Source organism: Mytilus trossulus, unplaced genomic scaffold (assembly GCF_036588685.1).
Source record: "Mytilus trossulus isolate FHL-02 unplaced genomic scaffold, PNRI_Mtr1.1.1.hap1 h1tg000164l___fragment_2___debris__unscaffolded, whole genome shotgun sequence".
In the NCBI taxonomy this organism is placed as follows: Eukaryota; Metazoa; Mollusca; class Bivalvia; order Mytilida; family Mytilidae; genus Mytilus; species Mytilus trossulus.
Genome location: NW_026963305.1, coordinates 44,351 through 116,439, shown reverse-complemented (window position 1 = coordinate 116,439; position 72,089 = coordinate 44,351). Strand labels below are relative to the sequence as shown.

Here is a 72,089-nt window from a genome sequence, read left to right as displayed (position 1 = left end):
TTACCAATTCCAAATAAGAAAGATGTAGTGTCACACCCAGAGAGAGCATGTACGGCATGAAGAACTCTACAAATGATTTCAGGGAGTAAAGATCACAGTTGGTGAATTGGCAAAAACCTTCTATTATCTTTTAAAGTACCAACATTTCCAATTTTGGATCCAAAATTCACTCGTGTTGGTCATCTGCTTGAAAAAATGAATACAGAGAACAATGACATCTGTATCAGATGTTATGATAACGATCCTGCCTTTCTTTCCAATCTCTTTCAATCTTTTGTCTGCATGTAAAGCCTGAAGGATCATGCGGGTGCCTGAGTACTGAACAATTCAGGACATTCAACGACTTCCTAGTCAGAAATAACTTTAGCAATTTCAGGATCTTCAAAGGAACCTGCCATATAATAAGTATGTCCAGGGAGCACTAATAGAGGATTACTTTTAATAAACTTGACCAGGATGTCACCAAAAAAATTAACGAGAGCCTGCTTATTTTCTTTAACAGAAAGAAATTTCTTCCAGTCGGGGACATTTCTACCTTCAATTACTTGAAACGCATTTGCATGAGCAGTGACTTTGGTACGACGCTCTCTTTCAGCTGACTTAATGGAGTGTTTTACATCATACCGATCAAAAACATCAGCTACGTATACTTTTTGTGCTTTTGTAAAACAACTTGCTAAATAATTGCAATAGGCAAGAGCAAGATCTCCAAAGGTTTTATGTTTCTTTGCATCCATGCACTGAACTATAGCCATACCGTCTCTAATGTAAATTGTCAACGAAGGATCAAAATCTGGCAAAGAAAGAACCGGCGAGACTTCATTTTCAAACTGGTTTACTAGATCTGATTTACACGATTTAATTTCTAATTGTTCCATCTTCATGGAACAAAGAAACCGGGATAGGCCCAAGTGGAAGTGAAAGAATAATTTCAATAGAAACATCATCTCTGATGTTAGTTAAAACCAGAGTACGTCTAAAAACAATTTCTGGATTTATATGGCCGGTTATAATTTCGCCAGATTAACACCTGAGGGTTGTCTTAGCGTTTATTTGGTTAAATGTTTTCAATTTGAACTTGGTAAGAGGACTATAGAAGCTTCCGGATTGGTCTAAAGAAAGCGCACTCTTAACAAATTTTCTGCACATATTTTCTCCTTCATCTACTACAGAAAGCAAAGAGTCCTGAACTTCTCTAGTAGCATGCATGCATATAGAGATATCAATGAGACAAGGAGGGTCGGCATTTATATCAAAGGGGTCAGTCATGGTTTGGTTCAAATGAGTAATTATTGCTTGTACTTGCTCTTCGTCTCGCTTCAAAGCTATTTGTTTGGTTTCCTCATGCGAATTGTCACTTTTGCATTTTATACCTGCTCTTTCATTTATTTCATTACTAAAGGACGCTAATAAATGACGAGTCTGAGTCCACCTTATAAGAGCAGAATTCTGATTTGTAATTCCAACGATACCACCGGAACCCTTTGAAATTTTTATGATGGTTTTTTTCCAGTGCCCATATCACTCCAAATGTGCCATTGAATGTGCCTTGCTTTTGTCTGATAGAAAACTCCCCTAGTTTAAAAGTTGATTCGATCTCTGTTGGTAGTTCGAGCATATCAAGAATATATACAGACATCCATCTAGAGTAATTTGAACGGTTGGTAGTGTAAAAATAGGGCAGCATTTTGGACGAAGACATCAAATCTGCCGACCAATTACCTTGTCGTTCTGCTCGTACATTTGACAACATAATTTGAACGGCAACGAGGAACATGTCCAAATATTTGAAAGTAGGTGATGCATCGTGACCCCATTCTTTGAACAGATCAATATGAGGCTGTAAATGATCTTCAAACAAGTCTAGTTTTAATGTCTGAGTCTTGGTCCGTTTGATCACATATACTTGTATGGAACTCTAACAACACATTCCAGAACGCAGATGTTATTTGATCGAAGTAATCGAAGGTCCTACACCTGTGTATAAATGCGATAAAAAGAACCTGTTGGGCTTCAAACACAAGGTTGAACCCTCTGACAGCCCCGTTAAACTCTTAAGCATTCAACATTAGTTCGGCTGTATTTCTAGCATACACACCAGAATCTACCAACAAATCGCGAAGACCGCCATCGACCCAAAGTTTCCCGATAGAGACTAAGAAACACGATAAACTGTGGAAACCACCAAGCCTGAGAAATTGGCGATTAAAAATGTCAGGCTTCGACCATTTGACTTGTTGTGCGATTGCATAGAGTTGCTGGTCAAATGTTTGAATAGCGTAATCATGTCCAGCATCATTAGACATGTCAAGACTTTTCTTCATGGCAGTATACACTGTGGTCAAATCATTCGGTTTATAGATATAGGAAGATGTGGTGTGAGTGCCAATGAGACAAATCTCCATCCAAATAACAATTTAAAAAGTAAACCATTATAGGTTAAAGTACGGCCTTCAACACGGAGCCTTGGCTCACACCGAACAACAAGCTATAAAGGGCCCCAAAATTACTAGTGTAAAACCATTCAAACGGGAAAACCAACGGTCTAATCTATATAAACAAAACGAGAAACGAGAAACACGTATATATTACATAAAACAAACGACAACTACTGTACATCAGATTCCTGACTTAGGACAGGTGCAAACATTTGCAGCGGGATTAAACGTTTATAGTTGGAGGATATGCTACAACTGTAACATCGGCGCCCTTTTTAGACAAAAGACTATTGTACCTTGTCCAAAAAGTAATCCTTTAAGTTAATATCATCTTTACGCTTACCAGCTGCAGCATAAAACCGCGATTTTCTGTTATGTGTAATTAAAACTACTGTTACTGCTTTTCTGGCAAATTACACATTTTTCTAATATTAAACTTGGTTTCAGCCGCTTTTCAGTACTTGGGCCAAGTTTCAACGGACTTCCCTGTTGTGCCATCATTTTGGGGTTAGGCCAGACCTCAATTTCTAAAAATAACTTTCAACTAAATAATTTATATTCCTCTTAAATAAATCAAACCTAACAAACACAACCTCAAAATTGAACAAACAACAAACAAAAATACATAACACCAAAAACTTTGACCAAATACAAGTAATATCAAGTGATAATTGCTATATAGTAATCGAACATATGGTGCGCTCGAAGTTCAAAATCAATAAGGTTTATAATATCAGATCACCCGTACCTGACACGACTTTCCGGAAATTAAGTAAGATTGTATTTTAATAGTGAATATTTTGAATTCTATTTTACATCTTTTTGTGAAATTTATTATGATAAAAAATTATGTCACTGAAAAGAGTATTTGCTGAATTTTCAGGTTGTATAAATTAGTTCATAATTTAAAGATGCGTGCGTTCTTGCAAAGTATTGAGATCCGGTGAAGCGACAAAATGTCCAAAGTTTTAGAACTTTCAATTTTGTATCTTCATATTTATTTAACAAAAAACTTATCATGTTACTTTTATTGCTAAATGAATAACATATTATATGTGCTATTCAAATCCTATACGGAATACATATATTTTGTACCGATTTAAAAACTAATTGCCGAAATTACATGCCTTGTAGAGTCCACATTTCATGTCATTTTTGCTAACAAAACAAGAAAAATTAAAAAAAACTGCACCGTACGACTTTTTGACGACCAGTCTTAAATTAAAGTAAAATCATTTCTCTAGATGTATCTCAATTTTTAGCCGTATACCCTAAAGTGAAATTAAACTCTGTTAATAATCGCCTTTTTACTATTCCGTCACCGTACTATTAAAACCGAGGTAAAATAGTAGATATTGACAAAGCTCTGATTGCTTATTTATTGATAATGTTTTTGTCATGTCTGACTTTAAAGCCGTTTGATGACGGAAACACATTGCTATATTGTTTAGAGTCTCTATATATTATAACGGTAAATTAACCATAGTATACATGCAGATAAACGCAAAAATAATGTTCTTTTCCCCGTCCGAGAACTTATCAAAATAATGAAAATTATGTGCAAGTTAAAACCGAAGTATAATACATGTAGTAGTGGTTCTTACGATATTAAAATCACGACATGAACAATGCTCTGATTGGCGTGCTTATTTTTCATTTTTGTCATCCATCATACGATTGGTTCTTAATTTTAAAATCGGAAATCATGTGTAACATGAATGTCGGTTTGATGACGGAGCAATATTCGGACGCCTTAATTTTCGTTTTTCTCCAAAAATAATTCAAACTGAATAGTCATAAAAGAGGGACGAAAGATACTAAAGGGACAGTCAAACTCAGAAATCTAAAACAAACTGACAACGCCATGGCTAAGAATGAAAAAGACAAACAGAAAAACAATAGTACACATGACACAACATGGAAAACTAAAGAATAAACAACACGAACCCCTCCAAAAACTAGGTGTGATCTCAGGTGCTCCGGAAGGGTAAGCAGATCCTGCTCCACATGTTGCACCCGTCGTGTTGCTTATGTGATTACAAATCCGGTATATAGTCTAATTCGGTAGGTCACATTCATGAAAGGGAAGACACATTCATAAGAATGGATGACAAAAGCAACTATGAATGGTACCTATAGGACACAGAGGCATGATGATTAATTTATTGTGGGAGGAAAAAAAGCGACATACAAAATGAGGTCTTCTCGTTTAATATTATAGATACTATTTTAATTAAAAACTCTGTACTGTCCGTTTGGGTCATCAAAAATGATTTTATTAAATTTATTAATTTCATATATATTGTTCACGAGCTCTGACATTTTGTTCTAGGTTAAATGAAAAATGAAAAATATACCATGAAGTATTTTTAGTAATCCAACAACTGTAAAAAGAATAACAAAAATACTGAGCTCCACGGCAATTGAATTAAGGGGATGTATACACTAAAAATGACAAAATAAAACGCTTTCTATCAACGGAACTAGTAAAAATCAACTGTCATATTCCTGATTGGTACCGACATTTGCCAAGGCTGAGCCCAATGATTGTAAAAAAACTCATCATAGATACCAGGACTAAATTTTTTATATACGGCAGACGCGCATTTCTGTACATGTACAAAAGACTCATCAGTGACGCTCGAATCCAAAATTTGATGTGAGTGCAGACATCATGAGTTTGATATGCCATTAAGGTATTATAATATTGCACCGGATACTATAGTTTTGTAATCGCCAGGAATTTCTTAATACCGATAGATACCTTGGTTGTCGTTCCTTCAGTCAGGAACAGCCGGATTGCTCTTTAAGTGTTATATGTCGTCTGTTTAGCCATTAGTGCATATGTGATAAAAGAGAGGTAATAGATAATAAAAATATATCAAAACTTATTAAAGGGGGAAATAGAACTGTCAAAAAATAAAGACTTAAAACAAACACCAGTTTAAAAACAAAACAAAGAAAACTATAGATTAACAAGAACCACTATCAGAACAGTGGGTGTCCATAGGTGTTTGTAATTGGGAAGGGTAAAAACATCTTTTTCTCAGATTTTTCTCTTTTATTCAACTCTGTATTCATTTGTAGATTTCTTCAGAGTAACCTGCTGACCACAATTTCAAAAGATATGTTTCGTCCGTTGTCTGCTCTTATTTATTTGTATGTATTATAAATTTGTACAGTTCAAAGACAAAAGAAATATTCATTGCTATGCACTCCTCCTTACTTCTATTTTAAAAGTATCTAGTTTATGAAAATTGTTCCAAAAAAGGTAGTTTTGAAATGAAATGTTTACTAATTTTCCAAGAACGATATTTATAAATGCATGTTCGTAAGACGTCGATGCACGTCACAAAACAAAAAACACACAAAAAAGGAAGGCAAAAGACGTGTCAGTGATCGTGAATAGTTTTATATCAGATCATCAATCACAGGTGAAAGATTATTATTCACAGTTTATTTTAACCCGAAAAAAAGCTGACAATGCCATAGCGAATTAGTTTACTAAAAGATAAACAACAATACAGTAAAAAAAAAACAGCATAGAAAAGTCAGCCTGAGCAACGTGAACACCATCCATACACATTGTTGACCGCAGCTACTGAGGGTATACAAATCATGCAACACTGTGACACCCATCAAGTTCCTCCTATTAATGTTATAGCAAGTAATCAGTAGAACTATCATGATTAATATTCAATTGTTGCGACTAAAAATCTACTGGTCTTGCAAAACATCGGTATATCATCTTTTTTCATGTTATTCTTTTAACACCGATAACTTTTTAAAATTATATAGGGCATACATTATACATTCAAGGACTATATGGTATGTTATATATTTTTGGACAGGAATATTGGTTATAACAAAATCAGACAGCTGACGGAAGACGTTTTCGAATCTATACCAAAACTTCAAGTTTTGTGAGTTTGAAAAAAATGATATAGCCTTGATAACAAACAGACGAAAAATCGAAACACGATAAAAAAAAAATGCAAATCTAAAGATCACTTTTACTTTCGATTTGATGTACATTTAAAAACACAATATCAATACTGTGCAGGGCGATCGTTCATGGTATAAATAATATAAGCAATAACAGACAATTCATTCGTTTGAAGACAATATTTCAAGAGCAAAAATAATTTTCTTATCCCGGCTTTTTTATAGTTTGTTAATATTTTGTTCAAAAGCACATATTTGAAAATCTGTGTTATTTGCTCATAGTATTCCACAGAAAACATTTGCTTATGTTAGATATATGAGCAATCAAAAGAAAAACATTTCCCGCCAAATGTGCAATGATATATAAACAACAACGCAGACCCTTAATATGTTCTGCTCTCTTTCAAATAGAGATTAATACATGGCATTTTCCATATCAGCCTGGGTATCATCCCGAGACGGAGTCGAGGTGCTGATATTGGTCGATGGATGACACCCAGGCTGATATGGAAAAGGCCATGTATTCATCGCTTTATCATATACTTCCGACAATAGTTGTATGTCAGGCAAATAAACAAATAAAACAGTCAAAAACTTTATACAGAAGTTTAGTTATGAATCAAAAATACTATAATTGTCAACCAACAGCATCATTACTTCATATATATGTATGGTAACATTTCCTATAGAGGCATTTTGAAACATTGAAAATTTGGAAGAGTTTAATGATGATTATTACTCCAGGGTGTTTGTACTATAAAGTGATTCATAATTGCAAATGGCATTTGTTAGCAAGTACTTTTAAACTATCCCACAAAAGTTCACGTAAATTAATTTTGACGTCGTCATCAAAATATCTGACGTCACAATGGAAAACTAAACAACCGATACCGAAAACACCGGAAGTAACTTGCACGAGAAGCACTGTTATGGTTTTTTTGCACGAGACGCCCTTGATATGGGTTATCAGACCGGGCTGATATAGGTTATCAGCCTGAGTGGGAAATTATGGCTTGTGTACTTCCGTTCGTTACACATATACAAAAGCTATCATATTAATGCTAAGTATATGATAATTATAGATTATTACATGGCATTTTTCATATGGCCCTGGTATCAGCCCTAGACTCCCATATCAAGCCAGAGGGCTTTAGCCCGAGGGCATGATATGGGTCGTGGGCTGATACCAGGGACCATATGAAAAATGTCATGTAATAATCTATTTATCACATATTTCTAAGGAAGAGAAAACAAACAGCTTACACCAAATTATGTTTGATATTTCATCAAAAATCAAAAAGATATTTAACGAAAAGACAATAAAAAATGTATCACTGTGAGTTAAAAAAAGGTTCGTATCACAGTAGGTAAACAACGTTTTGTGAAAAGTTTCAGAAATAATTAACAATAAATATATTAATTCTAAGAATTGCAAATATTAAACGACTTTAAAGAATTACATTACAAATGTTAAAAAATGCTTAAGAAGAATCCTATATCGCTACTCATTCCAGTGTGGCGTCATATATTTTATAAATTCTTTATGACTTCAAAATTTTACGGGAATTTTTGTGATTTTCATTGTTGATTTCTACTTTTTTCGTCTACAGCAGATTCGTAACTTTCTAAACTTTTCATTGCGTTCAACTTGTTTACAAATAGTCTTTGATTGACAGTTTACCGGAAGTTAAACTCGGGGGCTTGATATGGATTTCGAGGGCTGATATCGATATCGGCCCCGAGGGCTGATAACCAACCTTGACTTCCGGCTATTATTGGCCATGCAAAAACGTACATATCAGTACAAAATATGTGATAAATGAATATAATTTCAATTTATATCAATTTTCACTGCCTGGTTATTTAGAAAATTTAAATCTAAATATTAAAAACCTACAAACATGTCTATACACGAACAGCAACATAGGTACTAAACAAGGGCTAGCATACACCTTATCGATAGATGTTCGCCATTACTGGACACATAACACAAAGTGATTGTTGTATTAAGTTAATAGTTCAAGCGGGACAAGTTATCGGATCAGTTGGGAATATCAAAAAGATGTATTTAGTAATACATTTTCGAGTTTTGGGTTCTCAATGCTCTTCAACCATGTACTTGTTTGGCATTATAATTATTTTGTTCTGAGCTTCACTTATGAGTCTTATGTTGACAAAACGCGCGTCTGGCTTATTAAATTAAAACTATGGTATCTTTGATACCTATTATGTAAGATAATGGGTATTCCTTTCCTACAGACATGTCAGTAGTTTAGATTAATGTAAGATAATGGATTTCGTTTTATATACAAATATGTTAGTAATTAAGATTTATGTAGGATAATGAATGGCAACAAATTGGAGTCACTTCCAGTTGGAATATTCAAAACCCACCAGACTCTCCGTCAATTGTAAGTAAGCTGATTGTTATGACTTGTAAATCTATTCATTGATCGCTAAATTGAATTAAAATTTTAATTAAAAATGTACCCAATACATTAAGATTGATCAAGTAATATGGATCAGTACGAAATACTTCGTATACCGATTGAATGAATGAAGAAAACAGTTTTTCTTAAAAATATTTGATTCAGAACGATTCATACTGAACCAGTAAATGAATTATTTGTTATTTCTTAAAAATATGTGATCCAGAACAAATCAGACTGACCACCAACAATTCAGAACAATGGTTCGAATCTTAAATAACTTTTGAGTCTTCATGGTACACGTCAATTACCATTCTTTTCATATAATCCAGCTTTATCTAATAAAAAGAGAAGTATAATAGGACAAAGTTGGGTCAAGAGGATTAACCAATCAATGGAGTTCACACAACTACCAATAAAGTACTGCTTTTTACATTTGAACAAAAAGGGGAAGTTGTATGATTGCCGTAAGACATTTATCTACCAAAATGCAAATGTAGTGGATGCAAGTAGTCATAAATAAACGTACTAACTTCGACTTTGAGAAAAAAATATATCAAAAGTTCGGCTACAAAAGCATCCGACAGGAAAAATGTAAAACAGCCTAATTCATAAAAAAACATGTTACAAAAAACAAATATGACAGAAACAGACAACCTCTGAAGTAAAGGTTCATGAAACCTGTAACAGTGGTTACAACATAAGAACATGCTGTAAATACCAGTCGAACAAGGATTGATACACATCAGATTGATACAAATAGAAATCATCCATCAACAAAAACACAGAATGAACGATGAAGGATTTTTGATAACAGAAGTCTAATTTCATATTTGATATTGTTTTAATTTTGTTTAACGTGTCCGTTGTTTTATTCAGGTCTATTGCTGGAAACCCAATACAAATCATCGAAGTTGGAATCTTTGACAATAATCCGCAAATGCAACAGATGTAAGTTATAGTTTAGTTTTCTATGTTGTGTCATGTTTACTATTGTTTGTCTGTTTGTCTTTTTCATTTTAAGCTATGGTGTTGTCAGTTTGTTTTAGATTTATGAGTTTGACTGTCCCTTCGGTATCTATAGTCCCTCTTATTATAATCTGAAACGGCGAATGCTGTTAATAAACACATATGTTATTATGTTGTACTGTTATACCACTGGGGATTTTTGTACAGAAATAAGGCCGTTAGTTTTCGCGTTTTAATTGATTTATCATTTCGGGGCCTTTTATAGCTGACTATGTGGTATTGGCGTTGCTCATTGTTGAAGGCATTACGGTGGTCTAATATTGTTAATTTTAGTGGCATTTTGGTTTTATTGTGGAGAGTTGTTTAGTTGGCAATCATACTACATCTTCTTTTTTATATCATCAAAGATACTCGGATTGAAATTCTGTATTCACGCCAGACATGGGTTTTGTTTACAAGAGTCAGTGACGCTCGAATACGACAAAAGTTTGAAATTGTAATCTGAAAGGGCAAATATGCTGAAGAGTAACTTAAATCTGAATCGTTCTAATTGGAATCCTTTACTTAACGTTCATTTTCTGACTGCATTGTATATGGAAAGGATTAAAGTTAATTAAAATATTGAACCAGATGCAAATATAAAATAAACCTTTTTGTGTTGTATTTCATTGTTTTCAACTTAAAATACAATTATTTATAACGAATCATGGCAAAATTGTTAGAATGACCGAAAGAGTCTCACACCGACTATTGACAACGATGTAGTAATGATCACTCGATTCATATTCAAGATAATTTGCATATTGTATTTATGTTAAAATGTAATAAAGTGTTGCCGTCACAAGAAAGAATATTCCGCAAGTCAACTTATTCATAATGTTTGATACTGTTTTATGTTTTTATCTATTATTACAGAAAAATGAGCTCAACATTGATAAACAACCTTGATGGTACCCTTTTCAAAAACCTTAAGCTAATGCAGTATTTGTGAGTTTTCTCTTTAAGATATATATATTTAAAAAAAACTATTGTAATACTTCTTTAGAATATTTCAAATTTAATGAAAGTATTACATATTATGAGCTTTATAAAAAATGAAATACCTAAAATAAATAGCCAAATTCATATAAGGTCACATTTGCTTGAGGGAGTTGAAACCTACTAATGTTCCACCAAGCAAGAGGGAAAAATTTTCTAGTTCAAAAATATCTTGATATTGCCGGGAAACCCGAAATAAAGGATACTCTTTAAAGTCGTTTTATTGTCTGCACAAGGAATGATTGATTATAAAATGAAAAATATCGGCATATTTTTAGACACTTCAATTTCAAACATTTAAAGAAATATTTTTAAATAACTTTTAAAATATAATGATTAATGATACATATAAATTTGTGTATCTTGACAGGGAAGTAAGTACAAGACTACCTTCACTTCCGGTTCAATTACTTGAAGATATGAACCCAACGACGCTGTAAGTTAACCCACCTTTTTGCATAATCTTTTAATTTGCTGTAATGGGAAATATATCAGGTTAGGCTGGTACATGGTACAATAAAGAGATAATTCTGTAAACTGCTATATATTCAATGGGTTTTTTCCGGTAAACATGATAAAGTATGTGGTTCAGGTTCTTTGAAATTCTTATATGTTTTTAAAAGATCAAAGGTAATGTTTTGTCAATATTTTATAAAATTAAACGTACAAAATTGATTTAAATTGAGGTGTTTTGTTCCAGCTTAACATAATTTTCAAATTCAAAATGTGTACTACATCTGCAAAATAACTACATCAGACCTAGTGCAATTAGTTTCAAAACTAATGAAAAGAATTCAATTTAGAAAACTTACAGAAAATTCAAAACGGAAAGTCCCAAATCAAATGGCAAAATCAAAAGCCCATACACATCACACGAATGGACAACAATTATCATATTTACTTCTATAAAACGTTCTTATAATAGAAACAAATCAAGATTTAGGAAACGGTAAATCTCTACACCCGCTTTGAAAGCCGAGATCAAAAGAGTCATGCTTCTATGACTGTATATTTTATATCAAGTGAACATGATTTATATTTATTCATATGGGATATTTGATTTAGCCGATTATAAAACGTATTCCTTTTACGTTAATTAATTAATACATCAAAGGTATCACTTTATTGGACAATACGACGGACGCGCGTTTCTACATAAGACTCATCAGCGTTTTGTTTCTCTGTCCTATATTTTTTCCCTTGTGTTTGTAATGGGTCCTGTTGTGTAGTGTTGTCGTTTTGGTGTTGTAATTAACATTGTCATAAACGCGGGAGGTTTGGTATTTAACAAAACAAGGTTCATCACACCATTTTTATTTTAAAATGTCCTGTACCAAGTCAGGGAAATGGTCATTGCTATATCATAGTTCTTTTATGTGTGTGATTCATTTTAATGTTGTAGTTCTCTTATATTTGATGCGTTTCCATCTGTTTTAGTTTGTAATTCTCTATCGATCTTTGAATTTCGAACAACGGTATAATACTTTTGCCTTTATTATTCATCAGTGACGCTCAGATAAAAATAGTTAGAAAACCAAACAAATACAATGTTGATTAGCATTGTGAACCCAAAGTCCCAATAGGTTGTACCAAATGCGTCAAACTATAGTTGTTGATACTTAGGTTTCAAGCAGACAAAAGTTAGAATTGATAATTATATTAAGATATCTTATTTTTAGGGTTTTTGGAGATAATTTACTGCAAAAACTTCCAGATGGTTTCTTCAAAGGACAAACAAGGCTAATTACTCTGTGAGATTTATAACAGTTTATCTTTATCTTTTATACTATTCAAGATACTAATAATAACAAAAAACTGCTTAATTTCCTTACAATGACCAATGCAGTGGCAGAAATCCAACAACGGGATGTCTGATGCTTCCGAAAATTTCAAGACATAGTTTTTTTTATATGTTGAACATTTTTACCACCGTCCAATTTGTTCTAAATGATATAGTTTCTTAGATATAAGTCAAAAACTGAATTTGATCCCTATGTTCTATTAGTGGCAATAGCGGCCATATTTGTTGTCAAAAATTCAGATACAAGTCATAATTAAAACTAGACACCTAAAGGAATATTCTTTTAAAGTTAAGAAGTACTAAATGTATTAGGCTGTTGTTTTAAAGGAGACATTTCTTATAAATGTAAGCAAACACGAAGAATAAATTGTGTAAACTTGTCTTTAAAGGGGAATTACTTTCCAAGCGGGTCATATAAACGTTTTTGTAGATCTTACTTTGCTGAACATTATTGCTTTTTATAGTTAATCTTTGCTATAATATTGTTCTAGATAAAAAACAAAAAACTGCATTTTTTAAAAAATAACCAATTTAGTGGCAGCAACCTTTCAATGGAAAGTTCAATTCGTCTGAAAATTTCAGGGCTGATACATGTAGATCTTGAACATTTGAACATTTTTATCCCGTCAGATTTGCTCTTTCAGTTTTAGTTTTTGAGATTTAAGCCTTAAACAGCATTTGATTCCCTATTTAAAAAAAAAGTTTTAGCCATGGCAGCCATGCTTTTATATCAATCAAAACGTTGGATAATTTCATAAACTAGATACCCTAGGGAACATTCAGTTAAACTTTGCCAAATAGTGTCAGAGGAAAAGATTTTGGAAACAGTTTACAACGTCAGATGACGACAGACTGACTACGGATACCACGTGATGACATAAGGGAAGACATAAGCTAAAACAAAGAATTGTTTACTGCCATTAAAATCTATTATTCGAATGACTGTTTTTAACAGAAATCTTAACTAAGTAAAGAAAAAATATATTTCAATAGAAAAAATGTAATCGTTTCGAAGTTACACTTCAGTTCTTGATTGTACAATTCATTGTATCTTTCAGACAATTAGGAAACAATCAGCTAAACTCACTTCAGGAAAACAGCTTTGAAGACTTATTCAGCCTACAAATTTTGTAAGTCTATGTCATTCATATTCCTAGTATAACTGTAATTGATGATCAATTAAATTGATATCAAGTTATCGTTGGCATTTTCTCAATGAGGCTAACAGAGTATTTTTAATTAAAAAAAAACTTTATCTGACATTTTGTTTATATTCTAGAATGCGATTATTACATTTATTCTATTATCTTTAGTTTTGATAAGGTAACAAACACATTAAAAAAAATATGCGAGAAACATGCAATGTGAATTATTCTTTAAAATCAGGAATGGTATGTGGAATGTGTCAAAGAGAACATAACTCGACCATAAACAGACATCAGCAGAAGGTCACCAACAGGTCCTCGACCTATGACCACATTATATTTTCGCAGTACTTTAAACACCATTATACATATCTCCAGTAGTCAGCACTTCGGTGTTGACATGTATATCAATTATATGGTCATTTTTATAAATTTGCTGTTTACAAAACTTTGAATTTTTCGAAAAACTAAGGATTTTCTTACCCCAGGAGTAGATTACCTTAGCCGTATTTGGCACAACTTTTAGGAATTTTGGGTCCTCAATGCTCTTCAACTTTGTATTTGTTTGGCTTTTTAACTATTTTGATCTGAGCGTCACTGATGAGTCTTATGTAGACGAAACGCGCGTCTGGCGTATACAATTATAATCCTGGTACTTTTGATAACTATTTAAACCACTGGGTCGATGCCACTGCTGGTGGACGTTTCGTCCCCGAGGGTATCACCAGCCCAGAAGTCAGCACTTCGGTGTTGACATGAATATCAATTATATGGTCATTTTTATAAATTTGCTGTTTACAAAACTTTGAATTTTTCGAAAAACTAAGGATTTTCTTACCCCAGGAGTAGATTACCTTAGCCGTATTTGGCACAACTTTTAGGAATTTTGGGTCCTCAATGCTCTTCAACTTTGTATTTGTTTGGCTTTTTAACTATTTTGATCTGAGCGTCACTGATGAGTCTTATGTAGACGAAACGCGCGTCTGGCGTATACAATTATAATCCTGGTACTTTTGATAACTATTTAAACCACTGGGTCGATGCCACTGCTGGTGGACGTTTCGTCCCCGAGGGTATCACCAGCCCAGTAGTCAGCACTTCGGTGTTGACATGAATATTAATTATATGGTCATTTTTATAAATTTGCTGTTTACAAAACTTTGAATTTTTCGAAAAACTAAGGATTTTCTTACCCCAGGAGTAGATTACCTTAGCCGTATTTGGCACAACTTTTGAGAATTTTGGGTCCTCAATGCTCTTCAACTTTGTATTTGTTTGGCTTTTTAACTATTTTGATCTGAGCGTCACTGATGAGTCTTATGTAGACGAAACGCGCGTCTGGCGTATACAATTATAATCCTGGTACTTTTGATAACTATTCATTAATTTTTATTTTAATTTAACCACCCTCAAAATTTCATCAGTAATTTTTAGATTGATCATACAACGGTATACATCATGGGTTTTTTTTACGAATTAAATTATTATGTTTTTATGCATTAGATATTGTAGCTTTGATCATGAAAATCTACGAATATAAACATGAAGAGTATCTTCGTTTTGAATTATTGAATACCCAATACTTTTTAATTGGATTGAAAACATAGTTCTTTTTTAAGAAACATAAACTACCGGGATTAAATGAAAATTAAATTAGCTGTAACTTATAGCATTGTGACAATCGATTGATATGCTAAAGTCAATAGAATAAAGCCTCAAACCCGAAACATAATAACCGATTAATCAAATTTTATTTTAGTAAAGAGATCATATGCATCATGATCTATACAAACACTTATATTGAATCTTGTGGGCTAAATGACTCGTTGAAAATGCAAAAAAGTGTTTTTTATATTCAAAATGACTTTTTTTCAGAGGGTTATCAAAGAATTCACTAACGTCAATCCCTTCGAGAATATTCCAAAGTCTTCGGAATTTGCATACATTGTAAGTTAAAATTAGTTCATCAGTAGAAAAGGATTGTTTTCGTGATTTGATAAACAAGAATGGATAAAAAAGCGGGAAGATTAGTGAGCAATAAAGCCAGGTTCAACCCTCCATTTTCCCCCAAAATGGTCGAAATATGGCAGCTTTTATCTTATAGTCCGGTTATATTTATATTGGGGTAGCATTTCAATATTTCTGTTGTTCCGTTGGTGTCTTTTTCTAGTAACCATCGGTTTTGGTTTTGGACCCGTTGGATTTGTTTTCGGATAACCGATGTATGACTATTGAACAGTGGTAAACTACTGTTATCCTTAAGATCAAGGAATAGTAAATATTACAAATTCTAGTATGGCGTTCTTCTTTCTTTTGAAAAATAAAGCCATGTTCTAATTCCAATTTGCAACATGAAAGGTTATTTGTCCTTTGATCGAATGAGTTTATTTAAATTTATAAGAAAAGTGCATTTTCTGAATACATTTTCATGTATTGTACTCTCCAATCCGATCGTTTACTGCTACTCGGTTGAAAAGGAAAGATTGGGAGGAGCTTTATCGAGTTCTCTAACTTCCAACTCAGAAGTTCTTAATTACAGTCTGGCTCCGCTACCTTGAAGTAGCAATTAATGAAGGAATACAACCACATGAAACACTAATGACTGTACATTTCCCTTCTGTTGTTTTGATTGGATACCTGTTTTATTGTGTAAAAATTGATAAAAAAAACAAAAACCTCAAACAATATGCCAGTAAAAGTTGAATCGTCTTTATTTCATGAAGGTCTATTCCTGTGAATTTTCTGTAACCCGCATTTAATACGCATTCATCACACAACTATTGGAATCAGTTAACCGATCTTTTCCTAGTTCTTGTTAATGGGAGAGATTTTTAATTACCTTCATAATTGATCTAGGATTTTTTTCATATTTACTCCTACAACGTCAAAAATCCTTTGAAAATTCACGTCTTTTCGGGTTTGAGATAAGATAAACATATAATAAAAATTTGCAAAAAAAAACCATAACACATTAGACAACAGTTCTTTTAAATAAAAATGTCAACTACAAGTTCTATTCTTGTTTGAGGGCAAACACATTTTTTAGACATATAATAAAGTCTCATTCATGATAGGCTTGCTATGTTTATAACAAACATTAGCTGTTCATGATGGACGCCACAATTGAAATTTTAACGTCAGCTGTGTTTTGAACAACGCCGGATATCAAAATTAGTATTTGTTTTTGTGTTGTTTGCTAGAAAATAAAATAAATCCATGAGTTTAGGGCATACCATTACAGAATAACCTTTTACTTTTCATGTTTGTAAGTTCTGGTGATGTTTCAAGTTATGATAAGAATAAAGCGGAAGAAAAATGGTTGCTTTCATGATGTGAAATAAAAGAATAGTTAAGTTCAATGAACAGTTAATGGGTTATATCACAGATTTTTATAATATTTTGCATAACGATTTGGTCAATGTATAAGTCCTGAAGTTCAGAAAAAAAGCATTCATCTTCAGAATTTTTCTAAATATTACTGATTGCGTTTCATAAAAAAAAAAAAAAAAACTTTTGTAAAATAAAAAATGGAAAAAAAAATCATTACAAAAAATGGAAAATCAGCGAAAACATTCTATCTTTTAATCATTAAGTCTCCCATTTTAAGTACATAGATTTTTTTTCAGATACATAGATTTTCGTTTTGATTGTATGCATGCTAAAGTTCTTTGTTATACATCTACATATTTCAGTCGAAACTAACTGACAATGCCTTGACAAAAAAAACAAAAAACAATCACGCCAACAACAGTAAACACAACACAACAGTTAAGTATCTTTTTTTATATTCAATATTAATTACATATATTGATATAAGAAGATTTCGTATGAGTGACAATGACACAACAGTAAATCCAAGACACATTTTGTAAAATGTAAACTAATATAGGTCAAAGAACGGCCTTCAATATGGAGGCTTGGCTCACACCAAACAGCAAACTATAATAGGTTCCAATTATTACAGGTGTAAAGCCATCCAAACAGGAAAATCAATGGTCTTATATAAAAAAAAAAAAGAAACAAGATACCCTAGGGCTTTGAATAAATTCAACAGACGACAACCACTGAACATACATTTTAAAACAAGAAGACAATATTTAAAATAACATTCCATATATTTTTTTTCACAGATTTCTTGATTACAATTCCTTGTCTGATTTAGATCCAGATTTGTTCACTTCACTAACAAAGCTACATTTTCTGTAAGTATTCAATGCAATGTGTAAACTAGTGGAAAGTCTTTTGCGAAATTCGGGTTAAGATTCGTACCTAACAAAATTTGAGCCCATAAGAAAAAATAATTTTGTTTACATTTACATTTATTGAAAACAAAACTTGAATAGCATGTAAAAAAAAAGAGCATCCTTATTTCAGTGAACACAGTCATGACGATACATTGAATATGCCGGAGAGTGTCGAAGATATGCCTAGGAAATGTAGATATTTGATTTTTGGCAATTTTGTGCATTTTTCCCTTGAACTTGTTTTGGTGATAATTTTTCATATCATGGTACTCGCTTGAGATGGAAAATTATCGCTAAAAACTAAATAGGTACCAGGATTATAATTTAGTACACCAGACGCTCTACAACGTCTACATAAGACTTATCAGTGACGCTTATATCAAAATATTTATAAAGTCAAATAAGTACAATTTGAAGAGCATTGAGGGCAAGAGGAACGTTGCGTTGCTGACGAAATTGGCATCAAATTGACAACGTCGTCATAGGTAAAATCAATCTTGTTGAGATAATCAACGATAATCTATAATTATTGATCTTCTCTGTCGTTTTTAAAAAAGCACCACTCGAGATTGGGGACATTATAGCATAGGAAGTAACTGTTTAATATAATCCAGTTTTTTCCTTACTTAACTGTTGAAGCAATAACACAGAAATATTAAACAAAAGTGAGGAGGGGAAAGGGGGGATTAAATGATCAAGGTAGGTATCTTTGTCTTTGAAATCAGCACAAACGAAATTCATTTAAAGTCATATGAAACGAGTAAGTGGTAAAAATAATGTTTATCCAATTCTTGAACCAATACATTTATATATCATAAACTAAGTCCTTTGTGCACGATTTTCTCATTTTTTACGCATTTATATCGTATAATTGTCAATTTTGTTCTCTCTGTGTGCTATGATTTAACAAATATGGCTGCTCATTAAATATCGTGATTTGAAGCCGAAGTTGACCGATTGTCACCTTATAGTAAACAAATAACAAAAGCATGAGCATTGAGCACGTGTTTAACATGTACAATCAGATAATTGTTTATTTTAATGACAGATCCATGCGTATTGTGACTACCTGATTTTTACCACGAGGGTTACGCTCAGGTCAATAAGCATACGGAAAATATGTCGGCGATTTGCTTTCCAGGATGCAATTAAAAATAAGTAACCTTCTTCTAAATGTGGATAATTTAAGAATTTTTCTCAGCAAAACGTTTATGTACATAAGTTGTATAATGAAAACTATCCATTTAGTTAAAAGCATCATATGCATAACTTTTTTTTAATTTGATATTTCTTATGATGTTAAGCTATGTGTGTTCTTTGATGGGATTGTTGACTTTTTGACACATTCCTCGTTTTTAAACTTATAAAAAAAGAATATTTTGAAAATGTTGGCGTATCTCTCATAATGAAAATAAAGTTGATTGAGGCACTTATTTCAAAATTAACAGTGATATAGTATCGTTTTAAACTTACAAAGTTAAAAACAAATCCAACGTTTTGTGTATATTATACAGTCTGAAAAAGTAACAGCGAAATTTAGAATTAAGACTGAAACTTAAGCAACGCATGTTTCATAAAAAAATGAAAAAAACACTATAAAAGATCTGCAATTTTTAATTTTAATGAGGAAATTGGTTTCTATTCTTAATTTGTGTATCATTACGATAGTAAATATTGTTATAATTGTTATGATTAGAATTATCAAATTTGCATGAACTCTGTTGAAATGCATTTACAATGGTAATTGTTTGCATTCTTGTCTTTCATTTTTGTTGAATTGCTTTGTTTAGATGCCAATAATTTGTTTTTCTTTGTTGACATATTTGTTTGATTTTATAGTGATTAAGACTTCAACAGAAAGCTGAATGCTGTACCCCTTTTCTTGAGATGTTTACCTATTATGTTTGTTTATTTGTTCACACATTGTTGTCAATATAATGAAATGTTATCATTGGTATGCGACTGTCATACAAGTAAGAGGTTCAGCTAGCTATAAGATAGGTTGAAATCATCATAATGATCTACTTAATGTTATGTTCAGGGGCGTAGCTAGGTATCAAATCAACTGTAGGCACAAATCGGCAGGGGGTCTGGGGGCCGCTCAAGGTCCCCAGTAGGTCAAGGGCAGAGGCCTGGTAGGGGGTTCAGGGGGGGGAAGCCCCCCCCCCGACGGAAAACGGTTTTCAGCATTTGAGTTGCATAATTTTGTGTACAAAAATATCATTTTTACTGGTTTTTATTGATAGTAGTGTACAATAAAAAATGAAGAAGAAAAAAAATATTACAATATGCCCAGTGTAGATCAGACAAGTTTTAGATACAGAGGGTCAAAGGAAAAGATTTTCGACTTTTTGGAACGAATCTTTTAACTCAAATTTGGGCAAACATTGGTTAAACAAATCTAATATTTCTGAACTTTTATGAATAACTGTAGGCCCAGTTTCTTACACAAAGACAATAATACATTCACTCAAAGTCAAGTGGACATTTTTTTTTCCTGGCGATAAAATCAGTTATATATGACTCGCATCAACATCAACATTGAGGTGTCGGTGGATATGAAAAAGAGATAGATTAGAAAGTAGCTCGTCTCCCATTGTAAACTGAAACGTACAAATTATAAGGAAAATAACAGATGTGTTTGCATCCAAAGACAGTGCGAAGTATATATTTTCGTTGTCAAACATCACTGAACTATAAAAAAAAAATCAGAAATCTCACAGCGTCATGGATTGCGGAAGTCCACATCCCAAAGAAAACAAATAATTGCCGTTGAAAATCGCTCAAAATCGGAAAGGAGCGCATTAGAGTGGTTGCAAATGTTATTTGTAAATTTTATTTTGATAAATATTTAATTGGTCAAAATCAAACTACCTTAAGATATTAAGTGTGGACGGACTGACGAACAGATATTGACGGTCGGAGAGACGGACTAGTAGAGTGATCACTTGATGACACCCGCTGATTGTAAGTAAGGTCCTAATTCATATACTGCTTCCCTGTATAATACAGGTATCCTCAAGTAATTGCGAAACAAGTTTACGATGTCAATAGACACAGAACAGACCTGATATACATGACGATGTATTACTTGTCGGAGAAGCTTCAGTCTTTAAGTAGATGATTCTCCACTATCGTCAGTTGCTGTCCTAGTCTGACAATTTGGACTCTCTTTTTCATCTTTCTTTCGTTTCGAAATTTTGTTTACATATAAACAAGTTATCGTACTTAACCAGAATACTAGTATCGGGATTCGAATATGGGTGGGTCATGTTTAAATAGTAATACGCATTAGAATTAAATTTTTTTCCAAAGGGGGTATGATCGGCAAATTTATGTATAGGCACGTGCCTAGTCGAGCCTTAGGTAGCTACGCCCCTGATGTTCTGTACCAATATTTGGATCTGACAGTTGTTTTCAATTCATTTGATGTGTTTGAGCTTTTAATTTTGTCAAGGATAATTGGGATAAGAGAATTGCTGTTTTGCATTTTCCTGGAATTTGAAATGTTTTATTTGACTTTTTATGATGCAATGTTACATTGATAATTTCTCTAGGCTTATCTGATGTTTGATTTCTTATCATTATTGACATACATTTTGAGGCATTGTCGTCCAAAGTTTCACTTAGTTTTCTGTGTGATTGTAAACAAAGGCAGTATTCAGTGTATGTAAAGTGCGGATCCTAAAATATCATTTTTACTGTATATGCCATAAATGTCTAATGTAGAATGATAAATAAACAGACGAACTTTTTTTAATTTTTGAAGAAAATCAAGAAAATTAGTTAAAATGTATATGTTCAGAAATACATAATACTTATAAAACAAAGTAAGAGATGCGAGCGGGGTTTTATCGCGCCTAAAGCCATCCTGCTGTGAAATATATACCAAAATAGGTGAATATTTAGGACATTTCACGAACAGATCGTGCATGTGCTTTATAACTAACAGGTTAGATGTTGTTGCTGTAAAAAATATTCATTTTAATACAATTATTAAAGTTGTATAAAGTAGAATATTTTTTGTCATTCAGTTTCTTCATATTTAACTAAATTCCACTATCATGATGATTTCGTAATGCTAGTCATGTGTACTGTCGAATAAGGATAGTACTATTCTTTCATTTTCACTGTGGAGCGAATCATTATTATTGTATATGCGGTGCATTTTCACTGTATAATATTATTATTTTTTTTATCTATTACAGCTCATTTCTTTAAGCATGTAGAGCAAGACTTTAGTTGATTTACTTGCTTTTTTTTATTGGATAATCATTATGATAACACCCAATTTAATTCAAATATTAAAAATACAGGTTAAACTATGCCTATTCATATTGTTTAAAGATGTCAATCTTATTTACAAAGTATGTAAAACAATTATACAAACAAAGCAAGCAAGCCAACCAAAGTTTTGCTTTACATGCATTAGGAAATTAGCTGTAAAGCCTTAATTTAGCCGACTTGCTCAAACAATAGATAAAGTAAGAGAAAGAATTGATAATATTTAACTTACGGAGGAAAGTTTGGTTTTAAAACACTCTAATAAATTCAATAGAAACAACATTTATTTCAAATGTATTCCATTTAGTTTCTTATAAAGCGTATAGGGATCTTTATCCTTATTTTTTTTATCCATTTCCATGACACGTCACCACTAATTACGTACATCTTGATATAGATATATATTTTGTTTTCCCGTTTAAAAGGTTATACACTGGAGCCCTTTATAACTTGCTGTTCGGTGTGAGCCAAGACTTCATGTTGAAGACCGTATTTTGACGTATAATGGACTACTTTTATAAATTGTGACTCGGATGGAGAGTTGTCTCATTGTCACATACGGCATCTATATATGGCTCAAAAACGAAACGAGACGGGATAAAAAGGGGTAAAATAATCTATGCTACTTCTTTAATATATTTATAATGGGCTTAATATGAGTCAAAATAGAGTAAAATAGTGGGTCGCATTTGGGTATAAGCGTCACGCCGGATTGCCGATTTTTTGCAAGCGTGACAGGTGAAAGTCAAATGATTGTGTAGTGAAAAACGGGAAATGAAGTCTAGCGGGACACGGATAAAAATTAGAACTGCATAGTATAAGCGGGATACGGGAATCTGACAAAACAATAAGCTGAATACGGGAATCTGACAAAACAGAAAGCGGGATCCGGGATCAGAACCCCCCTTCCCCCCATAATACCCAAGAATAAGATATTTTTGTATATTCATCCTATTGTTGCAGTCATGCCTTCAATAACAAATGTATCCGATGCATGCATTTTTTTAATATTTTTGGTCCCTTTTTTTAATTTTGTGGGGTCCAAATTTATAGACAAAAGTCCTTTAATATAGATATTTGGAATTCGTTGACATGCAGAATCTAACCGTGTATCTGGTTTGAGGATTATTTGCCTAGATGCTGAAATAGCCCACGTAGAGTTCAAAAGGGTATAAAATCAACAAAAATAAATTGTAGCATGCATTTCGTGTACAATAACCCAAATGTGCATGGTTTTACCTCTGCGGTAGTATCCATTCGTGGATCTAGAATTTTTCATAAGTAGGGGCCCACTGACTGCCTAAGAGGGCCCGCTGCTGTCACCTTCCAGTGAGTCCCTATATAAGTGAAAATCAAGGAGAAACGTAATCTGAAGAATAAAATATGACATTTTGAGAATCGCTTTTGTTACAAGTTTTAAAAGCTATATATTTGATGAAGAATGAATGAGGAGTTTGTATTTCAATTTGAAAATACATGTATCATTAATCTTAAAGTCATCAACTAAGGTTTTTTTAATTTGTTGCAAGTGCATTTATCACATAATTCTACAATAAAAATTTCTCGCATCTTTGAAAATTCTACATTAATAATGACTGCACTAACAGTGATAATTCATCGCATCTATAGTTAAAATGGATCGCTTTCAATAATCGATATGCTATATTATGATGCTTTTATAACACTTATTTGAACTTTAATGCTATGTTTGTATATTATAATAATAATACTTTGAAAATATGTTAAAACTTAACTTAAAATCCTTTAACTTGATATTTTCAAAACGTAAACAAATACAGTTTTCCCATGATCCTTTATTCTACAATAGACATACCCGCATATAACAGTAAAAATGAACTAGCTGGATTCGCACTTTATATACACTGGTATTGAACATTACGTATCAGAAAAACATTTACGGTTATAAAATCATTGAATAGTTAGACATTTTAGTGTCTAAACAGCCAAATGTACGAACAAGAAATTTATAATACTTTAAATGCAGACTTTAGATTAGTGAATTATTGTTAACAAATCTAAATTATGTAACTTTTTGTTTTAGGCTTCTTAATAATAATAGAATTGAGACTTTTCGAGCTGGTGTTTTCGACAAACTAGTATCATTAACTGTCCTGTAAGTTGGAATACACGTTTTGAAACATATTCATGAAGTTATATACATCCATCTTTTCAATACTGAGATTCTCTAAGTTTTACCTATGTTTATTCCAAGAACAAAATCGTGGACACTGAACATAATTATTATATTCATCTTAAACAAACGAGAATAGCCGAGATTTTTGTATGTGAAAGATTTTGTTGCTGGTTTTTTTTTATGGCGGAGAATACTTAAAAGCTTAATGGAGTAATATGAATCAAATGCATTGTTACGTAGACATGCGATGATCGAGTGGTCGTCAAAACTTAGCATACATTCATGTTTTTATGGCCGTTAGTTTTCTCGTTACTCACATTGGAACCCTTAAAGAACGGATATAAACTACTATAATTTACAAATTGTGTCATCATAAAGCTATACGCTGGTAAAGAGGGTAGGTATTCCACTGCTGTGAAATTGAACATTGACAGTTGGTAATCAGAAATCATCAAGAATGTCTTAGATGCCTGAAGTCGTCAATATCGAAAACTAGAAATAAAGCAGTATTTCTTGTTTATTTATTATACTGTAAATTCAGAAATTATTGCGTGCATTTATTATTGCGATTATGTCGTTTTAAACTATAATGTGATTTTAGTGTTTACGATATTGAAAAAATATACTGTGTGATTCAAATACAAATTTTCAAAATTAGTATACCGCTGTTCGAAACTCATATAATCGATTAGGAAAAAACAAAGGCGGGTTACAAATTTAAACTGAGGGAAGCGCATCAAATATAACAGGAGAACAACGATACAACAGAAACACAACGATAAAATGTAACACACACAGAAACGAACTCTGTGTATAACAATGGCCATTTTCCTGACCTGGCACAGGACATTTTAAGAAATAAAGGTGGGTTGAACTTGGTTTTGTGGTATGCCAAACCTCCCGCGTTAATGGCAATTTAAAATATAACATTAAAATGATAACAATACATGACAGGACTACATGTTTGTACAATACAAGTAAATGGGAAAACATATAAGACAGAGAAACACACAAATAATAGCTAACAAAAGGTACCAGATTAAAAATTGAATACGCCAGACGTACGTTTTGCCCACAGAAGACTATCAGATAAAAATGTTCGAAACCCAAAACAAGTACAAGTTGAAGAGCGCTGATGACCAAAGTTCAAAAAAGTTCAAAAAAGTTGTCCCAATGCGGCTAGGTTTTTCTGCCTTTGATTAGAACATCCTTATTACTTAGAATAATTCATATTTTTGCAAACAGTAAATTTTATAAAATGACCATATAAAACATGTAGATGTACATGATCAAACTGAAGTGGTGACTATCTACAAAATAAAAACGGATACTTTACATAAACCAACCTTATCTAGCACATAAAAACAAACAGCCGAGTAAGCCAACGTCTCAGCACACAATTTGACGTTACATTTGAATTTCTAAAAAAAATCACACAAAGTGACTCACTTTTGAATTTGTAAAATATTTCCCTAAAATATGATAAAAGGCAGTGGCTATTTGACCGGCACCGGCAAAATAGCAAATTTGCTATTTGACCGGCACTGTCAAAATAGCAAATTTGCTATTCAGCCGGCTCAGATTAAATTATATCTAACTGCAATTAAAATTTAAAAATAATAATTAAATATCAAAATGTTCTATTTAAAAACTTTTGTTACTGTTGATCATATAAACAGTAAAACTTCTAAAATTAAAAAAACCACCTGTGTACACATCACAAATTTGACAAATATAAAAATTTGACGAATCTATTATGAATAGGAGTGCACACTGTTTAATAACCCGCTACGCGCGTTATTCAGAGTGCACCATTTTTTTTTATGTTATTTCTTCTTCATAAACAGAAAAAAAATATTACAGTCATTCCTTAAATAAATTATTTATTTATGAAAATCTTTTATTTTTTATTGTACTGTATTTTTAATGCTTGATATTGTGATAAAATGAATTATTATTGAGCTTTTTTATTCTCTACTCATCACATCAATGAACAGTTTTATTAAGTGCCGGTCAAATAGCAAATTTGCTATTTTGCCGGTGCCGGTCAAAAAGCCACTGCCATGATAAAGCATCGTAATAGATTCTGAATTTTCAGTAATTCATTTCAAAACATGATATATCATTGCAACCTATGCAAATAACTAACAAATGTGTTTGTCTTAATTTCAAATATCGTGTTCAAATTGCTGTATTGTCTGAAATAAAATTCATTGTTTTAAAAATTATTTTTCATTTCTAAACAGATTTGCTTCGAGCAATAGAATTGTATCTATTCCCGACCCGGAATTGTTGTTTAAGTATAACACAAAGATGTTATTATAGTAAGTATAGTGCAAGTAATCAATCTGTCATGTTGACTGAACAATAATACAAACATTAATGTAACGGATACCCGGATAATACAATAAAAATGGTCTTAATTATCAATGTTATTCTAACCCACATTTACTGCATGTAGAATGTCCTTGAAATAGAGAAACGGTCTCCAACACGGAGCCTTGGCTCACACCGAACAACAAGCAATAAAGGCCCCAAAATTACAAGACGTGTAAAACGATTCAAACGGGAAAACCAACGGTCTAATCTATATAAAAAACGAGAAACGAGAAACACGTATAAATTACATAATCAAACGGCAACAACTGTACATGTAATGTTTAGCATCAACCTATCAGTGTTACCACATCGACAAATGTGATAAATAGCTTAAATATGATTATGTTTCAGTAATCTTCAAAAAAATCAAATGATATGTGATTGCTCAGCGAAAAATGTCTATTTCTTTGCAAAGCGGGTTTTGGCGGAAAATAAATGCAACTTAGTAGCTGATTGTTCCCATGTGTCTGGTAAAAAAGTAAGCCTATGTGGTCTGAAAAAATCTTTCTTCGAAGGATGTGTTGGTGAGTAATATAAATTGCATCAATTCTGTTTTTAGCATTAGTATAATTATCTAGATTTCAAAGAGTAGTCTTAAAATCGAGTAGATTAAAAAAAGTATCATTACATAAAATATTTCAATATATTATCTAGTGCATGTAACTTTCAAAATGGTTTTATATATTTGCCCGAGGTATAAAAGTGTTTTTTATCAAGCGTGTCCACCAAATGTTTCTCTTATCTTTGCAGCCTAGTAAAATAAAACGAATATTTGCATTCTTTGAATAGACCACTTTCGAGTTCATCCGTCACCGGAAAAAACTCGTGAATTATACGCGTCTTTAATACGTCATTTACAGATAAAGGGGGTCGCCTGTAGCCCTGCACTATTTACGTTCATCAAGCGTCTTAGTGATCGTTATTGTGCAGGATAAACTAGAAACAATTGTTGTTCTGTAGGTACTTAATGACAATTCCCTAATGACAGCAATGCTGATTGTCAATTTTGGGAATTCAAATTGCCGAAAAATTCGTACAATATAGAATTATAGTTTTCCAACCACTCGCTCAACATTGGAAAGGAAGTGACGACGCCCCTAAACGCACAAATGACGTTCACTAAAACCAGAGTTTTTGACGAAAATGCATCGAACTCGAAAATTGACTATTAAGTTGATGTGTTCCCTCTGTTTTAGTGTAGACACCCGAATTTCATATCTCTGAATTGATAAACGACTATAAGAACTGTTTGTTTTTGCCGGATTTTAATTTATATATTTGCTTCTTTTTTATTGTTTTATGATTAAAAAAAGTAACAGAATGACAATCTGCATAAGTCGACGAATATCTCTAATGAAAAAAATCTTGGTTATTTGTTTTTGTTAAGATGTTACAAATAACACTACTAGCTCGGAATCAACAACAACGTTGTTTCACAAAACTAAAAAACTTACAGCGGAAACGCCAGAACTAACCCCTGACCACGAGGAAGAACATGATTCAGAAACAGGTAAACTATAAATACTGGCTCATATGTATTACTTCACAAAAAAAAGGTTGGCAAAACTTCTTCAACTTTGTAATCTATTTGGTCTTTAAGCTTTTTTTATTCGAGCGGCACTGCTGAGTCTGTTGTAGACGAAACGTACGTCTGACGTAATAAATAAATTGCAATTCTGGTTTCAATGATGAGTTTATTCTATTTTAATTGATATGAGTCAATATTTAAGAGGCTGTTCAAGTAAATATCAGGCAAATCCTATGATATGGGTGGCACATCATATTGTTTTCCCCACTGAATTTTGGTTCCGATGCAATATATATATCATACAAAGGCTATATATTTCAAAGATATGTTTGAATCAACTGTGGATGGCTCGGAAAATGATTTTAAAGCTCCCTACAATGCAACAAAATTTGTACAAAATGAAGAGTTATCTCCCCTTTTCAATGAATTTTCAATGCTTTCTATGTATTTTTTTTCTCTTTATTTGTTGCAGTTAATAGAAAAACAAAATTCAACTTTTGAGAAAGAATGAATTTATGATATGAAATAGATGAAAAAAAAAATAAATCAAAATATGTCATGTGCCATCCACTGCCTGGTTTTTCCATGGACACCCTCTGAAAGATTTCACATCTTTAAACTATCTAAAATTATTTTTGTTAGGTGTTAGATCGATTAAAACAGAAAACAAAATATAATGAAATTTGGAATTGGGAGAGAGTTGCATTTTTTTACCCTATCCTTCAAAGTTTCCGAACAGTTTAGCTCTATGGAATTTAACCAACATACATGTAATATTTTCAAATACACAAAAGATGAAAATGTCAAAAACAAAAATTGAAATGGGCTTTAGTTAAATTCAGTCAGCATTTGTGTAGCAAACTTGTTTTGAAAGTTGTATATTATACAAATACTGTACATCATGCTTACAAGAGGTATTTGCCAAAAGTACCGGTTCAGAGGTACAAATTTCCTAAATCCTTGTAAGAATGATATAATTTTTTAATTCCATCGAATGTTCTTTGTGTAAATCTTGACCTCAGAAAGTTCATTGTAATCAGGTATCATATGGAGTTTCTACTTGAATGTGTAATCTTTTTATTTACTGCAGCTGTGCTATTTGCGCAGTCAAATTGCATTGGCCGTAAAATTATTTCTGATAATTGTTGATGTACAGTCACTGACCGTATATATACATCTCTGTTTATGAAATGCTGGTTTTCGGCTGACTACTGCACTTTGTTCATCAGTTTGAGTGAAGCGTAATACAAGCAGATTCCAGTTTATGTTTATGACCGGTTGACAATTTGTTTCCGTTGTGTTTTAGTTATGGCGTCATTAAAAGTACAGGTGTGCGGAATTTGACGTCATTTGCTCCAAATTCAATAACGATGTTTTTTATCCTAAATATTTCATTTGGAACTGTATATTAAGAATGACCATAACGTAATTTGCACTTTAAGATATAATTCATTTGGTTATTTTTAGACATAGTATTCTCCATCTGCCATGGTATGTTTTTGCTAGCAAATACCCTGGCACATGGAATTTCCTAATGACAAATACCCCGGCAGAGAAAAGAAAATCTCAATACATAGAAATTGGTGAAAAATACCATGTGTCTCATCCAATCAAAATACAGCATTATTACATAGTAATAAAAGATGATTTATATTCTGAGATATAAATTTACCATTGTGGTTACACTGTACATTATTGTAAATACTAAGTATATTGTTTAATTCTTAATTGTATACCAGGGCATACACACTGTTCATTATGGTGAAACGATGATTATGTTTGTTTGTGTTCTAATGATATTAAAACATTTATGTAAAGATGTAACACGTGACACAACTAGTGCGAACATTAATACAACTAAAACGACAGATGAAACTGCTGAACACGACGAAGAAAATGAGTCAGAAACAGGTAACAGTCTTATACTTAGCAATTTGTATTTCGTCACAAAGAAAGGTTTGCAACACTTCAAATGAAATTAATAGGCGTCATAATTTGAAGACGTCATATTTCTTTAGAGAATGCCCAAACCATCTGAAATTAACAGGATTCCTGTAAAGTTTGTAAAATCAAGTAAAGGAAAAAACAAACAAAACAAATGATGAAATTCAAGATGTGAGAAGTTCTGATTCCGTCCCCCAAAGTTTTTAACCAGTTTAGCTGTCTGAAATATAACCAACACACATATAATATTTTTAAAAACACAAGTGATTGAACTGTAGAAAACAAGAATTGAACGATTAAAAGGGATTTTGAGTTAGTCTTGCAAGTTTGTCTTCAAAGTTGTATAGTCTGTTTTTTGTTATATCTACTTTACGTGAGTCTGCATTTATGTATGCCGTCATACGACAAAATTATTTTTATGTCTACCTGTACGAATTTCAAACGCGCAATTTTACACCTGACCAGTGGAAAACCTTCTATCATTTATGGATAGACTTTACATAGATAAATTCAGCCGTATAAGTAAAGCAAAATGAGAATGTTAAATTGATGTATGCCTTTTTGTGCTTCTTTGTTACATTTGTTGTTTCTGTAGTGATATTAAGATGATAACACGATATTGACTGTTGTACCCCTATTTTTGACATTTTTACTCTTTGCGTATGTTTGTTTTGTTCATACATCGTTGACAATGTAATGGAATTTGATGCGACTGTCATACAAGTGAGAGGTTTAGCTAGCTATAAAACCAGGTTCGATCCACCATTATCTACATTAGAAAATGCCTGTACCAAGTCAGGAATATGACAGTTGTTATCCATTCGTTTGATGTGTTTGGACTTTTGATTTTGCCTTTTGATTTTTGATTTCCCTTTTTGAATTTTCCTCGGAGTTCAGTATTTTTGTGTTTATATTTTTTATAATATATAATATAATATTCCAATAAAAGATGATTCATTTTCTAAGAAATGAAAATTGTTTACACTGTAAATTATGATATACATGTATTATGATAGATTGATAAAGATGTTATGAATATTAACCATGGTGTTATTAACATAAAAGGAATGACTGTGATATTTTTTTTCTGTCTATGAAGAAATAACATCAAAAATGTCGTGCACACTGATAAACCCGCATAGGCCACAGGGGCTTGTAACAATTGCCGGGTTACTATCCATACGAACCACTAAAAGTGTTTTTTTAGTGGTTCGTATGGATAGTAACCCGGCAATTGTAACAAGCCCCTGTGCATAGACCGAACAATATCACAGTAATTTCTTATAACTTAATTCTCAATTTCATTTTAAACCGGAGTAATTCATGAAAAAGCTTTGATGACGTCACGTTCACATGACAAAATTATGTCTATGAATTGATAAACAAAACAACGTCAGTCAACCATGGTGTTTAGATTGTGCTTTATTGTGAATAGATTGATAAGTAGATATTAGAATATGTGGTATGAGTGCCAATGCGACAACTCTCTCACCCAAGTCACAATTTGTTAAAGTAAACTATAATACTTTAAACAGCAAGAATTATTAAATCTGTGTTTATAATCGTTCACCATGTTATTTAACAATAAATTATAGTAAGTAAATTGATAAAGTCTGTGTTTTTTACTATTTATCATGGTGTTAACGCTGTTCATTATGGTAAACAGATTGATAGAATCTGTTTTTATAAACCATTATCATGGTGTTTACACCCTGATTTATTGTGAATATATTCATAAGTAGATATTAAAATACATGTGGTGTGAGTGCCAATGCAAGTCTCATCCAAGTCATAATTTGTAAATGTAAACTATTATATCTTCAATACAGAGCCTAGTATGCTCACACCGACCAGCAAGCATTTATAAGCCTGTATTTATTATTATTTACCATGGTGTTTTAAGGTGGTACCCAACACTTTTACTAAAATTAATATGGCTCGTTTAATTTTCATAAAATTTTGACAAAGTATTTACTTTGACCCTTGAACAAGTATATAAAAATTTCAAAAATTTTGAACCAACCGTTTTGTCGGAAGAATTACACTGGTTATGTAGCAGTTTGACAAACAACAATTTTGATCACTCAAAAGCTTAAAATTCCCTTTACAACACAAGGTAATTAAAACGTTTAGCTGATTTTACAGAGTTATCTCCCTGTAGTGTTAGGTTCCAACTTAACTGTATAATATTGTAAATAGATTGATAAGGTCTGTGTTTGTAATTGTTTGTCATAGTGTACTATAGTTCGGTGTGAGCCATGATAGCTCCGTGTTGAAGGCCGTACCATAACCTATAATGGTTTACTTTTATAAATTATTACCTGCATGGATGGAGATTTGTCTCATTGGCACCCATACCACATCTTCCTATATCTATTGTATTTTATCAGGATTTACCGCAACTGCTACATTTGCTGCTGCTGGTGTCGCCGCTAGTACGCTCGCCGTCTACGGTTTGTCTAAAACATTGTTAAAAAGGATAAGCACATCATCTGTCAGTCCCGATAAAGGCTTTGGTGGGGACAACTCCGATAGGGAGGAAACTTTCAAAAAGAACAAATCTGCGACAAACACCGCAAAAATGGAGCAGACAAAGAACAAAAGAGTAACAATCATATGTCAATACCAAGGGATGATGATGTAAGTAACATATGTTTGTTTGTCAATTAAACACAAATTTAAAAAAAAATATATTTAATTATAGAAAGTATCATGTTGACTGTCAAAATGTGTTCGAAGTACTTGATATTTGTTTGCTCATATTGGTGTTCAACGTTTTTATTTCTTCTCTACATGCCACTTTGCCTCAAAATCTCATTTAAAAAGTCTCGCGCATATCTGTCACAAAAAAAAATAATAAAACTTTAAGCGGATTAATATCCTCAATTTTAAGCAGGATAAATCTCTTTACTATTCATGCATTCGTCATTATCAAGAGCCATTATATCTGCTGAATTGAATTTAAATTAAGCTTATACTAGACATGATCACTGCTCTTTTCTGGATCGTAATTATATCTATTTTTAATTTTAAACGGAAAACTTAATTAAAAATTTTCGATACAAGAATTGATCTTCTCTTAATTATTGTTTACTATGAATTTTTAAAAAGTGGCAACGTTCTGTTGTCATCATCTGATGGGGTTAATCATGTTAATATATCTAAATTTGTTCGATTCGCTCGTGTATGGATACAAATATCGGATTTTTTAAAACACAAAAAAAAAAAATTAACACCAGGGTTTTCAATATTAAAAACTTGTCAAAACTCTCAGTGAATTTTTAAACAGCCGTACAGGGACATCATTCGTAAATAAAAATCAACGTGAAGACATTTTTACGTTCAGGTATTTTACATACAATCATTCATGGTTACAATCTTAAAAATAACAACGATGGCGTCATTCAGCTCAAAACCTGACAAAATCTTTAAAATAACAAAGATGGCGTCATTCAGTTCAAAACCTGACAAAATCTATAGTTTTAACATATTTATTTATAGTGGATTGGGAAACAAGTTTTGCAACCTATATCAATCCCTTTCCACTTTGTAGGTGCGAGTGTTGCCTTGTAGCGGCATTAGCCTGCTCTTTTTCGAAATCTGCAAAGGTGTTTTTAACGTGCAAGAGATATGACTCTGTCTTAACACGGGTCAGCCATATATCATCCCCTTCCGATCTTTAAACAACCTTATTCTTGAGAGATATACTAACGATATTGTTGTCAAGTCATTGAATATGGATTATTTGGAGTTAATATTGATTGACGAGGCTCTGCATCGGAAATAAAATCATTTATTCTTAAACTAGTTATTGGCATGATACAGGTCAAGTTATTGGCAAGCTACAGGTTATGCTCTTTTCTGTTTATTTGTGATACTAAACACCTTTAATACCGGAGGGATTGCGCTGGATTGTTATATGATGAAAACACAATCTGTCAATCAATGTAATTTAGGTCTAGAGCTGCATGTCTGTAACTGCTTCTGTAGTAGTCGGCTGTTAATGTATAATTAATCATTGTCATTTGTTTCATTTTTTTTTTTCATTTCTAAGTCTTGTATTTTGTTTCTTTAAATTTTGTTCGTTTATAAGTTTTGGAGTTTGATTTGGCGTCCATTATCGCTGAATTAGTAAACATTTTAATTAAGGGGTCAGCTGAAGCCCGCCTTCGGGTGCCTGGTTTTCTCGCGGTGTTAAGACAGACCTTTTGGTTGCTTTGAACTATTTTCCGATATTTGGTTAAATTGTTGTCTTTTTGACACATCTTATGTTTCCACTTGATTTATTTCTTATTGATGAATATAACCCGAAGAGCAAAATGTACAAACCAAAGCAACACGGCCCCATTTACACCTCCGAAAAAAGGGAAGAAAAAAACAGAAAGAAAGAGGATGTAACTACAAATTTTCAAAAGAGTAATTATATAGATGAACCTTCTAATATATAATTATTTTTGCAATGTGAAAGTAACAGCTACTAGCAGGAACTAATAACAGATGTCCCGGAACGTGACTTTCGTCTTGTATCTCTATGCAATAAGACTGCTGTCCTATCTATCCATACAATGAGGCTAAATGATGTCTTGTCTGTCCTTGAAATGAGACTAAATATAAAAAAGAAGATGTGGTATGATTGCCAATGAGACAACTATCCACAAAAGACCAAAATGACACAAACATAAACAACTATAGGTCACCGTACGGCCTTCCACAATGAGCAAAGCCCATACCACATAGTCAGCTATAAAAGGCCCCGATAAGACAATGTAAAACAATTCAAACAAGATAACGGCCTTATTTATGTAAAAAGGTCGTCTCTGTCCGTAAAATAGAATGCTGTCTCGTCTGTCCATAAAATGAGGCTACTGCCCTATCTATCTACGTGACTAAGTAAAGTTTTATTTGCCCTGTAATTGAAATGTGTTTGATGTCTGTTCTTGTAATGAGATTGCTATATATTCGTGAAATAATAATTTTAGTCTTGTCTTTCCATGAAATGGTACTTCATATCTTGTCAGACCTTAAAACGGGATAATGTTTTTTTACTGTCCGTGAAATGAGACGTATTGCCTTGTGTATCCGTGTATTGAGACTTATTCCTTGTATATCTGTGAAATAAGACTTCTTGCCTTGTATATCCGAGAAATAAGTCTATAATTGATCTGTCTTTCCGTGAACTATGACTTATTGTCGTGTCTGTCCGTGAAATAAGACTCATTGTCTTATCTGTCCGTGAAATAAGACTTATTGCCTTGTCTGTCCGTGAAATAAGACTATTTTCTTGTATGTACGCGAAATGAGACTCATTGTCTTATCTGTCCGTGAAATAAGACTTAATGCCTTGTCTGTCCGTGAAATGAGACTTTTTGCCTTGTATGTCTGCTAAATAAGACTTATTGCCTTGTCTGTCCGTGAAATAAGACTTATATATTGCCTTGTTTTTTCCGTGAAATAAGACTTATTGCCTTGTCTGCCCGTGAAATAAGACTTATTGCCTTGTCTGTCCGTGAAATGAGACTTATTGCCTTGTCTGTCCTTTAAATGATACTTATTGTCTTGTCTGTCCGTGACATGGGTCGTATTGCCTTGTCTGTCCTTGAACTGAGACTTATTGCCGTGTTTATCCATGAAATGGGACTTATTGCCGTGTCAGTCTGTAAATTGAGACTGTCGTCTTGTCTGTCCGCGAAACGAGACTTATTGCAATGTGTGTCTTTAAAATGATTTGTAAGCTCAATTAAGGTTTCAATTCATTCTTTAAGACAGTTACGCATTGTTGTGATGTAAAAAAAAAAACACAAATTGTTTATAGTATTATAGTATGTGTTATAATGAATATTTTAAAAAGCAAAATAACAGTCATGAAAAGTATAACATATTCCATTTATGATTTTAGGAGGATAAAAAACGTCGTAGATATTATGAACAAGGCGCAATAGAAGATGAAAACGGCCTTGACCTGATATACGTCTAACGAGAGTTACAGAAGAGACAGAAAAAAAATGTTGTGACCTTCTTTTGATATCTGATCTATGAGCTTACTTCAGCAAAATAACAAAACAAAAAAAAGCACATTGAAAACAAAGTGGTGGAAAAATAAATAATAATCACCATGGATATGCTCCGTTTGACAGAGCAAATTGTGCAAATTTTCGTCTTGCTTTGTTCTGCGATCTTTTTATCTGGTTTTTTTTCATGTTGTGTTTTGAGATCTTTATTTTTAGCTCACCTGGCCCACAGGGCCAAGTAAGCTTTTCTCATCACTTTCCGTCCGTCGTCGTCCTTCGTCGTCGTCGTTAACTTTAACAAAAATCTTCTCCTCTGAAACTACTTGGCCAAATTAAACAAACTTGGCCACAATCATCATTGGGTTATTTAATTTAAAAAAGTGTCCGGTGACCAGGTCAACCAAAAAAATGGCCGTCGTGGCTAAAGTAAGAACATAGGCTTGGCCATGGCTAAAAATAGGATATAGGGGTAAAATGTAGATTTTGGCTTATAACTCTAAAACGAAAGCGTTTAGAGAAAATCTGACTGGTTTTAAATTATTTATCAAGTGAATAATTATCTGCCCATAGATTTTCAGATGAATCGGACAGGTTGCTGCCCCTGAATTGTAATTTTAAGGAAATTTTACCATTTTTTGTTATAATCTTGAATACTATTATAGATAGAGATAAACTGTAAGCAGCAATAGTGTTCAGCAAAGTAAGATCTACATATAAGTCAACATTACCGAAATTTCAGTTGACCCCTTAAGGAGTTATTGCCCTTTATAATCAATTTTCATAAATTTTCTAAATTTTTTTGAATTTTTACAAAATATTTTTGCTACTGGGATAGATTCATAGGTTCATTATAGATAAGAGATAATTGTAAGCAGCAATAATGTGCAGTAAAGTAAGATCTTCGAACAAATCACCATCACCAAAAAAACAATTTTGTCATGAATCCATTTTAATTGTGTCCTTTGTTTATGACATGCATATAGACCAAGGTGAGCGGTACAGGCTTTTTAGAGCCTCTAGTTTGTTGTTGTGTGGTTTAATTAAGGTGGTACATAACACTACAAGGAGATAACTCTGTATAGTAAGCTAAACCATAGTGACGTAACAATAAAATAATATACATTGTACTTGTCGAAGAAATTCGTTCTTAGTCTTGAAATTAAGAAGAATTTCATAAAACTATCAAAATGGCGACCCATTCCTAAACGACTAAATACATGTATGAAACCAAAACTGTAATTATACATTGACAGAATATACATGTCACGTGATACATTTTTTTTTGTACATAACGATCACGTGCATGTTTTTGTTTATTATTGTAAGTGTTTGCACCATCTTTTTTGTATCATCATCAGTATTGATTAAGATTCTAAAGACAGATCTAAGTATATAACGTATACTATTCAAGAAAAACTCTATTATAGCAAATTAAATTAACCATGAAGAAGTATACACGTAACACATGACATTATTATTATCAAACCATATCATCTTTATAATTTATCAAACTAATGTACTCAAACGTTCTTTTTTATCGCTTAAATGTCCTGCCAGGGTGGAATTTGCTCAAATGTCCACAGCCGATAGGAGTCGCAATTCATCTATCGATATATGCAAACGTAATGGCAACGACATGCTTATAATGCAAAACCACAATATTGTGAAATGCACTGACTTATAATCAATACTTGAATAAGATAAGCACACTCGTTCAGAAGCATTATAAATGTTATCGACTTCCGTAATTGTCAAATATCGTCAAATAAAGATTAAACCTACTTGAAATTCTCGATAAGATTTCATCTTACATTTTCCTATTTCTACTTCTTGAATACTAAATAAAAGAAAAACTACAAATTGTTTTTTAATATTATTGTATAATAGAAATGCTGTTGAAACATTACATATTTTAATCATTAAGTTTGAATAAAACTTCTGTTAAAAAAAATATCTGTGTTTGTGAGTTTTTTCTGTCTCACCGGTGGTCTATTTTTAGAATTGACTGCACATGCTAATATTGCATTTTTAGTAAAGTACGAGTTGTTGATTTGCTGTTCAAAGTTTATGAGGAAGACCAATTACACAAACGCTATTCCTTTACGTAGTAATTTAATCATTGGTGACATATTTTATTCCCTAAAGGATTTGATTTTTACGCCACATTTTAGCACCGATTTTAGGCTATTTCTTGACCGCCAATTTTTATTGGTGGAGGAAAACGGAGTTCCGGGAGAAAACTACCGACCTTCTACAGGAAAACTGACAATCCTAGTTAAATTAGATAGGAGTCGAGTGCACTCGCACGAACTCACAACCCAAGTGTTAACTGGCTGGTGATTTCAGTAGAAAATACTTTGACCATTCTAAAGGTTTTGAGAAGACTTTGTTTTCTTTCGGGTAATTGGAAGGTCATTCAGATGTCAACCAAGTTACATTCATTTGACCTATCCGTTTGATACTAACGCATAGTATATTTAATTTAGTACTTATAAAAAAAATATTGTATTGTATTGTAATGTATATATTATGTACATGTCTGAGTCACAGATGACCACGTATGTTCAAGTGGTCTCTGTTTATAGACTGGTCACTTGCACAAGGTTTTGATACTTGTATCACTGCAAGCAATTGATATTCGAAATTCTCCTTTTCATGATCAGTTATTATAAATAACTGAGTTGACTGTATCACACCAAATGGCTGATATAATTTAATCGTAAAACTATTAAGATTTTATAAGACGTAATTCCTTTAATAGATAGATACTTACGATCCTTTTAGAAGAAAAGGTTCATTGTACTTGATCGTATCCTTTCATAATATCCTACCGGAAGTCATTCAGATTCAGAAGGTGAGATAGGAAGATATGACTTTTGTTGTATAAATGCTTTTAGTAATGTTTAAACATGGATCATATTGTTGTATTTTAAATCATAAAACGAACTATCTGAAAATAGATTTTTTTTTAAATAACTCATTTTCTATAAATCAACGTTTGTAGTGTTCAATATTTTTCACATTGATATTAAGTATCCTTATTTTACCCTCTAGACATTTATATTGGTATTTTGTGACACTGACTTGCAAACTCACTGACGTATAAATCTCATTTTGTTAGCATTAATCTTAACCACAATTACACCAAGGATATGCTATCAAAACAGATGTGTAAAGGAGGTCCATTCGGATAACAGAGACGATATTTTGGAGTCAGTTTCACAAAAAAACTTACGACTAAAATTGATCGTAAGTATACTAAATTGTTCAGGACTAAATAAACGACCAATCTCTGTCGTAAGTTTTTTTTTTTTGTGAAATCGAATCTACAAAAGTTTTACGAAAAAAGGTAAAGGAATCCGTCTGAATGATATTGATAATTGAGATGATCGTCAGGTAAAATCAAGTAAGTACGTATCTGCACTGAACTGTTTCCGTGACAGTTCGCACACTATTACGGCAATTAAACTGGGCGAAAACCTTGAACTTTTACAAAGTGTTTATTATGAGAACTGATATCCTGAATGCATTTTGTCCGACATAGTTAACTACGTTGCATTATAAATATTATAATGTTTGTATCTGTGATTGAGTTAAGCAATAACTTATTGAATAAGCTATTTTATTAAATCAAAACTCTTGTGAGAAATAAAGCATAAATCGACTTTCTTTGTTATAAGATATTTTGCTACATGACTTTTTTATAAAGTAAAATCACAAAAATACCGAACTCTGGGAAACTTTAAAATTGAAAAATCAAACCAGTGATATTCTATAATGAGTATTATTTGTATTCGACTGTATCTTGTTGACTAGATCATTTTAAAAATCTGAATTTTGATTTTTTGATTTAAAAAAAAACTATTGGTTGGTTTTATTTAAGCATTGAAATGTAGCACATAAGGTCATTTGATAGCTGACGATATGTGTGTGTTTTGCTCATTGTTGAAAGCCGTCAATATAAATTATAAATTGAAAATACGAATATGCAAACATAAAGATAACCGATTTACCGCCTTTGAAATGCGTAATAATTATTGCATGTTTTGATTTGTTTCAAGAGGGGGTCGGAAGGGTCCTGATCCCACAATCCCGGGCTTAAAAACATAAAATCCCGAGGTCCCGAATTTAAAAAAAAATTAAAACCCGCCATCCCGAAGTTTTAAAAAAGAATTCTCGGCTCCCGAAATGGTCAATCATCAAATTCCGAGCATGAAAACACCCAATCTCTGCCCCTATTTCAACAGCAATCAGGAAGATGTTTTGATAAGTTTGGGTCAAACTTATAAATGTCGGTTCGATCATTTTGACTTTGATTATATATCTTGGCCAAAGTAATAAAGTTCGGGTCAATGCATTTCACTTCACAAAGCGGTGATATACAATTTAATTAAAACCAAAGCAGACTGACAATGACAGTGGGACAACAGCTGAAATCATGTAGTTTAGCAACGTTATGACAGTCACTTGACAAATTCCGAAAATAAAACACACATCAATGGCATGCTTTCAGTGAAAAATATAACAAAGAAGGATAAGTGCAAAAATATCAGGATGTATGTAAAATATTATGTCTTGATCCTTTAAATTATATGAAAGGTTCTGATACTAAAAATGTAATAAAATAATATATACATACATGTATCTGTGATTAAATAATATCATTTGGTAGATCAAAACAACTTAACATATTCTCAAACATAATACAAAGTTATCAGTTAAACAATATCACATCAGCTGTTTCTTGAGAGGTAGTAAAAGTACATTGCGTGCTACGTTTTGTACAATATTCATATTGCAATCTTCAAACCAGAAAAAATTAAGTAAATCCATATCTATTAATAATATATATATCCGACAAATTAACCTTTATTTGCGGCATCAACGCATTTTTCAACTTTGCCATAAAATTACGGTCTGTGACATCTAAGTACACATAAGAATTAAGATAATCCTTAATATCTTTGTCATCTATTTCACTTGTCTTATCCCTCAGAAATATCACTATTAAATGGTTGTACTTGCTAAGACGTGTCTTTTCAATCGCTCTTTGAAACACAAACAATTGTAAATCATCTAATGTTTCTAAACTTGAAGTCACAAAAATTGTATGTGAAGAGGACTCGACGGCAATCCCAATATTTGTCAATATACAGGCACCAGGATGAAAATGACTATCCGGAGTACAGATTCTGTATGATTCTTTTTCTAAGCGTGGTATTAAGTTGCTTTGGCAGTAATCACGTTCATCACATGAATAACAAAAGAATAGATCATATTCATGCCCTTTCGTTATTTTCAGCTCCCTCTCAAACGGAAATACTTTTTTGGTATTCATATGAATCATTAGGTTATCGTGACTAGCTCCTAGATTATTCTTTGAGTATGATCTTAATGTATATTTTATTTTACTTAAAAATAGTGCATTTCTGTACTTTAAATGTTTATGGAGTTTGATATATTTCTGAACGTCCTTGTTTAATGCTGTAACCACATTGTTTTCTGTAACACTTGTTACTAGCAGGAAATTAGCTCTGTTTACTTTTATTTTATTTTGACACTCCGCCCATGTATAATCCATTAATACTGTATTTGCCAACATATCATCGGATAATATAAGAAGAACATGTTTGCTTTGCAATACTGCAGAGGAAATATTTTCCTGCAAAGAATATCCAGCAATAAAATCGTGTGCAACACTAAAAACAATGAATTGCATTTGTTTAAGGGGAAATACCAATTTTTCTTCCACAAATTCTGACGAATCTTTAGCGTGAATAATTGTCAGGTCTATTATCTCCCTTTTATCACATTTCCGTCGATCAAAAGGATGTAATTCAAAAGTAACGTAAATTAGAACTTTGATCTCTACTCTAAAGTAGAATCCAAGAAACAGTGCAATAAATGTCAACAATATTCCTACGACGACGGGAATCACATAAGATTGATGTATAGTTCTATCGTGGCATACAAACTTATTATCTTGGAGCAGAACAATTTGTTGCGCATATTGGTTGTTTTCACTATTACAAGTAACACCATGGATATTTTTAATTAAATCAATATTCACTATCAGCCACTTTTTGAACCACAAAGAATTACAGTCACAAGCAAAGGGATTGTTTTGCAAGCTGATCGCATAGATATCTAAATCTTTGATATTTTCTGGGATGTGAATTAGTAAATTATTATCTAGTGTCAACCGTTTTATATTAATCATCTTTTTTAAAGCATCAGGTTCTATTTCACCTAATTTATTGTTGGAGATAAGAAGTTGTCGTATATTCCCTAAATATTTACGTACGGTGAGTTTTGATATATTATTATTTTCTAACCAGATATCCAGCATTCCACTCGGCATATTTTCCGGAAGTGTGTTTAATTCTTTATCTCTGCAGTTAACTATGGTTACATTAAACATTTCACGAATGTAGCATTCACATAAAGGTGGACAGTCAGTTATATTGACTACTGAATATGTCTCTTCTGCTTTGAGTCTAAGAACAGCTCTTCCTTTGAATTCAAATGGTAATTTGCATGTCCATTCAGTGTAGAAATACTCCTCCCCTGTCCAATATCCAATGTCAGTCAAGTTTAGCATCAATTTATTAAAAGGTAGTATATCAGAATAACATTTGAAAGATTGCGCTAAAAACACAAATTTGAAATGCTTCAATATTACCAACAACATACGTTTTGCATGTGCGCTTGCATTAGTTTTTATAAAGAAACCAGTGACATTAGAATGGCTTAAATCAATTTTTCTCCAAGTGTTTGTTGTTTGTAGATAGTCACTGTCCATCGAGCTACTGGACGACTCAACACTTCTTATAAGCGAGGTCGGGTCAACGTGTTCAAGCAAAGCTGTCATATTTTGAAAATTGATATTGGTAAACCTAACATCAATTGTTTTTAGACCTCGTATATAAAGCAATGTAACCGGAAAATCTCTTAGTGGATTGTTTTTTAAAATGACACTGTTTAACCCTACACTGTTAACTGGAAGTATTTCTTGGCCTACTGTAAGGATCTTATTATATCCTAGATTTAGAGAAATCAATTTGTTAAGGTGAAAGAACACTTGTTTCGGTAACACCGTTAAACTGTTGTTTGCTAAACTAAGAAATGTTAGGCTTGATAAGTGATCAAAAACTCCGGACGGTAAATCACCTAGTTCGTTTTTACTAAGATCAAGATGGAGTAATTCAGTCAGCCCTGAAAATGTTAGTCCTCTAATTTCTCGTAATCCAAGTTCAGTTAATATAACAACTTGAAGTCCGTCTACATATTTGAAAATATCTTCATCAAAATAGAAAATGTTGTTTTTCGAAATTCTGAAAAAGTGCAACCTTCGACTTAGTTGTATGTTACTTCCTGTCGTGAGTCCATTGTTCATCAATGATAGCTGTCTCCGAAACATGTTATATGGAATATTAAGATGGAAAGACTTTATAAGATGGTTTTGTAGATACTCTGACCGTGACAAATTATCTGTGAGGAATGCATCGTTGATGGACCACGGAAATTCCACTTTTCCTTTTAATTCACATTTATCAACCTCTAATGTTTGAAGATCTGGAAATATTTTACGAAGCATTTGTTGATTAATAGCTCCTATGCATTGACTTACTAAAATCTCCTTCACATTGGAAGTTTCATTGTTACAATTGAACATATACTGTATAAAGCTCATTATGTCATGTTGTATACAGTTTATACCAAGTGCTTGAATATTTTTGGAGCCTTCACACGATAATCTTTTATCTGTCACCTCAATAGAAGTAAAATTAGCTGTCAATATTGTAAATACACGTGTATTAATTATTAAAAAGAATGAATCAATATTTTCTATATCAAAACTACATTTGTCTAGCTGAACATAGCTTATCAAATTTGAAACAATTGCTGCGTTTTCTAACTGTTTAAAAGATATCTTTATATATTCGTCGCAAATAAAAACAAAAAATCCAACTGTCATACTTTCATTTGGAAAGTTGTAATGGTTCAGAATATCCGTTGTGTTCAAATCACAATTATAATTTGATCGAATCTTTATTAATCGTCCAATAGTATTAACTGGTTTTGAATCTTGATTATAAAGGGAAGGGTAGTTAAACGGTTTAAGTTCCATTTGACACAGAAAACCAGTTGATGCTGCCACCGTCAATGCCAGTAAAAAAGTTGTATTTCTTACTATATTACCCATAATCCATTGATATTCCGGTTATGACATATTAGATTTCTTTGCAAGTTATCTGTAATTAGATTGCTAAAGTTAGTAAATAATCATGGAATAACCCTATATGGTAACACAGGCATTAAAAATATAATGAACGCAGCCGATTTTTAATTCAGTATCAATGCATTTATCATTTTTTATGAACTGAATGAAAGGTTAACTTGTGTAAATTATAAGGATAAGGCACATAAAGATAAACAGTGAGTTGTTGAATTGCAGGCAGCTGGCACTTATCGACTACGTTATATACATTTGCAGGAATGGAAATATACCCAGAGGGTATCACAAGCCAAGTAGTCAGCACTTGTGCTGACATGAATTATCATTGATATGGTTATATTTATAATTTACTGTTCACAAAATTTAGAATTTTTGAAATACTAAGACTTTTCTACCTTTGGCATAGATAACCTTAGCTATATTTGGCAAAACTTTTAGGAATTTTGATCCTCAATGCTCTTCAACTTCGTACTTTATTTGGCCTTTTAAACTTTTTTTTGGATTCGAGCGTCACTGATGAGTCTTTTGTAGACGCCTGGCGTATATATAAAATTTAGTCCTGGTATCTATAATGAGTTTATTTACAGGAATGGAAATAAAAATTCTACAATTCTAGAAGTACCATAATACTTATATTGGGTAACGAATTGACCTTTTGTACTAAGAGTGTCAATTTATCATAGCATCTTACTGATATATCCACCAGCATATTTGTTGATATGAATTGTATTGTAGTTTAGGTATCCAATACCATAAAGAAAGATATAATTCCTCTGTTTTTTTTATTTACTATTTTATTTAAATACAGAAAGTATAATGATTTTAAACAATTTATTATCTGTTGATATATAAAATTGATATTTTTTTTTTACATATTTAGGGACAAATCATGTTATTCTTTCACCTATCCTCATTTCATGTGATAATCTCGTACCAATAGGCCAAGTGTCACAATCGCTTGTTTGCGAAAATATTTTTGTTTATCTTTTACATGTTTTGAAGTACATATATGATTGAGGGATAAACACAAATCCAGTTGTGTACTCAAACTTGTCCAACATTTCTTGCCTGTTCATTTTTTGTGAATTGGTCTCTTATCTATATTGAACGTAACCATCGAATTAGACTTGCCACAGCGTTGATACTTAGTTCAGCAACACGGCGGATGTTACACGTGGAGCAGGATTTTACCCCCTCCATGAGAATCTTTGATAAATTTCGCCTTCTTTTTTATCTGTTATTTTTTTTTAATATAAATCAATAAACAAATTTACTGTTAAAACATGTTGAGTATATTACCGATTGTTGTGCAAAGATGTACGTTTTCATTATTTTCATAAGCTGGTCTGTATTTTGTGGAAGCATTTTATTAAAATTATTACTATAAAATTGAGAATGGAAATGGGGAATGTGTCAAAGAGACAACAACCCGACCAAAATAAAAAAACACAACAGCAGAAGGTCACCAACAGGTCTTCAATGTAGCGAGAAATTCCCGCACCCGGAGGCGTCCTTCAGCTGGCCCCTAAACAAATATATACAAGTTCAGTGATTATGAACGCCATACTAATTTCCAAATTGTACACAAGAAACTAAAATTTAAATAATACAAGACTAACAAAGGCCAGAGGCTCTTGACTTGGGACAGGCGTAAAAATGCGGCGGGGTTAAACATGTTTGTGAGATCTCAACCCTCCCCCTATACCTCTAACCAGTGTAGAAAAGTAAAAGCATAACAATACGCACATTAAAATTCAGTTCAAGAGAAGTCCGAGTCTGATGTCTAACTTGTACATAATTACATTATGATAGTAATAGAGTAATGACACAATCAAAAGGTTCCCAAAACTGTTCAGAGAGTTGAAAGAAGAGTGTCAACATATTGTTTCTAAAGTACTTCCTTTGATTCTTGTTTTCTACTTACATGAGATAAGATTTGAATTTCTAATTGAGGAAATGATTCAAATGTTTTTATGTCAAAGGATACACATCCAATTATAAAAATTCACTAGGTTTAAAGAGTTAAGAATATGTGAGAAATGCATTTTTGTAAATGTAATGTTTTAGTAATTTCACTATACTGTATTTTACAATTTACAATACACGACAACTGAATACATGCAAAGGTCCATGGAAATATATTTTTAAATTTACTAATGTAGCTTGTTTCTATCCAAGCCTTATTGTTATACAGGATGACACAAAGGATTACAATTTTAAAGGTCAGACGCGCGTTTGATATACAAAAACATCATCAGTGACGCTCGAAACAAAAACAGTTAAAAATCCGAATAAGGTACGAAGTTAAATAGGATTAAAGACCACAAATTTTAAATGTTTTGCCTAATACATCTTAATATATTTTTTTATAACATGAGCAACTTGACGGGTGCAATATATGGAGCAGGATCTGCCTACCCTTCCGGAGAATCTGAGGTCACCTCGGGATTTTGGTGTGGTTCGTGTTGCTTACTCTTGAGTTTTCTATGTTGTGTCATGAGTACTATTGTTTTTCTGTTTGTCTTTTTCATTTTTTACCATGGTTTTGTCAGTTTAGTTTTGATTTATCTGGAATATTTCTTTTAAGTTATTTACTATAGGGTAGAACAACCTTAAAAAATCATTTGCAAAGCCTGGTAAATGTTTGAACAGTATGTATTACCAAGTTTTATAGATACACAGGACAGTGATTCAATTTGGACAAAAAGAACTGTCTAAATCGTTATTGCGAATATTTCTGGTATACTGAATAATTGAATGCACAAAATGGCGGGTATGTTCTCTTTGAAAAAAATACTTTTGGAACTATTCTGGTGCCATCAGATAATTGATAAATTTAAAACGCTTTGCTAGTAAGTCATTTGACTTTTGGATAGACTCTTCATGAGCACGAAAAGTCAGACTTTGTTCACTTTAATTGCGCTATGATACAGTTTTAAGTGTGTTTTAACAAACAATGCATAAGATGCTACCACATATATATAGATCAAATACTATCGTATTGTAAATATGTTTTTGATGATCTAATTGTTACACGTCGTTCGTGTGTATCAACACATTTATATGTTACTAGACATGCTTCAGTTATCACACACGGTTGAGACATGTTATTTTTTACCTTATACAATAACATGTCAATAATACGTAATACACTAAATAAACTATCAATAAAATATCGATTCGAAATTCAGTAAGATACATTTACCCTATTGATTTAAGTTGAAATTTTTATGATTATAGAATGCAAAGATGTAAAGAATTTTTCATGGCAAAATATATAAAAGAGATATTTCATGATTGTAGGTATTAGCATAAAACAATGATTTGCAGTGTTCTCTTTTGAATGCACTGAATGACAACATTCAAACACAAACGAAACAAACTGTGTGTGCCTGTCATTTTTAAATTCCTTTAACATATTTCACAATTTTTTTACCGTTCTGCTATCAAGTAAACATTTTCAACTTAAAAAAATTAAACAATTTAGCAAATTTATTTAACGGAAAAAGGCAACTCCTTAACATATAGTTCTATTTAAAAATGAACTATAAATAATATATAATCTAAAACAAACCTGATTTTTTTAATGCGTATATCACCGTAAATATGAATCGGTAAAATCCTTTCCGTTTTATAAATACATAATAGGAAGTATGTGTAGATTAATCCTCTAGGTGAAGGAAAACTTTTATCTCTCCGAATCAGTATTTCACAGTTGAAGTACTTTTACATTGATATGTTTGAGAGAAAAATGTGTTGTTGTTATAAAATAAGATGAATGATTGTCAAAAAGACAACAATCGAACACATTACGTACATGTCATATGTTGTACTTGATTTCTTCATTTAATCATCCCATCGGACGCTCCTTCGTCACACAAGGAGCGTATATGATATCAAACGAGCAGAATAAAATATTCAATAAAGGCAACAGTAGTATACCGCTGTTCCAAACTCATAAATCCATGGACAAAAAACAAAATAGGGGTAACAAACTAAAACCGAGGGAAACAAAAAAAAAAAGACAAACAAGACTTCAACAATAAGATGAAACTAAAAGACAAAAAATTATAAGATGAAAATTTGCAAAGACATGGAGAGAATGAAATGCCTACAAAATCTTGGAAAAATAAAAAAAATGTTATACCTTTTGAAATTTAGGACAAAAGTAAACAACAGTAGTATACCGCTGTTTAATATTCTTGTATTGATCGGGCCACAAACAAATGTTTTTGTAAACACTTCAACTTTTAGAGTAAAAACAACGGAACAACAGCAACACTGAACTGTTACATAAACTCACACCAATATACACAGAATCGGACAACTTTATAATAACTACCATATTCATGACCTGGTTCAATGATCTAAATTTTAGAAACTAATAGTCCACTTAGGCACATGTCAATTAAAAAAAGGTGTACGGAACTTACGGAAGGCAAATAATAATAGTATAGAATAAGACGACGAGAATAGCTTATTGTAAAACAACAGGATGTGAAGGGTGTGAGAGAATAATAACCTATATAGGTTAATCAGATTTCGAAAGCTCTGTTAAAATAAATAGAAAATGAGTCTCTGTCCTACTGCAACAATACAAAAACATTTGACTTGTCTTCCACGTACACAAGTATTATTATTCCAAACAAGAAAACCTCTTTGTTCATAAAAAAAGAATGACCGACGTAGATTCCAATTTCTAAACTACGGGAGTGATTAATCGTTCTTTGTAAAGCTAAAAACGTTGAAACTGAGATTATAAAGATACTTTATTTCCTGCTTGACCACTTATGTATCATGTCTGGGGGAAGTGTTTTTCCACACACAAAAATCGGAATTACCATGGAACTGTGTTGACGTTTTCTTTATTCATATGAAAAAGACTTCATATGGATCAATATTCCTAATGTGCCTCAAAATGAGGAATTCTCAAATATTGTGTGTCAAAAAAAATATCTGTGTAGTGATATTGGACATGTTTCTGTTTTTAACAAGTGACTGAGCTTAACCATTTGTGTTGATTTGGAAAGTAGATGATCATAGAATAGATGTGTTAAAACTATAGAGCTATTTTAAATGTTTTCAAAGTATTAAATTTTCAAAGAAATGGTTATGCTTTAAAGAGCTAGTTTACTACAAGAAGCAGCATCAAGAAAGAATATACGTAGTGTGCTAACCAACGGAGGAAGTAATCTCACTTCGTACCCCGACAAACTAACCACAAATGTGAAAATGTCAGCTTCAAAACGACAAAACTAACATATCTAAGTTTATGATGTGGACTGAGCTACAGAAGAGAGCGATACCATTACCGCCTATGGATACACATATTATAATTATTTTTACATTGACCTTGACATTGATAAGCTTATTTTCCTAAAATATATCTCCCATTTATGATTTATGTAAGGTTTGTTTTAATGGAGCAAGGGATATTACACCATACGATTACATTTTGTTTTTACACGTATATGGAAGGATGGAATAACAAGCTATTACTATTAACTCTTTGATTTTTTTCTATAAGCATATAATCCTAGTTATCAAGTTAACGTTAAACAGACAATTATTTAAAATTTCTGATGTTACATATTTATGCGCATAATTATGTATATATTGCGACAAGACAATTATACTACATAACCTATATTTTACAATTTATACTTTGTTCATTTAGCATAGCATAGAATAACCCAAAAACATACATACAAATGTAAGAGGTTCATTGAGATAAGTGTATTGTCCCATATATTTTGCCATACATTTTGATTTTGCTAATATAGTATTAGCCTTTGGATGGAAAAAGTGACATAAATATTTTTCGAACTACTTTTAACTGTTCTAGGATTAAATGTTGCAAATGAAACACGCAAATGTTTATAAGAAGCTGGGACAAAAATATTCACTTAGAAAACTCTTGCAAACATTCATTTGTATAGTATATTTTCTGTAAACACAACCAAAGCGAGACAACCGAATTTTTCTTTACTTGGATTTAGTGGTTGAAAAAATAAAGTTACTTTACAATTCTGACACAATATAATCAACCAAACACAAATCGTCGGTATATAACCGTTTACGCAAAATTTAAAAGGTAATTTTAACAACAAATTCTATTCTTATTTTTTTCATGCGTTAAGGGTGTCGATTGACCGATTTTACCGGCCTAATCTCTCTGTGGTTTACATCTAAGTTAAATGATACAAAAGAATCAAAGTCATGGCTAATACCATGATATATTACTCATTAATCAATAAATTTGGTAAAGTAAGGACATTAAATCATTAAACAAAAAATAAAACGGGACACGTTTTAAACAAAAAAAAATCATTCCCTTGAAGAAGGATATTGCCTGCATATCAATTTTAAAAGTAAGTTAATATCATAAACAGAAAGGTTTAACACAAACACAAGGTAGTCATAAAGAAATCATCAGCTCGATCGAGGAAAACAGATTGGAGTGTGTATTTGTGATTTTAAAGATAACGCACTTAATAACAGAATAAATAAAGAGACTTGTAAGGAACACGTATATGTACTGAAACTTAAAAGATCATTATTTTGTTAAAAATCCCCTTTTTCTTGAAAACTACTAACATAAAGATTAATTAAAATAATATCAATAAATTGAAAAACGAAAGGAAAAAAAATAGTCTACTCAACCAAAACACCAGATCAGATAAGGTTTTTATATTATATAAAATGGACAACGAGGTTAGCGACATAACTTTTTCTCAAAACGACTACATGTTATCCTGCAATCGACATTTCTACTATACTAAAACAGGTGTACATATACCACGAAGAGAATTCGTATACAAGACGTATATAGTCTACTTGAATCCTACTTCTGTTGCGAGCAAACGGTTATATCAAATTTCTGTTAACGTCTCAGTTCAAGTGGGCTCAACATTGTGGTCTGCGTTTAGTTCATGCTGATTTCATCTAAAGATAAATTCAATGGTTGTGATAGGGGAAATATGTACAAAAATTAATTTCAGTATAAAGACAAAAACTGTTTAATGTATATAGATATCAGCTGTATTTTTCCTGGAAAACATTTAATTCGGCTTGTTTTTGCAGTCTTCGATTTGTCATCCAAGAGCAGTTGTATAATCTGTATCTCTATGGATTGTGACATTCTATATTGTCCAGTTTGACTGAGTGAACAAACAAATGGCAAGTGTGAGTGCTTGTGAATCACTCGGTCTATTCAGGTTAGACTTCCTGTAGTAACAAGGTTAAAACATAGCAAACTACGATACTCTCTACATTTTAATAATTTAAACTTAAAAATTACTACAGACTAAGTGGATTCTTCTCTTATCGTATATTCAGTAATATAAAAAGGGGCCTCAATAAATATCTTTCCTAATATTTCTTGTTTCAAATCTGGTGCTATTCTGGTCTGATCGGTTGGTAATAAAACAAAATTGCTGTAGGGCCATTAATCAAGCTTCTGACATTGAACGCTTAGGGTAAAAAATATTCAATGTTTTGAAGATTATTTCCACATTTTGTATCGACATTGCATTTTATTGATAATTATGCGGTTTGCTTTTTGCTCATTATTGACTGCCATAAGATGACCAATCATTTGTAGCTGTTTACATTCTTGTTAGTAAGTTGTTGTCTCACTGATAGTTTTATCAAACTTAAAAGTATTTGTTATATAACGAATATAATGTCGAATACGTTAAGTATTGCAAGAATCATTGCGAGCTTAAGCCTAAACATATTTGGTCAAGGAATGCGCCAAATAGCTACACATTTGGTTTGAGTCCTTTAGAAGTGGCTGTCTGAATTTGGTATACTAACAGACGGTCGTTTAATGTGCACATTATTAAGGTAATTGAATCAAGACTTTGTGAGTGAAATTGGCGACATACGCATGCATTAACATAAAGAGTATTGTGTTAAAACTGGAAATAAAATCCAAAGTGAAAGTTAATTTGAATATGAACTCAAGCAGAAATTAAGTTTGATTAAGTGCAAACGTAGCGCAACCATGAAATACACTTTCAAAATCCTTCCTCAATTAGCATTTAAAAACGAAGTAAAACGTGATAGTGTGACTGTATATTAGTAGCTTTTGATAAAATAAAATAATAAATTCTTACCAGCAAAATCTAAAGAGACAAATATTCAACATCGATCCTTCATGTAACACGTGTTTAATTTACATGATATAATATCTAGATTTTTCATAAAGAAGTATTTATAATTCCATTTCGTATGTTCACATCGGAAACGTCTATTTCATTTTTTTGGAGTATCGACGTTTTTAATCTTAAAAAGAAATGTTTGTCTGTGGTATCTAAGTAAACAAAAGAATGAAAATATTCGTTTATATCTTTTTCTCCTAGTGGACAAGTTTTTCCCTGAATTAATATAACTATCAAATGGTTATATTTTTTTAAACGTGTTTTCTCTATTGCCTTTTGAAACACAAATAGTTGTAATTCATCAAATGAATCATGATTTGAGGTAACGAAAATTGTATGAGACGAGGATTCGACAGCGAGACCAATATTTGTCAATAAATAGTCCCCTGGATGAAAATGACTATCCGGAGTACAAATTCTGTACGATTCCTGTTCTAATTGAGGTATTAAGTTGTTCTGGCAATAATCACGTTCGTCGCTTGAATAACAAAAGAATAAATCGTATTCATTGTCTTTGGTATATTGCAGAGTATCCTTTATAGGAAGTAACCGTCTGTGATTTAAATCGGCCATCATGGCTTTGCTTTCACTAGTTTGATATGAAGTCAAAATATATCGTATTTTACTTAGAAATAATGATCCCTTACAGTTTAAATGTTGATGAAGCTGTATATATTGTTGTAAGTCTTTGTTTAATTTGGCAACTCTGGAAGTAGGAGCGATGTTCGTCACTAGAAGAAAATTTGCTCTTTTCACTTTCATTTTCTCCTGACATTCTGCCAAAGTCAAGTCTAATAATACTGAATCGGTTATCATGGTTTCTGACAGTATGAGAAGCACGTGCTTGCTATAAAATACTGCCGAGGAAATGTTTTCATGCACTGAATATCCAGCAATGAAATCATTTGCCTGGCTACAAATAACAAAACCTAATTGTTGCAACGGTAGAACCAACTGCTCGTCGACAAATTTCGTCGTGTCTACAGCGTGTATTATTGTCAGATCAACTATTTCATTTCGATCAAGTTTCCCACGATCAAAAGGATGCCATTCGAAGTTGACATATAAAAGAACTTTGATTTCAAGTCTATAGTATACTAACAAAAAGGTAATCACACCAATAATTAAGATAACTGATGTAGCTGCAGCGACTGGTTTGGTATAATGATGGAACACAGTGGGTTTCTTGCATGTAAATTTATAATCTGGAACAGAAATAATTTGATGTCCATTATCGCTCTCACTACTACAAGTGACCTCACGTAAGTTGTCAATTAAAAATACATTTCTTAACAACCACTTTTTGAACCATAATGTTCGACAGTCACAAACAAATGGGTTGTTCTTAAGGCAGAGAGTATTGAGCTGTAGAACCTCAATACTTTTTGGTATGTGAATAAGCAGATTGTTATCAAGCTTTAAAATCTTTAACTTTGCCATATTTCGGAAAATAGCAAGTTCAATATGCTCTATTATATTGTGTGATAGTATCAGTTGACGCACATTGCACAGGTAACTTCGGAACATTAATTTTGGTATGTTATTATTCTCTAACCACAGATCCAAGTCGCCAGAGGGCATAGTGTCTGGTAGTTCATTTAGGCCTACGCCTCTGCAGTTAACAATGGTCACATTATATACTTCCCGGAAATAGCACTCACATAAAGTTGGACATTCAGATATATCTATTTGTGAATATGTTTCCTCTGCTTGAATTGAGAGAACGGATTTCCCTTCAAGTTCCTTGGGATATTCACATAACCAATCAGAAAAAAAGTATTCGTTTCCTATCCAATGTCCACTCTCTGTGAAATTTAGCATTAATTTATTAAATGGTATAATATCTGAAAAACATGTTAAGTGGTTTTCCTTTAATTCGAATTTGAAATGCTTCAGAATTACCAACATAACACGTCTTGTATGGCAGCACATATCATCATCGATAAAGAAACCACTAGCTTTACTTCCGGTTAGGTCAACTATTCTCCACTCATCGGTTGTCTGTAAAACATCACTCTCAATCGAGCTGCTTGAGGGATTTACACTTCTAAGAAGCGAACTAGCATCAACTTTTTCAAGGAGAGCTGTAAGATTGTTGAAAGATATGTTAGTTGACTTAAGTTCAGCTTTTCTTAGACTTCGTATGTACAAAATAGAAACCGGAAACTCAACCAACGGGTTATTATTTAATTTAAGAGTTTTTAACGTTACACTGTTTACTGGAAGAACACCATCAGTTATTTCAGTTATCTTATTGTTTTCTAAGTTTATTTCGAGCAATTGTTCAAGGTCACTAAAAAGTTTTTCACGTAAGTTTTGTAAGTTATTTTGCGATAAAATAATATATGTCAGGCTTGGTACCTGATTGAATAATGTCGATGGTAAATCAGTGATTACATTATTCCTGAGGTCAAGATAGGTCAATTTGTTTTGACCTGAAAACGTCAATTTTCCAATACATCGTAGCCCTACCTTTGTTATTACAATAACCTGAAGTGCTAGAACATTCTTGAACAGGTTTTCATCAATTTCGGATATATTATTATTTGAAATTTTGACAAAATGCAATAAACCATTCAATTTAACTTGATGTTGACCAGTTATCTTATTATTTGTTAGCGTTAGCTGTCTTCGAAAGATGTGCGGAGGAATATTTAGGTGTACAGATTTGCTATAATGATCCTGCATGTAATTCGATCTAGATAAATTATCGGGTAGAGGAGACACGTTTGGTGCCCATGGGAATTCCAATGTTCCACTTATATTACAATCTACAAGGCTTAGCGTCTGTAGATCTGGAAACTTTTGACGTATACTAGTTTGATTGATTTGTCCCGTGCACTGACCTATTAATATTTCTTTCACGTTGAACGTATCATCATTACAATTAAATATGTTTTCTATAGAGCTCATTATATCATTGTTTATGGACTCTAGACTGACGGAAACAATTCGCTTGAATCCTTTACATGAAGCAGTTTTGTGTCGGTGATCCGGAGAATAAAAGTTCCCGGTTTTTATAGAAAATACACGAGAGTTTGTTATGCTTAGAAATAAATCCATTTCTCCTACGTCAAACTGGCATTGCATTAACTGGACATATCCTATTACGTTCGACTGTACCATTGATATGTGTAAACCATCGAAGGAAACTTTGATATGATGATGGCAGTAGAAAACAAATATTCCAACACGTTTGCTATCGGTAGGAAAATCAAAATTAGAAATGATATGCGTACCATTTACACTGCAGTTAGTAGGTGAAAGAATATGTATTTGTCGTCCAACACTTTCAATAGTTTGTGAATGTAAACTGAAAAGCGGAGGATGCGTAAAAGGTTTAAGATCTGTCTTGCATTGCACATCACTTTCAACTTTCGGAACTGTAGAAATTAATAAACAGATGACTATCATCATATTGGCCATGATCTTCGCACGTGCACACTAGAATATACAAAGACATTTGATCGAGGTAACCTGAAAATGGAAAACAATCTATTTATACAGATGAGACACTTACATGTATTAGAATATCAAAACTCGTCATAGATTTTAGGACAATAATTAAAAAAACAATTTATTGAATGGTACTGAATGGTTTTTGCTCAACATCATTGCATAAGTCAAGATAAACACAAATGCACGATTGAAGAAATTTTAATTGATTAAAAGTTTTCAAACTTGAGATCATACAGTGACAGCGTACTATGCTTAACTGCAGGTGTAACTTTTCGTAAAATTCTAAATGAAGACCAAGACCAGGGCTCTCGGTCATAAAACTTTACTCATTTCGTCGAGTACAAATTAAGTACTCGAAACGCAAAATTAAATATTTTGATTGGTCGGTTCTTGAGTCTGAGTACAAAAATCGTGCTCGAAAGTTTTATGACCGCATTTATGGCTTTGAAGTCATAAAAACTTTTGAGTCAGTTTTTTGTACTCATACTCTAAAATCAACCAATCAAATTGCTGGGTTTCATGATTTTTGTTCCCGGAGCACTGAGAAGAGGTTTATGACTTCAAGACCAGGGGCCAGTAACAAGAAGCATTATTATGTCTTACGAACGTCTAAAGGGTGTCTTAAGATTTAAGAATGTAACAAGACCCAACCTCAGACCTATCTTAGAATGATCGACAGCCCTTAATGCTTTGCAAAAGTGCATGATTTAAGAACGATTCTTACGTCTACCTTAAAGCGATCTTACTAATTCCGGTAACACAAAATCATTCTTAAATTTTGTCAGTTATTAAGTGTTCTTAAAACAAACTTATCAACTTAGGGGTGTACCAAGAACAGTTCGCAATAGCTTCACTTGATATTGTTTTTGTAAGAGTGGTCCCGACTACTCTTAGCTGTACATTCACTAGTTAATAATAGATTAAGTTGCTTAAAAAAAGTTAATACGTGAACATTAGAACTTTTTTTTCTAATTATTAATTCATCTGAATAGGAAATAACTTCTCAGTGTTTTCTTGGCCATGTGTGTGGAGGATGGTACATGTAGTTTCTCTTTATTGTTAATCATTACAATTTTGGCTTGTTGAGAGAAGTGTTAAATTTAAAGCAATGAAATTTGTGACTCTTTTCAATTTTAAACCAAAAGTCCAAATGGTGAAGTTTACATCATCACTTCTTGGATTTTACGGAGGCCATCATGAGTTGGTTGACCGTTATGGAATTCCATTATACAGATGATATCAGATATGTTCATTATACCGTAACTACAGTCCCATTTCTTTTTCACGAATGTGACCATCAGATATGTTCATTATACCGTAACTACAGTCCCATTTCTTTTTCACGAATGTGACCAAACAAATTAGAATTAGACAATTTACCGGCTTCGTAATATAATGAGCAACACGATGGGCGCCACACATGGAGCAGGATCTGCTTACCCTTCCGGATCATCTGAAATCATCCCCAGTTTTTAGTGGGTTTCGTGTTGCTGTTATACACCTATTTTGACATTTTTGTTCACACATCGTCATCAATATAATGGAATTTGATAAGACTGTCATACAAGTGAGAAATTTAGCTCTTTAAACTAGGTTACATCCATAATTTTTTAAACACTTTAAAAATGCCTGTAACAAGTCAGGAATAGCATCGACAATTGTCGTCCATTCGTTTGATGTGTTTTATCATTTGATTTTACCATTTGGTTAGGGACTTTCCGTTTTGAATTTTCCTCGGAGTTCAGTATTTTTGTGATTTTATTTGTTGTAAAAAGGCTTTCAAAATGTTAAAAAAAATTGTTTAAAGTGAAAAGATATAGGAAGATGTGGTATGAGCGCCAATGAGACAACTCTCCATCCAAAACACAATTTATAGAAGTAAACCATTTTAGTAGTGATTTGACTGAAATGAAAGTAGGATAGAAAAATAAGCCTACATCATTTATACAAGATTCAAATCCTACCAATGGCCTGGTGAATAATAGGGCACTAAACAGAAAAGGCACTGATAGATTGTCCTGAGACAGGCATATTTTATTAAATAATAATGGTCTTTAAGCAGTTAAATTAATTTCATGTCTGAAGTGGTACAAATTTTTTAATTCATCAATTTGACTTTTATATAAAAAATAAAGCATGGTAGCAAAAGGGAAAGAATAATGGTGGTCTGAGGCCAGAATTGTTTTCCTTTGGTTAAATGGGTAGTTGATTGTTATGCGCATTTTATCGTTCATTAAAACATTTTTATGATTCATTTAAGGTGATTTTAACTTCTTTGCGAGGAACCAAAAAAACGGAGACGGCAGAAAATTATTAAGTACTCGTTACTTGGAAACTATTACGATGCAACTTAAGGGGAAAATAAGACCGATCTACGAACAACCTGAGGGACTCTCTTAATTAAATTTCTTGTTACCGGCCCCAGGACCGACAAACTAAGATATCGGGATCCCCAGTAGATTCAATTCATTTTACAATTAAACAATTCTAAAGTATGTGAAGGACAGGACCGACATCTGTCATATCGATAGCCTGTTAAGTCTATGGTCATGGACATAAGATTTATTCTTTATCTAAAACAATTCTAACATTTTCTGTCGTTGGTAACCTGTTAGTGATATGTACATTTTTTTTCTAAAATTAAAACCTTGAAAGGCTGCATTTTACATAAATTTGTAACTTTTATATGACAATGCGTTTTAGAAACTATAATAGCTAAGATTTTGTGGTTATTTAATATGTTGTTTTAGAGTACAGTAGTAAAATGCAAATTTTAATAGCGAGTTCAAAGTGAATTATTTTAAAACACATTTACGTACAGTAACTCATTACGCAATGATATGTTTTATCAAAGAGGGTCTGGAATAATTTTAAGATAAAAATGGCCACCGGTGCTCTTCAACTTTGTACTTTGTTTTGTTTTAAAAAAAAAAATCATAAGCCTGGTTTGTTTTACAGAGAGGGAAATTGGTCGAAAACAAATAGAAACAGAGAAAATGAGCAAAAATAAAATAAATTAAGGAATATAAAATAATAATAAATATAAAAATAACTGTTAAAAATAAAAGAATTAGGCTCTACAAAACTAATCACAGAAATTAAAGATGTACAACAAATACAGAAATCATAATATTAAATAAGAACAATATTATAAAAAATCATTTCCATGAGAGTTTAACATAAAAAGGCATTATTTCGTTAAGAGAAAGAAAAAGTGCCCTTGATATAGGTAAAATATACTTAAAATTAAGGATACCCCACCCAGATCCTCATAAATGAACTTGTGTCGAAATACCTTGGTCCATAATATAATAGATACATTGTGTGTAGACACAGGTAGACATGTAAAAATAACATGTCATAGATTTGTATAAAGATAAACATCACATGGTAGTGACAAATAAAATTAAATTATCATAACAATACTTTATAACATCGTTAAATTGGTTTCAGCAAAGTTTAAAGAAATGACACACTTTTTAAAATATTTTTATTCACAGATTTCAAAAAAGGAACTTTATGATGAAGAAAAAACTTTTCATATGTACACATGTATATTGACCAATAATTGTTTATTTTTTATATACTGTGACTTGGATGGAGAGTTTTCTTATTGGCACTCACGCCGCATATCTTCTAACTTATATTTTTATTTTTTTTATCGGTTACATGTACAGAAATGTATGTTATGACAATATAACATAAACGGTATCAATTTGTCTGCATCGGATGCAAATTTCGACAATCAATGTGTCTTCAGTGATGCTGAAAAATATTTGAAAATTCAAAGTTTATTTAAAGGATGAAGAGCTATAAACCAAACAAGACAATATGTATAGCCGAAACCAGTAAAGGACTCAGAGCTTTGCACGAGGGAAATACATTCCTGGCTTAATTTTAAATAATTTTGATTTTTTTCGAAACAGCAAATTTCAATAACAAAAAATCCTTTTTTGTTCATGCCCGACATCAAAATACGGAGATATTCAAAACATACATGTTAAAAAATGACTAGGTCTGGCATTCTTAAAACTCAATTTTTCTATTTGTGTAGTGGTGTTGCTGTCATAGAAAAGTTCCCCATTATCGTGTTTATTTATGTCGGTATGAAGTATTTCTTTTTTAATAAATTACTAACCTGATAAAGTACGACTTCAAATCTTCAAATATCTTTTCAAGGTTTACAAGTATACAATCCGGAAGTATTAAGATGGGAAAATCCTTTCCTCTTCATGTACATATATATAGTCTTATAATGATCTATAATGTATTCTTTAAATATTCACGAAGCAAAAGAAAGTCTTTGCGTTTAAACATCACGATCAAACAAAGGTTCAAAATTTTAAAGTTATTTAAGTGAATTTGAATGTAAATAAACTCTAGTATGACATTTATGTTAACCATACTACTACATTGTACTAGGATTATATCTTTTAACCACATGTCAACCATTTGGTTACAATTTAGATCTACTTATTCAGGTGTGTAATTTCAACAATTAAAAAAAACACAAGATGTGGTATGACTACAAATAAGATATATTCATTAGATGACGTAAAAGTTAGCAAAGATAGGTAACATTTGTTCTTACGACACCCCCCCCCCCCCAAAAAAAAAGAAGAAAAAAAGCGAACACAGCTTCATTGAAGTTTATATTAAAAACCTAATCAGTGTTTGTTTTAACAGGTTTATGAGGTCCATTACTTTGCATTTAAAAGATATGTATAATTTATATTAAAATACCGCTGTTTCCTATTAACTATTTGATTATATTTGTGTTTGTTCCTTTTCTAATCTGACCAGTTGAGTTATGTAAAAGAGCCGTTATTTTATTTTATACTTTTACCGCATAAACATGATAAAACAGTGCAATACGGGTTAAATAAATATTTGCAAAACAATATATTTGTATAAGGTTTCAAGCAGCTGTATCATGGCTATTTTTTTAACATTTATCTCGGACCCATGTTTTCCCCATCTTCACACAACCTAACACAATATTATTCAAATGACGTCATTCGAGCTGGCGTCATCAGAATGATCTATTTTTGGGCGAAAGATGATTGATTACGCAGACTACGTAGTTGTATTTTTAAAATATGCTAACTATTTGCAATATTGTAATTAGTTGGCTAAAACAACAGTAACATCGTGAAGATAAAAATAAAATAACTGAATCGCTCAGGCCCGTAGCCAGGAATTTCCAAGGGGGGGGGGGGGGAGGGGGGGGGGGGGGGTCGTTGGACTCACAAACTCGACTTTAACAGTCACAATTCTAACAAAACATTGACTTTAACAGTGCTTATTTGTTTTCAAGGGGGGGGGGTCCGACCCCCCTGGCTACGGGTATGTCGCTCATAGTGTTCGTGTATATTAAATCCAAACTGTTCTGCCAATTATGACATTCAATCCTTCATTCATTCATTCATTTCTTTATTTCCTCTATCAAGAGATTCAACGAACAACATATATGTTAACAAATTAAATTACAAAAGTTTACAAAACAGGCAATACAATACAATATTACACTATTTACAATAACTTAAGCCTATTACCAAAAGACCATTTTAAGAAAATTGCTCTCACTAACGACAGTTCATGTACTTAGCAAGCTACTATATTATCCTTCTCGTTACTCTGCTATACTCAGCAACACAGAGTGCAACGTGTACGTGGCACAAACTAAGAAAATTGTCAGTGTCGATATTTACTGTTGTTATGTGCTTGCCCAAAAGAATGTAGTAAAATTGATCATCATCGTATGAATACAGTTCGACAAATAATTGCAATAAAAAATTGCAATGGAAACCTTTCAATAATGAAATTCCACCATGCATCTATGATTGATTGAGTACCACAACAACTACAACACGCATCTACGTATACATCTACAAATGGTCTGTCGCATACCTCGCAAGTGCTTCCCGTGTTTTTAGGGATGTTAGTTAGTAATTTTGTTATGAAGTATGCATTTATGATTTCTCTTGATGATCTAGCGCATTTCCAGAAATCAGGGACTTTGACCGAGAGGTGAATATTCTAAAACGAAAAAAGTTATTGTCACTCTGTATTCGACGAGTCCATTCATTAGTTTGTACTTTGTCTACCGTATTATTTACTATAATTTTCCAAGATTGTTTTGTAGGGAAAACTCCATCTCGCATAAAGATAATCACATATTCATGAAGATAATGTTTATATAATAAGATATCCATAATTTCTTGAATGAACCCATAATTTTTACGTTCGGTGTCATTCCAAATATAACTTCTTTATCTCTATAGGTAAAACTATGAATAGGAAAAATTTAATATCAAAATATGTAAAACTTTTACTTTTAAAAATTTGCATCTTTTGTGATTTAAATTTATGTATATGTTTTTTTGTATTCGGTAAAAAGCTATAAGAGTTTGTTTGCATTTTTATATGTTAAACAAATCAAAATAAAACTTTCGTATACGTAATGCTGGCCACACGTTTCATGATAAACACATACATGTGTGAGCAATGCAAGTGTAGCATGGTCTGAAAATCTATTAAAATTTAAGTTATCTGTAGACTAAAACTCCCTTTCTCTAAATCTCGTCCATGAGAAATTGTACGATATGTAGTATTTGTACAGGAGAATTTTTTTCGTTTGAACATTCTTTGTTTATATATATTGTTTTCATATTTCAATTTCTTTAAGAGCTAAACTACCGTAGCTAAACTATGTGATATTCTAATTTTTTTTCATGGGGACAAATCATTGGCAGACGAAAGAGAGACATCACATTGAATGAATCAATTCGTTCAAAATTGTTTGAAAAAATGGCATGCTTTTACCTCGTTCAAAATGTCACATAAAAGGGTTGAACTTAATTAAATATCATCCAACTGTTATTGTGATAACAATATACACATCTCAATTCTATTCAGTTACACGTGCATATAAAAAAAGAAGATGCGGTATGATTGCCAATGATATAACTATCCACAAAAGACCAAAATGACACAGACATTAACAACTATAGGTCACCGTACGGCCTTCAACAATGAGCAAAGCCCCTACCGCATAGTCAGCTATAAAAGGCCATGCACTCTAGATCTTCGCTTTTAAAACACGTAAATGTTTTATTTGATGGAGAAAGTTAAATTGCCAGCAGAGTAACACACACCATTTCCCGGGTCCCGATAGACCTCATTTCCCGTTTTCACGACACAATAATTTGACTTTCACGTGTCACGCTTACAAAAAATCGACAATCCCGCATCACGCTTAGACTCAAATGAGACCCACTTTAAACTTTTAGGTTGTAAACAGGTATTAAACAACATGCACATACATCTGGTTTACCCTCATTTGAGATAATAAAAAAAAAATGATCATACACTGTTACAGAGAGAGGCAATTGCAATTCTTTTTATACTAACATGATCTTATATTGAAAACTAGTTAATATTTTATTTACATCTGACTAACTGCTTTGTTTTTAATGTTATATTTGTAACGTGTCACCGATATTTGTCAACAATTTAAAAAACGAAAAAAGAGAGACAACTCCATCTGACCACAATAACGATAAATTGTTCTTGAATTATTTCCCATTCATTGTATACTAAAGAATGTAAAAAAAATAGAAATGTTGTACATAATGTTTGTCGTTGGAAACAAAACCGATATATAATCACATTGCTTCTTTCGAGTATTGATGTATTTCTTTTAAAAAGGATTTATTTGTAAGAGTGAAATATGAATTTGAAGAAATCTATTTCATTCCTATAAATTATATTCCTTAGCCCTACATATTATAGTACGGGCAGACACCTTATAATGACATAGCCAAAAGTGCAGACCGATATTAAACTATGACTTTGCTTCAGTTATTGTACAGCATTCGTTATATCTGTAAAGCGCGAATCTGTAAGTTTAGTGCTGTAAGTAGTGAGAAAATGAGAGTTCTGCCTCAAATGCCATTTCAAGGGAAAATTCTGCATAGGATCCCCAATTTTGGGCCCTGGGGTGCAAATGGATCGTGAGCGAGTCAGGGATGCTGAAAAGTGCTGGGAAGCCTCATCGGTAGGGCATCTGGGGGCGTGGAGGGGTCCGTCCCACCAAAAACATAAAATAGATTAAAAAATTTGGAAACCCTAATAAATCATGAATTCCGAATCGCAAAATATGGATAAGTCCGTCCGATTGCTTGGTCTGGGGCGGGAAGAAAGCGACGAGGAGGTGAGAAAGAGGGGACAGATCCAAAGGGAAGCCAGAAGCGAGCCGATACTGAGATGGCGCGACCTGGCTTGGGAAATATTCAAAGTGATAGACGTCCGGGAGACGAAAAGTAGGTATGGGGAGAGCAGGATTCTAACGCTGGAGAGGAAAGGGGTGAAGACTAAGGTCTGGGCGTGCAGTAGGATGATCCGGGAGATGGATCGAATACCACGGAATAAGTGGAACCTGCTCAAGATCGATAACTATGGGATGAAGAAGGCAAAGAAGAGCGGTAATGACTACTTCGATTTTGAAGTGGTGATTTGAGGGGCGGTAGAATATTTTTTCTGATGGGGAAACCCATTGGAAAAAAAATATTGGAGGGTTAGGGATCAGCGTGGGTCTTGGGAATGCTTGGTGAGATCTTCGCTGAAAGGGGTTGAAGGCTGGCGCAACCGATCCTTTTCATCGTAGTAATTCTTCAGGCAGACTGCAGGGGTATCATATTCACCCGGGAGCTGAGACTGATAGGATCTGACCAAGCGGAGAGTATCGCGGTGCTTCTTCTTCTTCTTGGTGATTCGCTTGGAGATCAGAGAGAACACCAGTACGGTCGTGGCAGTCAGGCAAGCGAGGGATCCAAAGGGGAGGGAAGCCATGGCACCAACCCCGGTCAAAGCAGATCCCATGGTGCCACTAGTCAGCAGAAGACTGCCGATGGAAGATGCGCCTAAGGCAATGGAGACCACCTTATCCAGCCGCTTATAGATTTGCAGCATGCGGGCATACTTTTGGACCTCGGATTCCAGGAAATCATCGACTCTACCATCGATTTCATCGGTCATTTATCTAGGGGTCTAGAGAAGCATGCCAAGGAGGGGGACGTTCTTGAAGGGGCTATTGGGACCAAGAATTAACCCAGAGCCATCGTAAAATTTCTGACCGCTCTTCAAGTAGAGTCCATCGCCCTGGACAATGCGGGCGGTGGAAGGTTTGAGGGAGAGACCGCTTCCGCTAGGTTTCACGGAGCAGACGCACCCACCACGCTTCAAGTATAATCCAGAGCCGATGGCTTTGGAAATGGCAGAGCTACCCAGACCACTCAACGCACCCACTCCCAGGGCCGGCAGAACGGTCTTTGCCAACATGGGAAGAGCTCTCATAGCCAGCCCGGCCAGCATGGGTAGGAAGCCCCCTACCTTTTGCATATTTTCTTTCAATTGGGTGGCGCTCATCTCCAGATTCATACCACCGATGCCTTGCTGCAGGAGCTTGGTGATCTTTTGCACCTGCCGGGCAGTGAGCAACATCTTATGATCACCTCTCAAATTCGCGTGGGACAAGCGAATGGTGACTGGACAGCTTTTCTTTGCCGCCCGCTGGAGCTTATCTGCTTGATTTTTCGTCAAGCTCAAACCGTACTCGTGATACATTCTTTATTTATACTTCGCGAAGATGAAAGCGGATGGTGAGATGCTCGCCTCTGAGATCGATGGGGGTACCGTGCTGATCGGTCAGATAAGTCTCCATACGATTGATGGTTCGCAGGGTCACGGGCAAATATACTAGATTTCTGGGGGTCTGAAGGATCTTCATGCCTGGGTCCACGGCGGGGAAGAAGCTATAGATGGTGGACTGCTGGGTTCCATCCACATAGCTTCCGCTGATGATATCACTATTCACCAAGATGCTATTGATGCTGATGATATTGACGATATTCTCCCCTTCTGAGTAGCCGTTCGTGGTCTGGTCGAAAGTATAGATTTGACGCTCGAAGCCCAGCACGCTACTGATGCTATTTGGGACGTTGAAATCCACCTGATAGTGTGTGGCGAGGGTAAGCGTTGCTCTCAGGGTCGCACGATTGGCATCGAGGATGATCTTGGGCTTATGCTTATTGAGTCGCAGCTGCCGATGGATCTCATCATTGATATTTTCGATGCCGTAGGAGCCAGTGCTTAGTGCGACGGGAAACCAGTTGGCGCCATCGTCTGGGGAGTAGCGGAAGGAATTATTTCCGGCATGGATATTGGGGATGGAGTAGTACGTCTCCAGATTCACGAGGGCCATCTCGTAAGATTTCTCCTCACGCAGTTGAAGGGGTGGGTTGAAGCGGGTCAAAATCTGGCTATCATCCCCAGAGACGATGAAGGAGAACCCCTGCTTGGGTTCGGTATTGGTGGCGATTTTCCGCAAAAGTGAATCGTCCATTTATTTAATCCTCCTCAGAAGACGACGTTCATCTTCTGGCCATCAGATTCGAACTGGAGGATTCGATCGGAGATGACTAGGGCGAAGGCTTGGGTATTGGCAGGGACGTTGCGCTTGAAGTCGGCTCGGATCTGGATATCCACGGTCGACTCTTTCAGACGCTCGGACTGATGACTCACGTCGATGACGAATAGGGGGTAGAGATCGATGAAGTCGGAGGGGTTGACGCCGCCATTGCTCAGCAGACTTTCCATGTGGTAGAATTTCTTGCGGAATTCGGCAACCTCCTTATAGACCCTAGCAACCTTGCATTGGGGGAAGTCGGCATTGAAGTCCACGGCGGGGTAGCGATCAGCATTGAGGGTCACGTGGATATTTTGCAACTGGCAGTGGTCGAAGACGGCGGCATTATGCGTCTGATCATTACTCCTATCCGTCTGGAAGGCGACGATGATCCATCGAGGTTTCTCACGCCCGCTTTTAGCGGATAGACGCCAGTGAAATTGTGAGGTCTGGGGCACTGCAATGGAATCGCACTGCCTCATGCGAAATCCGCAATCGATCTTGGTCTTGCTCTGGATGGTCTTATAGAGCCGCAGCTTCTTTTCGTCGGAAGGGGTGACGTGGGGAACGAACCAGGAGACCTTGCTTAAGACTACTTTGGCCACGTCGTTGACGGCGGCGGCTCTCAGCACCGCATTGGCATCCGAATCGCGCACCAGGGAGAGCTCATGCTTGAATCCGTAGACGATCTTATCGTAATCCTCGGCAAAGCCGAAGACGTGCTTGAGCGGAATGGAGAAGGAGAACGACCCCTTATTGAGTGGCTTAGCGATGATATACCCATGGCGTGCTGCGAATCCAATATTATCTGCCGCAGCCTCGGCCGTGGAATCCTTGAACCATAGCTGGTTGAGGCCTTGCGATTTGGAAAAGTCGTCGGGGTACGTCAGCATTCCCAGCATGGTGGTGGCGATGCCGGGGTCGTTGAGCTGCTCAATCTGCTGGCCGGAGAGTCGGTAGCTGATGCTACGAAAGAGATGCATGATTCCGTTATGGGTGAGCGATACCAGGTCTGCATCAGCGTAGGCAGTATTATCGTTCTTCAAGAGTCGGCCCTCGATCAAGAGATAGCTCTCGGCAGGGTGGAGGAAGAGATCCTGGGTCTCGATATTGATGCGTATCTCCGCACCGGCATTATTCAGCTGAGCCCCGGCTTGAGGTTCGTACTCGTGAACCTGATACTCCTGGAGACTTTCGTCGAAAGTCAATCCTTCGGTGATAGTAAGCATATCGGACATCATATATTTATTTATAGCGCTGAACGAAGTCGTGGATGGTGGCGATGCCCCCACCCGAGATGAGATTATTGAGGCGGGCTTGCTGCTGCGAGGTCCTCTTGGTCTTGGCGGGTGGGGCTGGGGGCTTCCTCTTGCGGGTCGCTCGATGAACGACGTGGTCCACGGCCTTCGTCGCTCCTTTCTCCAAGCCTTTCAGGGCTGCATTGGAAGCGGCGCTCACGGCCTTGCTACCCAACGTCTTCGCGGCGGAAGAGGTAAATACTCGTCCGGCCAGACTGGCGATGGTATCGAATAGTCCTCGTCCACCGACTGCATATCTCCGGCGATAACCATGATTCACTACTAAAGGCATCGTAGATTTATTTATAGGAGCTTTCGATGCAGCTTCTCGTACTCCCCCCTGCTGATATGGTTGGATTTCCTCATGGCGTCGAGGATGGCCACGATTTCATTGCGCACCCCATTATTCCCAGCCTGATAGGCAGCGGCGCAAAGATCGAGGCGATTCAGCAACTGGTCGAAGCATTTGGGGAGGAAGACGGTCTGCACCCCACTCCCATACTTATCTTGCTTATAGAGGTACGAGACGATTTCCTTCCATTTCTTGCTTTTGCTAGCCTTGGGGGTCTGCGAGACTGCAGAATTGCCTTGGTACATGGCGTCCGATGCTCGTAGGATATCACCATAGGTATGCAGGTCATCCACCTCGAAATCTTCGGGCTGCTTCATGACCATGAGCTCCCACAAGCCGGGGGTGCCCTTATAGCGCTCGCCGTCGATGAAGATATCGTCTCCGTCGAAAGTGACGGGTAGATTCCCAATCATGATGGCATCGTCTTCCACTCGCAATCCAAAGGTATGATCGGCTTTGGGAGTCATACTGAGCTGAAGATAGTGGGCTGCCCGAGGACTGAGGTTGGTAGTCAGTGCTTGCTCGATGGGTAGTGGGTCGTCGTCGGCGGCAGGAGGAGGAAGGGCTAGCAACGGGGTGGGAAGAGCAAGCGGGATATCTTCGATCTTTTTGACGATCTGGGAAGCGGTCTCCTTTTGCGTCTCGACCACGGGCTTTAATATTTTGGAGAGGTCGCGGCTGAGTCCAATCTTATCTAGACGACGCTGCATATCGCTAGCCTGGATGCTGCGCTTGGTCTCCTGCAGGTCTCTAGCAAGCGCCTCACGCTGCTTGGGATCGGTGATTTTGATGAACGTCATTTTATTTATAGCATCGCCAACGCCCCTAAGCGATGGATCGAAAGCCCCTAAGCGATGGATCGAACGCCCCTAAGCGATGGATCGAACGCCCTTAAGCGATGGATCGAACGCCCCTAAGCGATGGATCGAACGCCCCTAAGCGATGGATCGATCTCCCATGATTTTTGCCTCCTGCCTTAGCGGGATGCAAAAACCGTTCATTTACCCCACTTCCTGCAGGATTCTACGCGCTCTCCATGCCTTTGGAAGAGCAGAAAGGTTTCATCCTCTCCGCGGATTTATTATCATACTTCCCCACCACGTCCGACCATAGTAGGTCAAATCCGGGTATGTATAGGATCTCCCCGTGCAAAGCCTTGCCGCGGGCGATCGGAGCTCCGCACCGGTGGCATGTCTTAGGGAATAACCTCAAGTGCCTCCTGCATTTATCACTGCCCAATATGGATGGATACGTGCATTGATGGCCGCGAACGGTCTTGATGCAGCACGGTGGTCCAGACGGTCGCCCAGGTTTCCGGCAGGAGGGGAAACTAAAGTTCCTTCCTTCGAAATCCTGGTCATCGATGCAGCGAGCGTACCTTTTAGCACCGCATCTTCCGCATATATTCGCTGGGTACTTGCCGTAAATAAGCACTTGCTCCCACTGGTGCTCACATTCAGAGGGTGGGGACTGGGGAGATTTCTGAGATTCCCGATCCAAGTCCCGTTGATTTTCGAGAAAAAATTTTTGCAAGTGATTCATTCTTTATCTTAGACTCGATAGAATTCATCTAGATTGCATCGATACTTTCCTACCGTCTTGGGACTCGTGAGATCGATGGTCATGAATCCGTGAGGCTTGGCCCAGGAGCGGTCGCATAGGGTATCGAACTGGGCTGGGGTGAGATCGCTGCAATGGTCCCGCCGGATATGATCGCGATTCTTGGCATCCTGCTCGAAGAGTAAGATGAAGTTGGCATTCTCTCGGATCGATTGCCTCGGGAGCTTGAAGTAATTTTGGCAGAGGTAGAAGCAGTCCACGTTATTATGGCGGCCGCGCACGTAGAAGTCTTCGCACTTGCTCTGCTTGCTCAGCATCAAGTCGTCGAATACCATGAGATTCTTGCGAGAGGGATCGAGGTCGCGAGGATCGGGCACGTCGCTTACCTGCTCGAAGAAGAAAGGTTCGATACCGCTTGGCTTGGAAGATGGCTTCATCGCATCCACCACGTCGATCAAGGAGTGGGAATAGCGATCCTTGATGGAGAGAAGGTCGCGGATATCGTCTTTCGAAAACCCTTTCCCCAGCGCCCGCCGCAGCAGCTGGTAGATGGGCTGGTGGAGCGATTTTCCGAAGACGTAGAGTCGATCGTAGTCGAGCCATCCATCGCGCAGGAGGAGGTTATTCAGCAGAGTCGTCTTGCCGCAGTCCGATTTCCCGATGATCAGACCTCGGATGGATCGCTGCGGGAGGAGAAAGTGATTATGCCTACTCGCGGTAGACTCATCGTAGGTAAGGTCTTCAACGTCCATTTATCTATATAAAATGACAATGTACTGCTTGAAATGCCGAAGTAAGACGGCGACGAAAGGCTTGGGCGAGGAAGTGACCAGAAATGGACGGCGGCGGAGGACTGGGATCTGTGCCGTCTGCGGAGCCAGAAAGTCACAGTTCGTGGCTGCTAGCGGCGCCGGACTCATGAATAAGCTGATCAATCGGATGCCCGTCGAGATGCATCTGCCTGGGCATAATTTCACCGGCCCCGGGACCAACCTCAAAAAGCGCTTGAAGGCTGATGGTACCCCCAAACCCTGGTCGATGCCCATCAATCGAGTGGATCAGGCCGCCTACCGCCACGATCTATGCTATGCCAAGCATAAGGATACGGCCACACGCAATACGATCTGCGATAAGACGATGCTAGCCTCCCTCGATGCCATTCCCAATCCCACTGCGCGCGAAAGCTTCGAGCGTGGCATCGTCAGACCCATCATTGGCACCAAGGCACGATTTGGGCTGGGGGTTAAAAAAAAAAAGTGCTTTGGACCGACCAGCTAGCCGAAGAGCTGCATAAGCCCGTCCGTCGTAAGTTTCAGAAGCGGCGCGTGGTGGTGGGTGGGGTCGACGATACCTGGGCCGCCGATCTCGTGGATATGAGCGCCTTCTCCCGCGATAATCGAGGCTATAAATTTCTCTTGAGCATCATCGACGTCTTCTCCAAGTATGGCTGGCTGGTGCCGCTCAAGGATAAGAAAGGTGCCACGGTGCGAGATGCCTTCCAGACCGTCTTCAAGGATCGCAAGCCCGAGAAACTATGGACCGATAAGGGCACGGAATTTTATAATCGTGAGATGAAGGATCTGCTCCGGAAGCACGACGTCAATCTCTACTCCACCGAGAACGAAGAGAAATCGAGCGTGGTGGAGCGCTGGAATCGTACCATGAAGGAGAAGATGTTCAAATACTTTTCAGCCAATTCTTCGCGCACCTACCTCCCCGTCTTGGACGATCTTGTCCGCAAGTATAATACCACCAAGCATCGATCCATCAAGATGACTCCCACCGCCGCCAGCCAGAAGGAGCACCATGCCAAAGTATTCTGGAATCTTAACGGGGATCTCCCACCCATGCAGCCGCAGCGATTCGACGTTGGCGATAAAGTCCGGATCACCAAGAAGAAGGGCACATTCGAGAAGGGATATACTCCGCGCTGGACGGAGGAAGTCTTCACCATCTTCCAGGCCCTAGCGACGCAGCCACCCACCTATCGCCTCAAGGACTTCAACGACGAGGAGATCCAGGGATCCTTCTATGAGCCCGAGCTGCAGCGCACTGACCAGGACGTCTATCGCATCGAGAAGGTCTTGCGACGGCGGACTAGGGGAGACGTGAAGGAGGCCCACGTGAAGTGGAAAGGATACCCCGCGAGCTTTAATTCCTGGATCAAGCAATTCGACCTACAATAAGCCCCTATCAGTAATCTTTCCGGTCCCTTGAGAGAGAGAGACCAGAAAGACTGGG

At 34.5% G+C, this 72,089-nt stretch overlaps 2 protein-coding genes and 1 long non-coding RNA gene across 3 annotated transcripts; 1 reads left to right on the top strand and 2 right to left on the bottom strand.

The window, feature by feature from the left end:
• The first annotated feature begins 11,199 nt into the window (after nt 1-11,199).
• Nucleotides 11,200-13,740, top strand: LOC134700627 (uncharacterized). Its single transcript, XR_010103949.1, has 3 exons — nt 11,200-11,255; nt 12,499-12,570; nt 13,679-13,740. It is a non-coding gene; the product is annotated as an uncharacterized LOC134700627 (long non-coding RNA).
• Nucleotides 13,741-39,953: 26,213 nt separating this feature from the next.
• On the bottom strand, nt 39,954-55,639 carry LOC134700583 (uncharacterized). The gene is made up of 2 exons (XM_063561963.1): nt 52,768-55,639; nt 39,954-44,533 (listed from the first exon to the last, which is right to left on the bottom strand). The coding sequence occupies exons 1-2, from the start codon at nt 55,622-55,624 to the stop codon at nt 41,127-41,129; spliced, it is 6,264 nt and encodes a 2,087-aa protein (XP_063418033.1). The 5' UTR covers nt 55,625-55,639; the 3' UTR covers nt 39,954-41,126.
• Nucleotides 55,640-68,239: 12,600 nt separating this feature from the next.
• LOC134700582 (uncharacterized) lies at nt 68,240-69,088 on the bottom strand. Its single transcript, XM_063561962.1, has one exon. The coding sequence runs from the start codon at nt 69,086-69,088 to the stop codon at nt 68,240-68,242; it is 849 nt and encodes a 282-aa protein (XP_063418032.1).
• Between the last annotated feature and the right edge of the window lie 3,001 nt (nt 69,089-72,089).

What these genes read in the sequence shown, in the direction of transcription:
- LOC134700583 (XM_063561963.1), bottom strand. Translation starts at nt 55,624, where the DNA reads ATGAGCTCTATAGAAAACATATTTAATTGTAATGATGATACGTTCAAC. An exon ending in GAACATACGAAATGGAATTA is followed by an intron (nt 44,534 to 52,767) that starts TAAATACTTCTT and finishes CTAATATGTCAT; the next exon opens with AACCGGAATATCAATGGATT.
- LOC134700582 (XM_063561962.1), bottom strand. Translation starts at nt 69,088, where the DNA reads ATGACGTTCATCAAAATCACCGATCCCAAGCAGCGTGAGGCGCTTGCT.